General features: G+C 44.9%; 1 protein-coding gene and 1 long non-coding RNA gene across 2 annotated transcripts; one reads left to right on the forward strand and one right to left on the reverse strand.

The window, feature by feature from the left end:
* Positions 1-32,544: 32,544 nt before the first annotated feature.
* LOC148136301 (beta-1,3-galactosyl-O-glycosyl-glycoprotein beta-1,6-N-acetylglucosaminyltransferase 3-like) lies at positions 32,545-47,393 on the reverse strand. Its single transcript, XM_087983572.1, has 3 exons — positions 46,610-47,393; positions 44,301-44,305; positions 32,545-33,391 (listed from the first exon to the last, which is right to left on the reverse strand). Exons 1-3 carry the CDS (start codon positions 47,375-47,377, stop codon positions 32,860-32,862), a joined length of 1,305 nt encoding a protein of 434 aa, XP_087839698.1. The 5' UTR covers positions 47,378-47,393; the 3' UTR covers positions 32,545-32,859.
* A 740-nt stretch (positions 47,394-48,133) lies between these two features.
* On the forward strand, positions 48,134-55,950 carry LOC148136302 (uncharacterized). Its single transcript, XR_015754543.1, has 3 exons — positions 48,134-48,243; positions 54,161-54,340; positions 55,039-55,950. It is a non-coding gene; the product is annotated as an uncharacterized LOC148136302 (long non-coding RNA).
* The last annotated feature ends 16,139 nt before the right edge of the window (positions 55,951-72,089 follow it).

The raw sequence follows: 72,089 nt of genomic DNA on the forward strand, positions 1-72,089 counted from the left end.
ACAGGGACATTCAGGTTTCAAGATTTTCAAAGATTTTGTGTACAGTTTGGGTTAACAAATTCTGGCAGCTATCCACATCAGAACACTGATGAGGTAGAATACTGAATTGTTAAGTAATACAATTGGATAATTTATGTGAATCAATGATTTTTTTTGTTGCAAAAGTATGCAGCATTTTATGAAATAATATGTGCAATACACTCCATTAAAGTCCATTTCAAATCATACAGAACAGAAAAGGCAAAGTGACCATAGTCCTGATTTCTCATTAGACACAGGTCACTGGTGGTGGTTTAACCTGAAGATCACGACATCTCAGACAAAGGGAAAGGTTGAGAAGGAGAGTCCTTCTTGGTAACCTCAGCCAATGTGCCATTTGAACTTCTGCTATTAGTATTACAAGCCAGCTGCCCTGCCAACTGAGCTAAACCAATGGCTCATAGTGTTCAGGGCTGTGCAAGTTAGGTGCATTAGATTGGGGTAGAGTAGTAGGGTAGGGGAATGGGTCTGGATGGGTTACTCTTCAGAGGCTCAGTGTGGACTTGTTGGGCCGAAGGGTCTGTTTCCACATTGTAGGGATTCTGTAAAAAAAAGGCAATTGTGATTGTTGGCCCTTATTTCAAGGAGATTGGAGTATAAGAGTAGGGAAGTCTTCCTGTAACTGTACAAGGTGCTGGTGAGACTACATCTGGAGTACTGTGAACAGTTTCAGTCCCTTTATTTAAGGAAAGGCATCATTCCATTGCAGGCAGTTCAGTGAAGATTCACTTGGATGTCCCGAGAATGGATGGATTGTCTTATGAACAAACATTAAACAGTTTGGGACTGTACTCACTGGGATTCAGAAGAATGAGCCGTGATCTCATTGAAACATAGGCTTTGACAGGGAAAATGCAGGGAGGATGTTTCCTCTCATGGGAGGCTTGGCCAGTTCACCGAACCTGCACATCTTTGGAATGTGGGAGGAAACTGGAGCATCCTGAAGAAACCCACACAGACACAAGGAGAACGTGCAAACTCCACACAAACAGTTACTAGAACAGTTTGTTGATGGTGTTTGGAGGTGGCAGAAATGGGGCTTATGCAGTGTAGAGATACCTAACTCACATCTGGTTTTCTTCCATTGACCAGTCCCTTCCCACTTACATCTATAATTTCTCTAATACTTTACGTCAGTTTCAGAATTTTCAGTTTGCAGGCTCTAGCCACCTCCCCTTTACCGTGGACAAGCAATCCTTTCCCCATCCATCCCCATCAGGGTGGTCTCAGGGCTCTCTGCTTCTTCCAGGAAAAATGGCCTGATGGGCCCTACCCACCACCACCCTCCCCACCTGGCTGAGCTTATCCTCACCTGAACAGATTCTCTTAATGGCACTCACCTTCTTCAGGTCAGAGAGGTGGCCATGGATACCCACGTAGAGCCCAGTTATGTTGTCTCTTTGTGGGGTATGTGGACAAGGGAAGAAAAGAGGAACTGAGTTAGGTCTCTCTACACTCCATAAGCCCCATTTCTGCCACCTCCAAATGTCATCAACAAATATGTCCTCCCGTCTCCTCTCCTCTCCTCCCGTGTCAGCCTTCTGCAAGGACCATTCTCTCTGGGAGACTCTGGTGCACTCCTCCTTCATTCTGCAACCCCATAAGGTGGAATATCTGCCCATTTACTTCCTCCCTCATCAATATCTCAGCGGCTAAACACACCTTCTAGATGAAGTCATGCTTAAGCTATACTTCACTCGATTTAGTTTACTGCAATCCCTGCTCAAAATGTGGTCTCTACTACACTGGGGAAACAGCATAGACTGGGTGACTGCTTTGCAGAACATCCATGTTCTGTGTGCAAAAAAATGTCCCTGAGCTTCCAGTTGCTTGAAACTTCAGCATCCCATCTTGCTCTCTGGCCTACATCACTGTGTCAGGCTTGCTGCATTGTTCCAGAACAGTGCCTCATTTTCTATTTGAGAGCTCTAAAGCCTTCTAGACTCTGAGTTCAACAATTTTAGAACTTGAAACACCTTCTCCCATTCCTTGCCCCAACCCCAAGCCTTGTCCTTGCCTGGACATACCAACCCATTATTAGCCATTAATTTATCCCCCTATTAGCTATTTGATTTCCCAGGCTGCTCCACTTCTCCGTCTGCCCAACAGTTTATCTCTCTCTCTGGGCTCTATCTCCACTTTACTCCTTCCCTCCCCCACCCCCACCCACTCTATCTTCTGCATAAAAAAACAACGCTTTCCGAGTGACTAGCAGCTCTGTGGAAGAGTCACTGGACCCAAAATGTTAAATCTTGATTTCTCTCCACAGCCACTGCCAGACTTGCTAAAGTCTTCCAGCAAATTCTGTTTTTGTTGGTGATATTAGATTAGATTACTTAGTGTGGAAACAGGCCCTTCGGCCCAACAAGTCCACACCGACCCGCCCGGACCCATTTCCGCCCCCCCCCTTCACCTAACACTATGGGCAATTTAACATGGCCAATTCACCTAACCTGCACATTTTTGGACTGTGGGAGGAAACCGGAGCACCCAGAGGAAACCCACACGGACACGAGGAGAATGTGCAAACTCCACACAGACAGTCACCTGAGGCAGGAATTGAACCTGGGTCTCTGGCGCTGTGAGGCAACAGTGCTAACCATTGTGCCACCGTGCCGCCCAGACTTGCTAAAGTCTTCCAGCAAATTCTATTTTTGTTGGTGATATGTTGTGATTTGTTTAATTAAATGCTGATTGGAAGCTGCTGCTGTTCCAGACCAATCATGTGATGCTGAGTGACCAAGGAACATTGCGATTTGCTGAAACACTGGGGTTTCCCGAAGTCCCAATGGAGGCTTTGATTACAGAACGTTTAGGGGATTGATGGCAGCGAAACCTCCAAGCAGCTTTCACCCCAGTGGATTCGCAAATGGAAGTGTATTTAATTCTATCTTATTTTGTTCATTAAACTATACCTTGTACAGAATCCTGTACAATGATTTTTATTGACCTCAGTATCATTATGGTTTTGGGGTTTTAGTGTGGGCTCATTTGATATAATTAGCATTTCTTACAATATGGTACTTGTTTGAATCAGGTTGCCGGTTACCTTCCCTGTTTTACTATGGTGTTAGATGTGGAGCTGGAGTTGAGCATGATTTTCTGAATTCCCATATCTGCAGAATCTGAGCCAAAATGTAGAAAGAAGCACGAGCCTGGGTTATGGCCAGAGCTACTTTTACACTTGGATGTTATTCATTCACCCTCCATTTGCCTAAAATAGTCACATTCGCAATAGTGTTTATCACATTGTTGAAACTTTATTGCTGGAACAGCACAGCAGGTCAGGCAGCATCCAGGGAACAGGAGATTCGACGTTTCGGGCACAGGCCCTTCTTCCTGAAGAAGGGCCTGTGCCCGAAACGTCGAATCTCCTGTTCCCTGGATGCTGCCTGACCTGCTGTGCTGTTCCAGCAATAAAGTTTCAACTTTGATCTCCAGCATCTGCAGACCTCACTTTCTCCTCGTTTATCACATTGTACACAGATCCTCAGAACACGGTCACCGGGCATGTGATATCAGAGTTAATCACTTATATTTGCAGTAACCAGCAGTTTCCTTCACTATGTTAAAGTTTTAGGTGAAAGTGAGGACTGCAGATGCTGGAGATCAGAGTCAAGATTAGAGTGGTGCTGGAAAAGGACAGCAGGTCAGGCAGCATCCGAAGAGCAGGAAAATCGATGTTTCGGGTAGGAGCCCTTCATTAGGAATGAGGCTGGGAGCCTCCGAGGTGGAGAGATAAATGGGAGGGGTGTGGGGATGGGGAGAAGGTAGCTAAGTGTGCAATAGATCTGAGGGGAGGGTGGAGTGGATATGCGGGAAGGAAGATTGGCAGGTGGGACAGGGCATGACGAAGGTGCTGAGCTGGAAGGTTGGAACTGGGGTAAGGTGGGGGGAGGGGAAATGAGGAAATGGTGAAGCCCACATTGATGCCCTGGGATTGAAGTGTTCCAAGACAGAAGATGAGGCATTCTTCCTCCAGGCGTTGGGGGGTGAGGGAGTGGCGGTGGAGGAGGCCCAGGACCTGCATGACCTTGTCAGAGTGGGAGGGGGAGTTCAATTTCTGCCGTCACTCATAAAAGATTTTATCTTTGTGACTAAGGCTGTGCAGAAACGTGAGCATAACTTCAGTACAACATGCACTAACTTCATGTCCTGAAGTTTGACTATCTGCGAACAATATTATGTCATTATTGGAGCATTAACACTTGCTTCAGTTCAAGTGGACAAGTAGAGGTCATTTTAACCTAGTTGCTGTGCTTAATTGGTTAAAGTAGTTTAATACTGAAGGGCTGTGCACTGATACTTTATATATGATTTCCAATTTCTTAAGCTTCATTTTTAGCTAACATAGTGACCATGTGCTATTGCATTAGATAGTTTTGGGAATGTGGCCTGTGCCACCTCCACTGGAGGCCTAACCAACAACTTGGTTGGCCGGATTGGTGATAGCCCCTGCATAGGTAGGAATACCTTATGCTTAACTTATCTGCTTTTACACGCTCTATCCATGCAGTCACAGAGCAAGAGAAACCAACTTCCATTCACTGAGGGTGGAGCAAAAGGGAAGTTGGAGGGCTTGAAGGAGACTGGGGGGAGATAAGGAGGTCAAGGAAGGATTGGTGAATGGGGGAGAATAGGGAACGGGGCTGAATTCTGCCTGGGGAAAAGGTAAATGGAGATGGAGAAGAGGGACACTTGGAGAGAAGTCCCATGTGGAACCAAACCACCTTTTATCAACTATCATTCCTCCATCAAATACATGCACTGGCCATTCATCCTGCTGTCAGTGGAGCCTGTTTCTTTTTCTATAAATAGTTTCTATCAAATCTTCCCTTCACCTACTCTGCTGTAAGAAGAATATTCCTAGCTTCTCTTGGTTCCAACTATTCTTGCTATCATCCTTTATCCTCAATACCATTTCAGTGAATCCCCTTTTTGTGTGTTGCCATTCGTCCTATATTATGTTACCCAGTGTTGAGCAGAGTTCTCTGACTGGGACTTAACCAATGATTTTTCAAAATCAGGAGAAAATCTTTTGCTTTATTGCAATCTTTGCATCTATTTGCTCCTTCATAATGTCAGAGGCGAGAATATTTACTGATGACCGTACAATGTTAAGCACCATGTGCAGCTCCTGTCCTTACTGTATCCTGGAGCCACTTGTCAAGCTGTTGCTTCCAATTCTGGAATCTCCATCATTGAAAAAGACAAAGTTGACAGGTGCCTTCACATTCGTGTCCTACCTTAATTTGGGACTAGATTGGTATTCCTGCATTGTCACTGAATCAAAGTCATGGAAGTCCCTGCCTAACATCAGTATAGATGCACCTTCACCAGATAGACCAGTTGTTCAAGTCGGCAACTCACCAGCACTGTCTCAATGGAAGTGAATGACAAGCCTTGCTAGTGTTGGTCCTGTTGCTAAACTGTAAGTTAAAAACAAGATTGCTGGAAAATCACGTATCCATAACCTCTCAACACAAATGGAGCTCCATTTCAGGTGCATTGTTTGTAGATATGTTCTATGTTCAAAGTTATTGCACATCTCTGGAGCAGGTGGGATTTGATCCCAGGCCTCCTTGACAAGACACACAGATTTTACCATAAGAGACCTTCAAATTATGGATTTATGAGGTGCAATTTTGGATTGATTGTCTAATCTATGTTATAACTCGGTCTGTAGATGCACTATTTAGTTCCTGTAGAGGGAAATAAACGTTTTGCCTTGGGAGCAGAGCATGATAATTGGAGCTGTTCTGGGAACGTCCTTAAAACAGGTAAACATCTTATAACTCCGACAACTTTTCATAAGCCACAACAGGTTTTAAAACTAAATTGATTGGTCAGCTTGTCTGAAACATCCTACAAAAGCAATAAAAATCATACTAAATATGAAACCTTTCTGCCTTCTCCCCATGCTCAGTAATCGGACTGCATTTTGCAGCTGAGGATGATGTAAAAATGCTGAAAATGTGTTGCTGGAAAAGCACAGCAGGTCAGGCAGCATCCAAGGAGCAGGAGAATCGACGTTTCGGGCATGAGCCCTTCTTCATTCCACTGACTGCCTGATTTTACAATATCATCTCAAAGGTCTCTTCTGTTTTGAGCAACTGACTATGCAGTGATAGGGGGAAAAAAAAATGATGTTTTGCAGTGCCCTTCCTGAAGGACTTCTGGATTCTCACCAGAAGTGAAATTCATTTTGAGTATATTCTGTCTTCATTTAGATCTCCACATAACCTACATCTTTATGTCCAAGGCCTTTCCAAATGCTTGTTCCTTTTCAAAAAACTTTGAGCAAAGAGAGAGTTTTAACTACTTCAAGTTAAAGTAACAGTGGTGCAATATAGTTCGTATTTTGAAATACTTCCATTGGAAACTTTGACGAAAGAAAGAGTAACAGGGATTTTAATGCTTGGCTTTTTTTTTAAAACTGAAGACAATTCTTTGAGAAATCTAATCTCATCTAAAAATAAAAAGTGAAAAAGCTGATTGATGAGGGAAGGGCTGTAGATGTCATACTCACGGACTTCAGTAAGGCATTTGATAAGGTTCGAGCTGAAAATGTGTTGCTGGAAAAGCGCAGCAGGTCAGGCAGCATCCAAGGAGCAGGATGATGCCTGACGTTTTGGGCATGAGCCCTTCTTCAGGAATCTTCGGGCTCATTCTTCGGGCTCATGCCCGAAACGTCGATTCTCCCGCTCCTTGGATGCTGCCTGACCTGTTGCGCTTTTCTGGCAACACATTTTCAGCTCTGATCTCCAGCATCTGCAGTCCTCACTTTTTCCCATTTGATAAGGTTCCCCATGGTAGGCTGATGGAGAAAGTGAAGTTGCTGGGGCTCCAGGGTGTATTAGCTAGATGGATGGAGATCTGGCTGGGCAACAGGAGTTGAAGGGAGTTTCTCAAAATGGAGAACTGTGACCAGTGGTGTTCCACAGGGATCCGTGTTGAGACCACTGTTGTTTATCATATACATCAATGATCTGGAGTGATGTACAGGTGGTCTGATTTGCAGATGACACGGAGATTGGTGGGTTAGCAGATGATGAAGGGGACTGTCAGAGAATGCAGCAGAATATAAATAGATTGGAGAGTTGGGCAGAGAAATGGCAGATGTAGTTCAATCCGGGCAAATGTGAGATGATGCATTTTGGAAGATCCAATTCGAGAGCGAACTACACGGTAAATGGAAATGCCCTTGGGAAAATTGACGTACAGAGTGTTCAGGCCCTGAAAGTGGCAATGCAGGTCGATCGAGTGATCAAGAAGGCATACGGCATGCTTTCCTTCATCGGACAGTGTTGAAGAAAATCTCAGATGCAGACCTTGAGAATTGACCAAGCTTATTACATCTCATAATATGTCACGGGTAGCAGCCAGTCCATAAAACAAATGGATCGTGACTGCGTCGAAAAGCTCCAGTTCAGTAGGGATTGAGAAATGGCCCAACGACAATTTGCTTAACTAGACTCACTACCACAATTAGCCACTAGATGGCCGACTTACACTTGCATGCAGCAGAGTTGAGACCTTGTCAAGAGTGGGTATTAATGGTGCATTGTTCTCAGGACTTGGGTCAATACTCTATATTCAAATGCTGATTAGCGACAGTGTCCAGGTAAGGCAGTTCATCAGTCATGCGAGTAAGCATACTATCTCATAGGTAAGGCAAGTCTATTTCTAGAGCAAATTATACAATGATGGAAGAGAAAGTTAAAAATCAGACAACACCAGGTTATAGTCGAACAGGTTTATTTGGAAGTACTAGCTTTTGGAGTGCTGCTCCTTCATCAGGTGGTTGTGGAGTATAAGATTATAAGACACAGGTCTTTTTCAATATATCATTTCAGTTACATCACACTGTAAACTTTTGCTATAAATTCTGTGTCTTACGATCTTATATTCCGCGACCATCGAAAGCGCTGCGAAGGCTAGTGCTTCTAAATAAACCTGTTGGACTATAACCTGGTGTTGTGTGATTTTTAACTTCGAACCGAATGCAATATTCTAAGTATGCTTAACCAACATAATATAAATCTGCAACATGACATCCTGACTCTTGGACTCAATGTCCTGACCAATACTGGAAGTACGACACACACCTTCTTAACACCCTATCTACATGCGTGGCCACTTTCAGGGAGCTACAAACTTGAACCCTAATATCCCGCTGTACATCGATATGTTCAGGGTTCTGCCCTTAACTATATACTTTTCCTGAACATTTGATCTCCTAAAAAGTAGCACCTCACACTTAGACAGATTAAATGCCATCTGACATTTCTCTGCCCATATCTGCAACTGATCTATATGCCGCTGCATCCTCTCACAACCTTCTACAATATCCACAACTCTACTGATCTTTGCATCATCTACAAACTTACTAACCCACCCATCTACAACTTCATCCAAGTCATTTATATCTGTTAAAAAGCAGAGGTCCCAGTATGATTCCCTGCGGAACACCACTAGTCACCATTCTCCAGCCAGAAAAAACCCTTCCACAACTACTCTCTGCCTTCTATGGGCAAACCAATTCTGAATCCATGTGGCCAAGTTACTGTGGATCCCATGCATTATACTCTTCTGGATGAGCCTACCAAGATGGACCTTGTCAAAAACCTTACTAAAATCCATGGATACAATATCCACCCGCTCTATCCTCATCGATCACCTCCAACAATTCAACCAAGTTAGTACGACACAACCTGCCCTACACAAAGCCATGCTCACTGCCCCTAATTAGGCAGTGCTTTTCCAAATGTGCTTAAATCCGATCCTGGAGAATTCTGTCAATAGCTTCCCAAAGACTGATGAAAGTCTCACCAGTTTATAACTTCCTGGATTATCCCTAATTGCAGTCTTGAACAGAGGAATAACATTAGCTGCTTGCCAGTCCTCCAGTACCTCTCCAGTGGCTAGTGAAGATACAAATGTCTTGGTCAAGGTCCCAGTAATCGCCTCTCTTGCCTCACTCAAAAACCTGGCGTAGATAGCATCAAGCCCTTGCGACTTATCAACCTTAATGCTCTTCAAAAAACCCAATACCACTACTTTCTTGATCTCAAAATGCCCTTGCATATTAGCATGCTCCACACTAATCTCACTATCCTCTAAATCCTTCTTCTGGGTCAATACTGACACAAAGTATTCATTTAGGATTTCGCAAGCCTCCAAGCCTCCAAGGTCCTACCTTCTCCCTCATTATCCTCTTGTTTTTATTTTTAATGTATGCCTAGAATGCCTTGGAATTCTCTTTAAACCTATTTGTCAATTTCATGGTCCCTTTTTGCTCTACTAATTCCCTGCTTGAATTCTTTCCTGCTTTCTTTATATTCTGTACAGTCCTTGTCCAATTTTAGCTTCCTAAACCTTCCATTTGCTTTTTTTCTTTTTGAGTTAATTCACAACCTCCTTCTTTATCCAAGGTTCCCTTACCTTGCTATCCTTATCCTTTCTCCTTACTGGAACATGCCGGTCCCAGTGTTGACCCGTTGGGAACTCCACTCCAAATCTTCCTCCAGCCAGAAAAATATCCACTGACCATTGACTCTCTCTTTCCTTTCACTCAGTTAATGTTGTATCCATGTTGCCCGTGCCACTTGTACCATGACTTATAATCTTCTGCACAATTTGTTGTATGCTATCTTCTGGAAATCCATGTTAATCACATCAATAACATTGCCCTCATTGACCCTTTCTGTTAAGTCATCAGAAAACTTCAGCAAGATAGTTTTACACAATTTCACCTTGACATTTTTTAACCAACCCACCTTTTTTGATGTGTGAGAAACAGAGCTCACAATATAATAAATTTCAGTCTGAGTCAAATTCCAAAGCAGCAAATTTTATTGAAACATTCTTGCAAGAAGGGGTGACTAGCAGGTAGCCACCCCCATCCAAAAATTACTCCACAATTTATACAGTTTAATTCTCAGTACTTCCCCGTTTACCTCATTGGCCTTCAAATCTATCAATATTCCTTATTGTGTTCTGCCCCTGCCCAGCTGTGCTCTGCCCTTGTTTACTTCTCCCCTACTCCAAGCCAGGTGACTCTCCCCCCTATCAGTGACTTGGCTTGCCTCAGTGCTGACATGAGGGAAGTTTGCTGAGCTTAGAATATCTTGATGTTCTTTTTCAACTTATCTATTTGTCTGTTACCTCTTCCAGTGTTTGCAGGCATGTTCCATTCTTGTATGCACATTTTAGCTTACTCAGCTCTTTGCTGAAACCATTATACACTGGTGTAGGTTAGTTCATTCACCTTGTGTTAGAAACGAAAATCGCTTCTCAATAATCGCTCTAGACAAATTCAGGAAAACAAAGTTTTATTAACAAGTCTGCAGAGTCGGGCACCCTTAAAGAAAAGGCGCGCTGAGGCTTACAAAGTCTCCCATTATATACAGCACAAGTCCCTCCTCTCCTTGGCTCCAACAAGCCATGAGGTTCACATTCTTAAAAACATCATTATTTTTATCACAAAGTCTGCAACAAAAGGCTCCAGAGTCTCCAAAATTTGTTGTTTTTCTCACCCTGTAGTCTTATCAGTCAAAGGCTTTAATTTGAAACAGATGTCTCAAGTCATTCCCCCATCCTGGAGTCTTATCAGTCAAGGACTCATCCTTCCCTCCTGTGTCAATGGTTTATCAATCAAGGGCTTGTTTGTTTTACTCTGCTCACAAATTGTCAGCATTCTGCACAATTTAAACTATTCTACTTTTGAGTATATAAAATGTTCTAGAAAAGAAACAAAAGTTTTGTCTTTTATTATAGACCAGTCCGTGGTCCAGGCACATCTTAAAGTTTAAACCGAAATTACCTCTCACACCTTGCATAAGCAATTAAGCTTGCAGAAGTAACACTACTTTACCTATATCCCACACACGTGATTATCAGTTTTATCACAATAGTTGTTTCCAGAAGCTCTCCCAACACCAGTGTTAAACTGACAAGGATGTCAATTCCAGGATTAACTTACAAGTCTTCACAGAACAAGGTCATAATGTCGATAACCCTCCAGTCTCCTGACACCTCCTCTCAGTCCAGAGGAGACTGTAATGTTGTGGCCAGTGCCCCTCTCACTTCAATCAGAATCCTTGGATGTATCTCATCCTGATCTGGTGTCCTGTTAACCCCGAGCGCCAACATCATTTGGACAGGTAATTGGATAGAAAAACTTTCCTCCTCAGTGTATCCGCACATTAACAGTTACTGATTAGTATCATAGCTGTTTTCTCACCTTCACCGGAAAAACATAAAAAATAAACTTACTTCTCCCCAGTCCGCGAGCTCGCGCAGAGTCGGTTAAACGGCCGCGCCTCGAGACCCCGCGTGAGCCCTCGGGGCGGGCCTTTACTCTCATCCAGCTCTGATTGATCAGAACATCTGTCAATCTCGTGCTTATAGCCAATAGAAGTGCGGTCCCGCGTTGGGAACGTCATCTGGAAGTGAATGTGGATGAAAAGAGGAATCGCTGGAGAAACTCGGCAGGTTTGGCAGCTTCTGTGGAGTTAAAACAAAGGTAACGTTTCAGATTCAGTGACCCTTCATCAGTCCTGAAAGTAGCTCGGAAAAAAGTGCAGTTAGTGGCTCTCAACCCTGCAATAGGTGAAGATGGAGCCCAGAAAGAGAGAGAAGAGACGCAGATAAAGGGGATGGATAATTGTGAGGCAGGGAGAAATAAAAGCTGATACAGGGGAAAATGTAGGAGCAGATTACTGCAGATACTGGAATCTATTGAAAACAAGTCACATTCCTGATGAAGGGCTTATTTCTGAAATGTGGACGGCACAGCATTTCTGCGTTTTGGGGGTTTCTCTTGAGGGAAGGAGAGGATTGATAAATCAATGGCTGAAAAGGTGGTGCAATGTGCAGGGATTCAGTTTCTTGGATCGTTGGGATCTCTTCTGGGACATAAAAGATCTGTTCAAAAAGGATGGGTTTCACCTGAACTGGAAAGGGACCAATATCCGACTGGGGAGATTTGCTAGTTCTACTTTCGGATCCTGTCAACATTTTTTGAGTGGTGAGGTGTGAGCTTCTCAGTAACAGTGCATAGACAGAAATATGAGGATGGTTCTGAATCAGAAAAGAGCAAGTTAATTTGAAAAGATAGACATGAGCGGTCAGAGAATGATTTAACTTTCAGGTAAGGCTGATAAGCTCAGCGCATGTATGGGAATGTGGGTTTGGGATGTCAAAGCTACTACAGGAGCTTGGCTGAGGAATTGACAAGAGAGGCAGCTCAACATTTCAGGCTTTATGTGTTATAGGAGGGATAGTAAGAGAGGAGAGGGAATGGCATATTTAATTAAGGAATACATTACTACTGCAATCAGAATAGATATTTCTGAGGGACTGTCATAGTGTTAAAGTTTTGGTTGGTGAAGAATTTGTTAAATGTGTTCAAGAAAATTTTCTTTATCAATATATAAATGTTCCTGTAGAGAATGAGCAAAACTTGAATATCTTTTGCAAAATAAGGCAGAGCAAGTGACTGGAACTAGTGATTGTAATGCTGTTAGTTTTAAAATAGCTATGGAAAAGGATAAATCTTCCAAAAAAGTTAAAGCTCTTAATTGGAATAAGGCAAATTTTAAGGGAATGATGCAATAACTTTCAAAAGTTGATTAGAGCAGACCGTTTACAGGTAAAAGTATGACTGACAAGTGGGAGTCTTTAAAAGTGTGATAATGAGAATTCAGAAGCATATGGTCCTGTTGCTGGAAGGGTCTAAAGAGGGTAGAAGCATGCTTAAAAAGGAAATCAGAAAGGCAAAAATGGAAAATTAGATAGCTTTGGCAAGTAAGATTTAAGATAACCCAAAAAAGATTCTATAAACACTTCAAGAGCAGGAGAGCAATGAGAGAGAGAGAGAGAGAGAGAGCGAGAGTAGGACCCTTTAAAGATCAACAATGTTGTCTTTGTGTTGAACCTCAGGAGGTGGGAGAGATGGTAACTGAATATTTCACATCAATTTTTACTGTTGAAAAGAAATGGGGGCTTGAGAACTCCGGGAAATAAATATTGATATTTTAAAAACAGTTCACATTACATAAGAGGAAGAACTGGAGGATGATGGCATAGGCATTGATTACCGTGTTTAGCCGGCTCATCTTCAGCCATATCTTTCCATTTTTTCTTATTCTTAAATTATTCAAAATAGTGCTGTGTCATTGTGACAAATGAAATGTTTTCACTTTTTTATTGTATTTTTTATGTAAAATGCACATGCCAATAAAATAATAATCAAAATCAAATCACACCAAAATTGGTGGTGTAGTGGACAGTACAGATGGTTATGTCAGAGTACAATGGAATAGTCATCATATGGGCCAATGTGCCAAGGAGTGGCAAATGGAGTTTAATTCAGATAAGTATGTGGTTTTGCATTTTGGTATGGCAAATCAGGAAAGGACCAATACACTTAATGGGAAGTGTTGTCAAATAAAGAGACCTTGGGGTGCAGGTTCATTGTTCCTTGAAAGTGAAGTCGCAGGTAGACAGGGTAGTGAAGTAGGCTTTTGGTGTGCTTGCCTTTATTGTTCAGCGTGTTGAGTATGAGAGTTAGAAAGTCATGTTGCGGCTATACAGGATATTGGTGAGACCTTTTGGAATGCTGTGCGCAATTCTGGTCTCCCTGTAGTAGGAAAGATGTTGTTAAACTCGAAAAGTTTCAGGAAAGATTTACGAGGATGTTGCCAGGGTTGGAAGGTTTGAACTGTAGGGGGAAGTTGAATAGGATGAGGCTATTTTTCCTGGAGTATTGGAGGCTGAGGGGTGACCTTTATAGAGGTTATTAAAATCATGAGGGGCATGGATAGGCTGAATCACCAAGGTCTTTTTCCCAGGGGAGAGGAGTGCAAAACTAGAGGGTATAGGTTTAGGAGACGGAGTTGGATAATCAGAAGGACTTAGAGAAGGAATCGAGAAGTTTGGACAGTGCAGTGACACAGGATTGTTCCCAATTGTCAAACTTAATGTTGTTTCTGGCATTCTTACCTGCATTTCATTTCACTTAATTTTATGAAATCGGTCATTTCTTTCACGATCACAGCAGCTGGTAACATTTACATCACAACAGAACAGCTAACACTTTCACAGAGATTTTACAAAACGTGATTCACACCTGTCCAAGAAAGCAAATAAATTAATGATGAACATGGAAGATTTTGAATACAGGTAAACAAGTGAGAATGTAAATTCGAGAATTTAGAGGACAACATGCTCCATTATAAAGATTAAATCACATACTTTTTTAAAATTTGTGTCTTTTGATTGCAAATGCATTTTCAGTAATGCTTTACTTGGTCTGTTTCCATTCAGTTCATCCTGGCCTGATGCTGATGTCACCCACTTTTATCATGACAGATTAAATGAAGTTAATTTTGACCCATCAAGCATGCAGGTACAGCAGGCAGTGAAGAAAGCCATTAGCTTGCTGGCCTTCATAACAAGAGGAATTGAGTACAGAAGCAACGAGGTTCTTCTGCAGCTGTGCAGGGCCCTGGTGAGACCGCACATGGAATATTGTGTGCAGTTTTGGTCTCCAAATTTGAGGAAGGACATTCTGGCTATTGAGGGAGTGCAGCTTGGATTCATGAGGTCAATTCCCGGAATGGCGGGACTATCTTACTTGAAAGATTGGAGCGACTGGGCTTGTAAACCCTTGAGTTTAGAAGGCTGAGAGGGGATCTGATTGAGCCGTATAAGATTATTCAAGGATTGAACACTCTGGAGGCAGGAAGCATGTTTCCGCTGATGGGTGAGTCCCGAACCAGAGGACACAGTTTAAAAATAATGGGTAGGCCATTTAGAAAAGAGTTGAGGAGAACCGTCTTCATCCAGAGAGTGGTGGGTGTGTGGAATGCTCTGCCCCAGAAGGCTGTGGAGGACAAGTATCTGGATACTTTCAAGAAAGAGTTGGATAGAGCTCTTAAGGATAGTGGAATCAAGGGTTTTGGGGATAAGCAGGAACAGGATACTGATTGAGGATAATCAGCCATGATCATAATGAATGGTGGTGCTGGCTCGATGGGCAGAATGGCCTACTCCTGCACCTATTGTCTATATTATGTCAGATGACAATAACTTATTCAAAGACATGAATTTTAAGGGGTATCTTAAACAGGAGAAGGACCTGTTTACTCGGAATTATGATACAGGCCGAAGGAAAGTGCAGCCTCTCAACCTGCACTAGCCGTTACCTCATGGCTGTGGTGACAGCAGATCTATTTATTATAATCACAGAGGTTATTCTGTGGCAGATTCACTGTATTAATTTCCCCTGTCTTTCCTGGATCTCAGCACTATGTGTAGTGTTCACAATGCTCTGATTCATTCAGCCAAAAACTGTTCTGTCTGGTTGATAGTTACCTCCTCCTTTGATCGATGTAATTGTCATCTGTTTCCAGAACGTGGATACACAGTAATGCGCCAAGAAAAATGCAGCTGTCGTTCTCTGAATAACATGCATTCTGGTCTATTTTTAAAAACATCCCCTTCTACTATAGATATGAACCGACAGAGGTAATTGCCAATTGTTTCTGTTATCCAAAGCAGAATTATTTTTCTGTGCCCGTTGGGTGGGATTTGACTGTTTTGATTGGGTTTTAATGCCCTTGGTTCCATACACTTTAATTCTGTCGCTCAGTACTGACAGTGAGACATATTTTTGTGACAAGTCGGGCCCATCAGAGACTGAAGGGCCATAGCAAAGGAGAGAATCCCGGTGACCCAGAGGTGGAAAGCAGAAGAAAGTCTATGATTTTACTTTTGTTGTTATCCGACATTTTCATCATTCTGTGGTCGGTGCAAGAATTCTAGAATTCTTTTATTATAACATTCGGGGAACATACCTGAGACATTACAACAGTTCGGAATTTATATTTGCAATGGTTGGCGTTTCACTGGTGAATTTAAATTGCTGCATAAACACTCAGTTCAAGTTCAGACTGCAAGTCAAAGAAATGAAGTATCCTGTCATATTAATTATCCAATTAATAAATAAACAAAATATCTGAGAGTAGTCTAGAGAACCCAGTATATACATCGCATGAATGAAAAAAAACTCACAAAGGCTATTGCGAATAACTAGAACCCAAGCATTGAACCTTATAATACCCAGTGTCATTACCTTCCACTCCAAACAATATACGTTCTGTTTGCTATGAATTCTCAATTCAAGTCAGTGTATTATCCCGATCCCATTTGCTTTGATGTTGCAAACTAACTTTTCATGTGGGACTTTGTCAAAAGATTTCTGAAAATCTAAATACCCACGTCCACTAGATCTCCCTTATCTATTCTCTGAGATAATACCAACTTAACAAAATTATTTGAGGAAGTGACAAAGTTGATTGATGAGAGAAGGGCTGTAGATGTCATATACGTGGACTTCAATAAGGCGTTTGATAAGGTTCCCCAAGGCAGGCTGATGGAGAAAGTGAAGTTGCATGGGATCCAGGGTGTACTAGCTAGGTGGATAGAGAATTGGCTGGACAACAGGAGACTGTGAGTAATAGTGGAATGGAGTTTTTCTCAAAATGAAGAACTATGACCAGTGGTGGAGTAGCAGTTAATGAAGGGGACTGTCAGAGAATGCAGCAGATTATGGATAGATTGGAGAGTTGGGCAGAGAAATGGCAGATGGAGTTCAGTCTAGGCAAATGCGAGGTGATGCATTTTGGAAGACCCAGTTCTCAAGCAAACTATACAGTAAATTAGAATCCCTACAGTGTAGAAACAGGCCATTTGGCCCAACAAGTCCACACCAACCCAGTCCCCTACACCAATTAGTCTAGACTTCCCCTATCTAATGCACCTTGCTTACATATCCCCAAACACGATGTGTAATTTAGCAAGGTCAGTTCACCTAACCTGCACATCTTTGGACTTAAGCCCTGAGGAAATTGACATACGGAGAGATCTGCATGTTCAGGCCCATATTTCCCTGAAGGTGGCAATGCAGGTCAATGGAGTGGTCAAGAAGGCATACAGCATACTTTCCTACATCGGACGGGGTATTGAGTACAAGATTTGTCAGGTCATGTTACAGTTGTATAGGACTTTGGTTTGGCCACATTTGGAATACAGCATACAGTTTTGGTTGCTACATTACCAGAAGGATGTGGATGCTTTGGAGAGGGTGCAGAGGAGATTCACCAGGATGTTGACTGGTATGGAGGGTGCTAGCTATTAAGAGAGGTTGAGTAGAATAAGATTATTTTCATAAAAAAGATGGAGTTTGAGGGGGGGGATCCTGACTGAAGTCGACAAAACCATGAGAGGTATAGACAGGGTGGATAGCAAGAAGCTTTTTTTTACCAGGGTGGGGGACTTAATTACTAGGGGTCACAAGTTCAAGGTGAGATGGGAAAGGGTTAAGGGAAATATGCGTGGAAAGTTCTTTACGCAGGGAGGAGGTAGAGATGGAAATGATAGCGTTGCTTAAGATGTATCTAGACAGCTACAGAATGGCCAGGGGACAGAGGGATACAGATCATTGGAAAATAGGTGACAGGTTTTAATTGAGGATCTGGATCAGCAGAAGCTTGGAGGGCTGAAAGGCCTGTTCCTGTGCTGTAATCTTCTTTGTTCTTTTTTGTTAGCGTGGTTTTGTCAGAGGGACAAAATGCATCACAAGTGTGGTGAAATTTTTCGACGAAGTGACCAGGTCTTTGGAGGAGAGTAGGGCAATTGATGTAGTTTATATGGATTTTAGCAAAGCCTTTGACAAGATTATATTCAATTCCCTACAGTATAGAAACAGGCCATGCAGGCCAACAAGTCCACACTCACCCTCCAAAGGTTAACCCCCCAGACCCATTCCCCGACCTTTACCCCTGCCTAATGTACCTATCTCTATGGGCAATTTAGCATGGCCAATTCACCTAACCTGCACACCTTTGGACTGTGGGAGGAAAACAAGCACCCAGAGGAAACCCGCACAAACACAGGGAGAATGTGTAAACTCCACACAGACAGTCACCCAAGTCTGGAATCGAACCCAGGGCCCTGGTGCTGTGAGGCAGCAGTGCTAAGCACTGAGTCACTGAACTGTCCCAAAGCCACACATAGGAGATTAACAACTAAAGTAAAAACACATGGAATTCAGAATAAATTAGCAAATTGACTCAGTCAGAGGAAGCAGAGGCAAAGCTGAAAGAAGACTGTTAGTGTAATTGGAGACTGGTATCCAGTGGGATCAATTTTGGATCTTTTATTGTTTGTGATATTCATAAATGATAATAAAGAGTGTGTGTGTATGTCTGCATATGGGAGGAGAAAGTGAGGGCTGCAGATGCTGGAGATCAGAGCTGAAAATGTGTTGCTGGAAAAGTGCAGCAGGTCAGGCAGCATCCAAGGAACAGGAGAATCGACGTTTCGGGCATAAGCCCTTCTTCAGGAATCCTGAAGAAGGGCTTATGCCCGAAACGTCGATTCTCCTGCTCCTTGGATGCTTCCTGACCTGCTGCGCGTTTTCCAGCAACACATTTTCAGCTATGTCTGCATATGTGTGTGTTCATGTATGTGGGTGAGAGTGTGTGTTGTTGGGGGTGGTTGGGGATATTAAGTAAGTTTGTGATGACACAAATATTGACTGGGTGGTTGGCAGTGAGGAAAATATTCTAAGGCTACAAACAAAAATAGGTAGATTGGTCAAACAGGCAGATCAACGGCAGATAAAATTTAATCCTGATAAACCTGACGTGATACATTTTGCCAGAAGTTGCAAGACAAGGCAGTACTCAGTGAATGGGAGGACACCAGGCTGCATAAAGCAACTAAAAGATCTTAAGGTGCTTGTTAACAGATCTCTGAAGGTGGCAGGACTGGCTAATAGGGTAGTTAAGAAGGCGTAGATGATATAGTCAAGATGTAGGTTATAAGAGCAGGGAAGTGCTGTTGGACTTTGTTTAGGCCATAGTTGGACTATTGTGTTTAGTTCTGGTCACCGCAGCATGGGAAGGATGTGTTTGCATTGGAGGGAGTGCAAAGGAGGTTCAGCAGAATGTTGCTTAGGCTGTAGCTGTGAAGAGGGAGGCTGGATAAGCTCGGGTTGCTTCACTAAGAACAGAGATTGGAGTATCTATGAAGACCATAGACAGGGTGAATAGAAAGCAGTTGTTCCCCTTCGTCAAAGGGCCTATAATGGGGTGGTGTAATTTTAAGCTGAAAGGCAGGAGGTTCAGAGGGGACATGAGGAAAATTCTTCCCACCTAGAGGTTGGTAAGGGACCTGAAATTGAAATCGGAAACCTCAGAAAAGTACTAGGAAGAGCACTTGAAATGTCATAACATTCAAGGCTATGGGCCAAGTGGTAGAAAATGGGACTGATGTAGATTTAGTGTCATTTTGGTGGGACAAAAATGATGGTCCAAAGGGCCTCTCCTGTTCGATGTGATTCTGTTATTTGAGAATTCTGAGGATAAGGATCTGAATTTGTTCCTGTTTATCTTTGTATTTGTTTCAAGAAAGTATTACCTAGTGTGAGTTCGAGCAGTTGTTGTAGTCAGCATCAGCTTTTGGTTCTGTTCAAGAGTGCTTATTCACAGATAGAATTACCTAAATGGGTTGCAAAACTGAATTTAAAAATGTGTTGCTGGAAAAGCGCAGCAGGTCAGGCAGCATCAAAGGAGAAGGAGATTCGACGTTTCGGGCATAAGCCCTTCTTCTGGAATGAGGAGGGTGTACCAAGCAGGCTAAGATAAAAGGTAGAGAGGAGGGCCTTGGGGGAGGGGCATTGGGAATGCGATAGGTGGAAGGAGGCTAAGGTGAGGGTGATAGGTTGGAGAGGGGGTGGGGGCAGAGAGATCAGGAAGATGATTGCAGGTCAAGAAGGGGGTGCTGAGTCTGAGGGTTGGGACTGAGAAAAGGTGGGGGGAGAGGAAATGAGGAAGCTGGAGAAATCTGCATTCATCCCTTGTGGTTGGAGGGTTTCTCCAGCTTCCTCATTTCCTCTCCCCCTTTCCTCAGTCCCACCCCCTCTCCGGCCTATCACCCTCACCTTAACCTCCTTCCACCTATCGCATTCCCAACACCCCTCCCCCAAGTCCCTCCTCCCTGCCTTTTATCTTAGCCTGTCTGGCACACCCTCCTCATTTCTGAAGAAGGGCTTATGCCCGAAACGTCGATTTTCCTTCTCCTTTGATGCTGCCTGACCTGCTGCGCTTTTCCAGCAACACATTTTTAAGCTCTGATCTCCAGCATCTGCAGTCCTCACTTTCTCCTAGTGCAAAAGTGAATTAACAAGAAAAGCAGTGGGATAACAGTACTTAGTAAAACAGCTTTCAGGGTGTTCTACAACATGAGGTATTGATTGGCTGACTAGCCTCAGCAAAATGAAGGTCATCGCTGAAAAGAATATTGAAAGATATTTCAATATTGATGGGACTGATAGTGGGTGAAATCTGCAAGTCTTTTTGTTTGAATATAAGTTGGAATTCGCATGTGAGACCTAATAGGATCAGATTAATCCAGTCTTTGGATATCACATCATTAAAATAAACCTGCTGTCATTCAATGATTTTAAAAATAATGAGATACCACACAAGATAAAATAGTCTCTGAAACTGTCTCTTCTTCAATTTTGAGATAATTCTCCAATTCTGAGACATTGCCAGCAGCAGGAAGGGAGAGGTTATTTCACAAACAACAACATGTACTTTCGAAGGCTAGTTATCTTGAAAGTATGCTACATCATCCTTCACATTGTTAGTATGCCTAGTAAATCTTGTAACAACTTAAGCTATATAAATCTCTACATTTCCACTGTACGCCTGATATGCCAGATGACAGTGTGCTCACTAACTGAGTTTAAAGTGAATAGTTTCAGATAGGAGGCTCCTCAGTAATATGCAGTATTGTGGGTTTCTCTATGCTGTACAGAATGTGTATACACTGAGGCCACGTTGATGGAATTTGGCTGAGCACTGACCCTATCTGGTCAAGAAAGTGTTCAGCAAGACGGTCTTTCCCTGTAGTAGTTTAAAACCTGCTATTTCTCAGATGGGTTTTGTAATGACCCACTTCTCAATGACACCTGGTGTTTCCCATTCCTTGATGGAAAGAGATGTTGTTAGTGGATCTTGCTCAGGCAGCTTGCTCCAAATGGGAGCCCAGCTACAATATTAGCAAAAGGTGAGTTGAGCAGGTCATTATGGAGTGATAACTGATGGTGAGCACAGATAGCATTGACTATCTACGTGTTTTCATCAATCAGTGGATGTGTGGGGACACAGTATTTGTGAGGACAGCTCACTGGGAGCGGTGTTAAGCACAGGGTTCCATTTATGATGTGTATTGTTGAATTATTTGTTTGTCAAAAAGACGTGTGAGTTATGCTACTTGTAGAAAGAGGCATAGTGCTGTGGTGCACAGTTTAACAGGACAAACACTGAGATCTGGAGTGTTGTGGTAGCAGCTGTCCCACAGAGGATCAAACAACTTTGTCAAACAGAATGTTTCCCATCTTGCCCTTTGTTGCTGTTATCCTTTGATGTTCCCCAAACGATAATGGTCTATGTGAAGATACTCCCATGTACATTTCCTTGGGATTGTTATTTCAGTTTAGGCTATTAATTTGCATAAGTATTTATTATTGTTATTATTATTTTGTTGGTACTGATATTTTAGAGATAAATGCCCGGATATATTTTTAGACCAATTCACTGTGAGGCCATAGTGTTACACCTTGATGCAGTACTCCATCAACTTTGTGAAATCTCTGTTATTGGACCTGGTCCAGAGGCCTCACCACTGTGGAAATTGTTTGGTCCAAAAGGATTTTTCACAGGTGAAAGCCAAATTGGTTTATGGTGACTGACGTGTGATTTAGGATATTTGATATTTTTGTGCTGCTCCAAGGCTCCAATTAGGATCAAGAACATTTGGCCCGACAGAGTGAAAGTCAGTGCTGCTATTGTGTATTCCTGATGAAGAGCTTATGCTCAAAATGTTGATTCTCCTGCTCCTCGGATGCTGCCTGACCTGCTGTGCTTTTCCAGCACCACACTCTTTAATTTTAATCTCCAGCATCTGCAGTGCTTTCTCTTTGTTGTGCCCTCCAGTTGAACTGAAATTCAACATTGAGAGACTCGTGAGTTGGAAACTGTAAATGGATCACCAGTTGATTCATAGTCCATCAGTAGCACACTGCTAAAAGAATATGAATCATCTGTCAACCGTGATTTACAAGATGCTCTTTGCATCATGGTGTGGGACATCATTGCACCGATTGTCACATGGGATGTCTGTCCAAGCAGTGATGGTGATTCACACCACAGAGGCAGATTCATATAGATATATAAATTCCAACAATTATAATTGCTGTAGTACAAGTCAGTTCAAGATCTTGCTGGGCAATTTTAGCCAATCTGCTTCTTAGAATTTTTATTGCATCTTCCTTGCATTCTGGGTGATTGGAAAGGAGGTGAGTGGGAATGACTGCTCGCCTGTGTTCACTTTATGGGTAGTTGTTCATGACGAGACCCTTTGCTGGTTGGGGATGGCTATTCAGGGAACTGACCTCACATAGGGCAGTTTAGTATGTTCAGCTCCTGTTTGGATGACAGTTCTGAGGTAGGGCCACTTAAATTGAAACATTACCTCTGATTTCTCTCCACCAATGCTGCCAGACCTGCTGAGCTTTTCCAGGAACTTTTGTTTTTGTTTTTGATTTACAACATCCTCAGTTCTTTCAGTTTTTATTTGTCATTTTTCATGTTGTTTGAATCACTGTGTGAAAGTGAGGTGATTTATTGAAGATCACATTTAGGTGCTGAATAACCCCAGAATTCTTTGTGGTTATTGATGGTTGGAAAGTATATCAGGGTGGGAGTAAGGTAGTATTGAAAGGACTTGTTATTGCCAGCTAACAATTGAAAGTTTATAAATGTTTGCAGTAACAACAACACTGAGCTGAACATTCCCCCAGTACATTGTATATGTCAGGGCAGCTGCTGGCACAGCATGTTTTACATCAAGGGAGAAATGCAGTGGATCAGACTTTTTGATTAGATTAGATTAGATTACAGTGTGGAAACAGGCCCTTCGGCCCAACAAGTCCACACCGACCCGCCGAAGCGAAACCCACCCATACCCCTACATTTACCCCTTACCTAACACTACGGGCAATTTTTTAGTATGGCCAATTCACCTAACCTGCACATCTTTGGACTATGGGAGGAAACCGGAGCACCCGGAGAAAACCCACGCAGACACGGGGAGAACGTGCAAACTCCACACAGTCAGTCGCCTGAGTCGGGAATTGAACCCGGGTCTCTGGCGCTGCGAGGCAGCAGTGCTAACCACTGTGCCACCGTGCCGCCCACTTGTGGAGTCTGTTGTGAACTCAGAGGATGATATGTGTCAAGAATGCATTGCCTGGGAGTATGGTTTAGGAATGTAACCTCAAAAACTTTATAAAACACTTGTAGCAACACTGGATGTTCCAGACTCGATGGGCCTTGTCTTTGTTACAACCTGTTACTTCAATTCCAAAAAAGTTCACTCGAAGAAAATGCTGTTGATGCTTGTGCAATGGCATGGGGTGTTCAGCAGAGGGTATCATTTTAAACACAAGAGAGAGAGAAAGAAAAAGAGGGAATTAACCCCCAAAACAAAAGACACTCCATTGGACAGAGACACAGACACAGAGATTACTCACAAATATACAACACACTGATACATTCCCAGGCTGAAGCAAACCTCGTGGGAGAGAGGGAAGATGAGACACCATCAAGAGAGCTGGGACTAACTGGAATATGAGTATCACCACTTCAGTCTGTCCATGTCTTAACTTCTGTTTGTCCCTGTCTGACTTTTCCTCTTCTCTCTCTCTCTGTCCTTTTGTCTGCCTCCCTCTTTCTATCTCCCTCTCACTGTCCTTCTCTTTCTCTCTGTCTCCATCTTTCTATTTCTCTCTCTCTTCCCTATCTCTCCCTCTGCCCTTCTCTCTCTCTCTCCCTCTCTGAGATTCTCTAGCTCTCTCTGTCTCTGTTCTTCGCTTGCTCTCCTCCTCCTCGATCTCTCTGTTCTCTCTCTGTTCCTGTTTCTTCATCCCCACTCTTCCTCTCTTCTCTCTGTCACTTACTCCCTCTGTCTCTTTTTATCTCATTCTCTCTTTCACCCTGTCTTTTTCTCTTAGATCTGAAAGTGCCCACACAATATTGCATCCCCCTATTCTGTTCCCATTTTACTCCCCTCCCAAATGTTTGCTCTTCCCCAATTATTTTGCCCTCCCAAATATATTCCTCATCAAATGTGTACCCTCACAAATATTTTGCTGTTCCCCCATATCATGCTGAGCCCCACTCCCTGGTGTAGAGATTAATGAGTTTGTCTGGACTAACTGGCCTGTAGCTGACTGCTTTCGTGCACAGCAAGATCCCAGTCCCAGAATTATGGAAGCTTCACATCACACAGATAATCCTTTCAGCCCATCATGCCTCCCTACCACCACAACCACCAACAACCCCCCATCCTCCCACCATACCCCCCATTAAATAATCCTGGTGCTGTCCAGCTACTCAGGCCTTGCCCCGAATGGCATTGTTACTTCCCTACCTGGGGAGACCGCTCTTCCGCCCTGTCTCATACTCTGCCTCTTTGTCCTCTCACCCCTCCATCTCTCTCTCTCTCCAACAACAGCCCCTTCCCCCCCTCAAGCCCCATCAAACACTCCCCCTCTCCCTGGCTCTCTCTCACCACCTCCTTGCTTCCCAATCCTCCGCTCAAGAACTCAGGGGCATGGCTACTCCGCCTCCCCTCACAGACTCTCAACCCCTGGGCTGAAGGACATGGTGAGTATGTTCAGAGACTAACTGGTCTTTTGACTGACTGCTGTAATGCACAGCAAGATTCCAGTCTGCAGCCAACCAATCACACATTCAATGAGAAAGGTACTTTATGCCCCTTCCACTCATCCCTCCACCCCCTGGCCTGGTTTGGACAACAGTGAGGGTAAAACCTGGGAGAGACAGGGGAAATGTGTATCCTACTGCATTAACTGCATTTGGGAAGTCCAAATCTTCCCTGCCACTGGGACAGAGCAGAGGGGCCAGGGAGAAAGAGGGAGTGAAAATGCATTGAGAGAAAAAGAGAACAACCAACAGATAGAGAGAGGGAGAGAGAATGAGATAATGACAGTCAGAGGGAGGGAATGAGAGAAAGAGAGTTCAAGGGAGGAAGAGATCGCAAGTGAAAATCCCAAGGACAGAAACAAGATGTCAAGCTAATAAAAGCAAGTATATTATCTCCATTCTTTATCTACCTTCAGAGACTGGTGTACATTAACCCCAAATCTCTCTAATTGTCAATGCTTCCCAGGGTCCTATTGTTCATAGTGTATTTCCTTGTCTTGTTTGTCCTGCTCATGTGCATTACATCACCTCACCTCATTACTGCTGTTTCCTCGACATGAAGGATTACTTTCTGTTTAGAGACTTATTGTTAAGTTTCACCATTTTATCATGAAATTCAGTGGCACTGCTGTTACTGAGTCCCCTTTTTCCATATTCTCTGAGAGTGAGGGACAACTGGGGGGGTATATGGGCCAAATACATGCAAATAGGACTATTTAACAGTGAAAACTGAGTGGCATCATCAAATTGGGCCGAAAAGCCTGTTTCCATGCTGTAGACCTCTAGCACTCTATAAATCCTTTACAATCACAGCTCCATCTCCCTCTGCTTGACAGTAACTATCACCCACACCCCAACGCTCACCAGCTGCTACTGAAGTTTTCTACTGAATCTTGTTGAAACAAGGAAGACTCCACATCACTCCCATTTTATTTCAGAATTCCAGGAATTGCTTTTCTTGAGCCAATGTAATGTCTCATGTGTTTTGCTTTATCCTTTATAGAGGTGAGAGAAATACGCCACACTGTAATATCGAGTCCAAATAGTTGGCAACTTTTTGATCCTTTGATCACACAAATACTCAGACACCAGCCCTGCATTATCTCAGTGATCAGAGCTACTTCTTTCCATCTGAAATGAACTGATTATCCATAATCTAAGAATGAAATAAATGATTAATAACCAACCAATTAATAAAGTTAAAATTTCAGAATCATTTCTTTTTTTCCAACTGAAATGCACACATTTTGAAATCAAACTATAGCAGCTTCACTGTAACAAATGGGTGTAAGTGGTGGGGGAGAGAGAATCAAATGAGCTGCTGCACACACAAACAGTACTGTAGGAAACTAAGGTGTTGATATTTGGGGAATAATTAAATTGTGATGTAGTTGGACTGGGGGAACCTCACTGGACTTGTAATGCAGTGACCCAGGATACAAATACCGCAATTGGCAGAATTTAATCTCATAATTAATCCATCTGGAATTGAAAGTTAGTTTCATAGTCCCATTGCAGAACCTAACACCAATTCTGTAAATACACATCTGCTTCACTCATGTCCTTCACCAAAGGGAATCTGGGAATCTTACCTGGTCTGGCCCAGAAGTGTTTTCAGAAGACATTAAATAGTTCTGACTGATATATAATGCATGGTTAAAGCTGTATGTTTCAGACATGAGTGAGCAATGAAAACAGGAATGCTATTCGGTTTCAGCTTCGACATTGAAATTGGCAACACACACAATGAACACAGTAAAGTACTTTTTCCTAACAACTGGTAGCAAGACAGACATGGTCTCGGTTGTTTTTGCTGATTATTACATCACTTCACTCCTAAATGTTGATTGCCCTTTAAACACCACCTCAAAGACATGCTTCAAATGGCAAAGACGGAGAACAGATTCTGACTGGGGAGCATCAGATTCGCAGTAGCAACACTAGGGACTAAATTCGTCAATTTGTGAGGAGATGGTCAACCAGACTAGACCTGAAACTCGCATGAAGGGAACCAGTAAGAGAGAACAACTTAACTTGTGTCCCGCTCCTCCAATAGATGGAGCCTAGAAAGAGAGAGAGAAGAGCAGTCTGGCAGACAAAGGGATGAATAATTGTGATGCAGGGAGAAAGACAAGCTGATCATGGAGCTACAGGTGAAAATGGAGCTGGCTGTGCCTGAAGCAGCCCGTGTCATGACCAGGGTCTGGGTTGTGGAGGGTCGATACAAACTTAATGGGCCAAATGGTCTCTTTCTGCAGTGTAGGGATTCTATGATCTTTGATAAGTTGAGTGATGATCACAGATAAGTACCTAATGCAATTAATCATTAAAGCAAACATTAAAAGTTAGAGCTACATAAACCCTGTTAACTGAGCTAAACGTTGAACTGGGAACTGAACTGAACTGCATTGCCAAAGAATCATGGAGAGATGGCACATGAAGATTTCCAGGACGGTACCAGAGCTGGAGAACTTTATGTAAATTTGTTCACAAATGGAACATCATTGGTTGGGCCGGCATTATTTTCCTTCCCCAATTGCCTAGAGGGTAGTTAAAGGTCAAGCACATTGCTGTGGGTCTGGAGTCACATGTAAGCCAGACCAGGTCAAATGGCAAATTTCCTGACCTAAAGGACATGAGTGTATCAGACGGGTTTTCACAACAATGTTTTAATGGGGAAGACTCCTTCCTTTTCCACTGAAATTGAATTCAATTCCCACCATCTGCCACGATAGGATTCAAACTCATGTCCCCAGAACATTGACTCGATTTTTTTCTGCCCTTGCCCAGTCCCTTCCCACTTCCATCTGTGATTCCTCTGATGCCTTACTTTGGTTCTGGATGCTGCCAGGTTTATAGTGTTGTCAATCACAGGGACCCTGTTTCCAAAACTCATTCAACTTTCACGACAGAATAATCATCTCAATCCTTGTGCTCCTCATGTTGTGGCTCAGACTGGGAACACTTCACAGTTCCCATCTTCATATCCCGCAGTTTGACATACACAGCTGTCCCACAGCGACAAATCACCTTTGGATGTAGAAGGTTGGACTGGGCAAGGAATGGGAATTTTAATCAGTCACTAAGTTAGCTTGGAAATATCTGCTGCACATTATATTCCATCTGCTAATTCCTTCCTCACTCAATGAAGTTGCCCATATCTTTGGTCCACAGCCTTCTCTCCCACTCACTGTAGATCTTTTCAGTGAACCTTGAAACATTACATTTGTTCCCTTCAGCTACTCATTGCTATCAATTGTAAGTGCCTGTATCTTTAGCAGTGACCCTTCAGGCAGCCCCACTGGGTACTAACTCGAAGAAAGTGAGGACTGCAGATGCTGGAGACCAGAATTGAAAAGTGTGGTGCTGATAAAGCGCAGCAGGCCAGGCAGCATCTGTGGAGCAGAAGAATCGACGTTTCGGGCATAAGCCCTTCTTCAGGAATGAGGCTAATTTGCCAAGTGGGCTGAGATAAAAGGTTGGGGGGGAGTTTGGGGGAGGGGCGCTGGAAATACGATAGGTGGAAGGAGGCGAGGGCAAGGGTGATAGGCCGGAGAAGGGGTGGGGGCGGAGAGGTCGGGAAGAAGATTGCAGGTCAAGAGGGCGGTGCTGAATCCAGGGTTGGGACTGAGATAAGGTGCAGGGAGGGAAATGAGGAACCTGAGATATCTACATTCATTCCGTGTGGTTGGAGGGTTCCTAGGCAGAAGATGAGGCGCTCTTCCTCCAGGCGTCGTGTGGCCAAGGTCTGGCGATGGAGGAGGCCAAGGACCTGCATGTCCTTCGCGGAGTAGAACGGGGAGTTAGAGTATTCAGTCACGGGGTGGTTGGGTTGGTCGGTGCGGGTGTCCCAGAGGTGTTCCCTGAAACGTTCCGCCAGTAGGCGGCCTGTCTCCCCAATGTAGAGGAGACCACATCGGATGCAGCGGATACAGTAAATGATGTGTGTGGAGGTGCAGGTGAATTTGCAATGGATATGGAAGGATCCATTGGGGCCTTGGAGGGAGGTGAGGGGGGAGGTGTGGGCGCAAGTTTTGCACTTTTTGTGGTTGCAGGGGAAGTGGAGTGGAGATTGGGCTCGTGGAGGGTGTGGACCTGAAGAGGGAGTTGCGGAGGGAGTGGTCTCTCCGGAACGCTGATAGGGGTGGGGAGGGAAATATATCCCTGGTGGTGGGGTCTGTTTGGAGGTAGCGGAAATGACGGAGGATGATACATGTATCTGGAGGTTGGTGGGGTGGAAGGTGAGGACCAGTGGGGTTCTGTTCTGGTGGCGATTGGAGGGGCAGGGTTCAAGGGCGGAGGTGCGGGAAGTGGAGGAGATGCGTTGGAGAGCATCATCGACTACATCGGAGGAGAAATTGCGGTCTTTGAAGAAGGAGGCCATTTGGGCTGTTTGATAGTGGAATTGGTCCTCCTGGGAGCAGATGCGGCGGAGGCGAAGGAATTGTGAATATGGGAGGCATTTTTACAGGGGGCATGGTGGGAGGAGGTGTAATCTAGGTAGCTGTGGGAGTCGGTCGGTTTGTAGTAAATGTCTGTGTTGAGTCGGTCGCCCGAGATAGAAATGGAGAGGTCTAGGAAGGGGAGGGAGGAGTCTGAGACGGTGCAGGTAAATTTGAGGCTGGGGTGGTACTAGCTCATCAAGCTGGAAATGACCTTGTTTACTGCCCACCAGCTAGTCCTCCACCCTCCAGGGCACAGCAAACACTGTGACATTCATGGTCCAGTCTCTCTTAACATCGCAATGGTGTCACAAACTCACAGAAAACCCACAGAAAGCAGAGATGAGGGAGGGAGGCAGAGAAGTGAGGGGCAAAGAGAGAGAGAGGGAGACACACACACAGGGAGAGAAATAGGGAGACAGAAGAGGAGAGACAGACACACTGTCTATGCCTATGAGGGAGAGAGAGCTGTGAGGGCTCACTGGGCTGAATACATCCCTAAATGATGAAACAAAATTCAGAGACAGATCTATAGTCAATGACAGTGTGGGGATGGCATTTCAAACCCATGGCCAAAGGAACAATGATGGGAACAATGTCAAGGTGAGTACTTCCTCTGTACCTAACACCATTCTGTCCCTGTCCTGGGAGTGTTTGAATAGGATGGAGTGGAGGGAGATTTACTCTTATCAATCCCAGGATTGTTCCTGCCCTGGATGTATACAGATGGCATTACATGTGGCATTACAGAGGCAACATTTCTCTTTGTATAGCTTCTACTGTCATTGCCCTGTCAATTCTGGTGGGAGATGGATAAAATGGAGAGTCCTTGAAGTATGAAGCAAGCTCCATTAAACAATCCCTGGATGTTAGACTAACACGGGACATTCACACACATAGGTCAGCTTCTGTCATTTGTACAGAAACCACCCTGAACCCCTTGATTAGATTCCAGTCTGAAACTCACTCCCGCATATCTGGTATTCTTTATACAAACCACCCAGAGACCATCACTTAGATGTGGACATTATTGCAGTGTTCTGATTTCTGTTCATTAAACAGCCATAATCATTCTCACTCAGTCCCATTTAGTTCCCATTTCTACAAGTAGATTCTATCTCATTTGTTTTCTTTTTGACTGTTTTCATTTCTATCTGCATCCAAATGATATCCAATGTCACTATTTCCGGTGTTAGTGTCTATATTTAAAACATCTGACATCGCAATGTCCAGCATTACACTGTCATGTGTCACAGTCTGATCTCACAGTATCTAGTGACAGTGTCCAGAGTGACAGTGTTGTAACCAGGGTGACCGTGTCAAGCGTTGGAGTGTCCGGACTGACTGCCACTCCCTGTATGACAATGTCCAGAGTTATTGTGCTCGGAGGTATGGTGTCCGGAGTGACATTGTCATACAGGGAGTGATAATGTCCAGAGTTATTGTGCCTGGAGGTACAGTGTCCAGAGTGACACAGGAAAATGAAGCTGAACCAAAACCAACCTCCCGATCACTGGATTTGCAACACTGTGACATTCAACCATTCAATGACCCTCAAAATCGTTCAATTGTTCCTTACCAGAATTTACAAATAACAGATCTTGGATATCAAGTTTATAACTTAATAAATTGTTAATTTCTGATTATGTCACTTTAGCAGAACACAGATGATCATAAACCCATGCACTCCTCCAATTCGCACACCAGCAGACAATTAAGAGATAAACTTGTTTAAAATTTTAATTTGCCAGTTGATAACAGTTTCAATGATAAATAGTAGGCCATCATGAAATCCTTTGATACTGGGTTGTATTACAGGCACAAGAACTATACACCATGTTTGAACTTAAAGTCACCAGTCAATGCGAACAAATTCTGCAGACCTGTGGAGACTAATACTCATTCCCGAAGACTCACATTCTTATCTCAGACCTTTTAACAAGTTAACAACTGGGGAAATGACTAGACAAAGTCAAACCAAAAAGAAGACCAGACCAGTCCAGCAACTTTCAAAGAAGCACTTCCTCCAAGCCCAAAATCCAGTCAGAGCGAGGTCACTCATGGTTTTTGCTTTCTTTCTCACCATTCTCTGTGGTTACCTGCCCGGCAGCATTCCTCTAACTGACTGACCCATTCAATATCCATCCAGCTGTCAGTACCTAAGCAGAACTACATCTCGGTGCTGAAACGTCTGCTGTGTTCAGAGAGCAGTAATTCACCTGCATTATCTTTCCTGGCCAGATCCTAACAGCAAACATCAGTCTTTTTCTCTCTAGTTTTTTTTTAAAGAAGAACTAGCCACTGTTCAAACTTCAATTCTCAATTTGGACTCACAGTTCCTAACCAAAATGAGAAAAATAAAAAAATAGTGATGGTCACAACACTGATCTTACAGTGTCCAGCTGTACAGTGCCCACTCGTGCAGTGTTCCAGTAATGCAGTGTCCACTCGTGCAGTGTTCCAGTAATGCACTGCTCACTCGTGCAGTGTTCCAGAAATGCAGTGCCCACTAGTGCAGTGTTCCAGTAATGCACTGTTCCAGTAATGCAGTGCCCACTAGTGCAGTGTTCCAGTAATGCAGTGTTCCAGTAATGCAGTGCCCACTAGTGCAGTGTTCCAGTAATGCAGTGCCCACTCGTGCAGTGTTCCAGTATTGCAGTATCCACTCTTGCAGTGTTCCAGTAATGCAGTGCCCACTCATGCAGTGTTGAGTATTATTGGTGGATGTGTCCCTGTGAGACTGGGCACAAATAACCCCATCGACCTGTGGCCAACTACTTCAACTCCCCCTCCCACTTCACAATGACACTTCCTGCACCACCAAATCCAAGCTATCTGATGACTGGAGGAAGAACACCTCATCTTCTGCCTTGGGACCCTCAACCACATGGCATCAACATTGACATTACTAGTTTCCAAATCTCTCCTTTCCCCCCACCTCATCCCAGATCCAACCCTCCAAGTCGGCTCTCCCCTCTTGATCTGACCATCTTCCTTCCTAACTATATGTTCGACCTTCCCCACCGACCAATCACAATCACCCCCCCAGCTGGATTTACCGAGCACCTTTTCAGCTACCTTCCCCAAAAGCCCCACCCTCACTCTATTTATCTCTCAACCCCCTTAGTCCTCCACATTCCTGATGAAGGGCTTATACCTGAAACATCGGTTCGCCTGCTCCTCCGATGCTGCCTGACCTGCCGTGATTTTCCAGCACCACACATTTTGACTCTCACAGTAACTAATGTTACAGTGCTAAGTCTCACAGTGCCCAGTGTTACAGTGGATAATATTAAGGTATCCAATCTCCACAGTGCCCAAAACTATAGTGCCCAGCCTCACACTGTCTAGTGTTACAGTGGCCATGTTACAGCATGCAGTCTCACTGTGCCTGGCCTCCACAGCAGCCAGTGTTATAGTATACAGTCTCACAGTGCCCAGTTTCACAGTGCCCAGTCTCTCAGTGTTTCCGATGTCTCACCCACGACCCCTACCACCCTCACTGAGGGTTAATCTGTCCCAACCTCCAACCCAGCCCCAGTTTTACCAAGTGTCCTGTTTTGGAGATATTCCTCCATGCACTGTACTGCAGTGTTGTCCATGTTGGGGTCAAACTTATTTGCAAAAAAATATCTCTGACGGACCACCCAACGTAGATCTCCTGCCCCATACACACAAACCAAGTGGCGATACCTTCCCGTGCAGGGAGGGTATAGGGCACCCCTCGCAACGTCACCAGCCTCAAAGGACCACTTTACTGCCCGGCCAAGTGTCCTGGTGGCTCCTTGGGTGTATGGGATGGAGCCGGGTACATTAGGCTTTCTGTGTAGGGTAGCCCACACATGCTCGTCCGGGCTGTAGGTGTCCTCTGACCACTTGAGGAAGGCCTGGATCTTGGCACTGTCAAACACATGGCTGACAAACTCTCTGGAGGCCATGAAGTAGGCGCTGCCCACTAAGATGGAGGTGCTGATGTTCGGCTGGTCTTTCAGTTGCGCCGTCAAGACAACTTGGTCAAGGGTATCATGGTGGTATTGCCAACTTTCTAAAAGGCAAGCACAAGAGAGAGTGAGAGAGACGAGAAAGTAGAAATGATAGCTTTTCAACTTCGCCTATGGCTTTTTCCCTCCCCAACTCCTCTGAACTCTCCTCGCCCCCAGCTCCAGCAAGATCCATGCACACTCCTTCTCTCAGTTACTCACCTTACAGTGGAGAACAAGTCCATTCAGCCCCTCAGGCCTTTCTCACTTCTATTGCCTATTGCCAGTCACCTGCCTATTTCCCCATATCCCTGCCTCCTAAACCATCTCCCAATGCTCATTCACTGAGCAAACATAAAACTCATCCTCAAACACTCCCAGTGCATCTGGCTCCAAAAATATACTTCAAGCTGTGCCCTCTGGTCATAAAGGTTGAGAGCACCAGAAAAATAAATCCTTCAGCCCATCGTGTCTGCGCTGGCAAAACAGGCTCCTTGCAACTCCAGTCTCATTTTTCCAGCACTGGGAACATTGTCTTTCATGCCTCACCAGTGCAATGGAGAACTTTCCTGTGGTCATCAACTCCTGGAATGGGACTTGAACACAGAGCTTTTGCCTTAGAGAGAAGAACATGGTGTGCAGGGATATAGTTCTTTGAAAGTTGCATTGCAGATAGACAGGGTGGTGAAGTAGGTATTTGATACCTTTACCTTCATTGGTCAGTGCATTGAGTATAGGAGTTGGGATGAAATGTTGCAGCTGTAACAGAGATGGATAGAGCTCTGAAAGATAGTGGAATCAAGGGTTATGGGGATAAGGCAGGAACAGGATACTGATTGTGGATGATTAGCCATGATCATAATGAATGGTGGTGCTGGCTCGAAGGGCCGAATGGCCTACTCCTGCACCTATTGTCTATAAGTAGGAGTATCTTTGACTATCTCTGATATGCCTTTGCCATTAACAAGTGTGATCTATTGTCTGTAGAGGACATTGGTGAGGCCACTTTTAAAATACTGCATACACTTCTGGTTGCCCTTCGAAAGAAAGGATGTTGTTAAACTTGAGAGGGTGCAGAAAAGATTTACCAGGATGTTGCCGAGATTGGAGGGTTTGAGCTACAGTAAGAGGTTGAATAGGCTGGGGCTAATTTCCCTGGAGTGTCGGATGCTGAGGGGTATCCTTACAGAAGTTCATAAAATCTGGAGGAGCATGGATAGATGTTGAAATGATCAGCCGGATGATAGTACACTTCACACAGCTTCCTTTATCACATACATGCAAGAAGACTCAACCAGCCGGGTCAAAGCCCACCCTTGCCTGGAGAGTCTGAAACAGGCAGTTGCAATCACACTTTTACACACAAATCAGTGTTCCCTTTTCATGAATTACATTTTGATTCCAAGCCTTAGCAACACAACTGATCAATCAGATCCTGATCTAGGTATATGACGTTTAGCATTAGATATTGACCTTAGACTTCTACAACACCTGTTGAGTGTTGTTTCCGTCTTCCTGCCTTCTCACTTAACTGGAGCCAGTTTCAGTAAGCTAGCTAGCTTGCATACATGCTTGGCTGCACTTTTCTGTTGCTGCTCAGAATTGTTTAGCCGACCTCCTTTTCTGTTCTTGCCCCATTTTGATTCCTTCCACGTCGGCTGTATAGCCAAAGGTCTTTTCCCAAGGATGGGGGAGTCCAAAACTAGAAGCATAAGTTTTCGGTGAGAGGGGAAAGACCTGAGGAGTTACGTTTTCACGCAGTGGGTGATGTGTGCCTGGAATGAGCTACCAAGAGGTGGTGGAGGCGGCTGGTACAATGACAATATTTAAAGGGCGTCTAGATGTGAACATTAATAGGAATAGGTGAGAGAGATATGTGCCAAAGGCTGGCAAATGGGACTAGGTCAGATTGGGATGACTGGTCAGCGCAGACAGGTTGAACTGAAGGGTCTGTTCCATACTGTATGATGCTATGACTCCATGCTCTCTGGTTATTGAGGTTTAGAGCACCAAAATAATAAGTTGCCCTTCAGCCCATCGTGTCTGCACTGGTCAAAAAGACAAGCTCCAAGCTATTCTCATCCCATTTTGCAGCACTTGGCCCATACTCTTGAGTGTCTCACAATAGCAATGAAGACACCTTCCTATGGCCATCAGCTCCTGGAGTAGGACTTGAATCCAAAGCTCCTCCCTCAGAGTGAAGGACATTAGATTCTCTACAGTATGGAAACAGCCCATTTGGCCCAACAAGTCCACACCAATCCTCTGAAGAGCAACCCATCCACACCCATTACCCTACCCGATATTTACCCCTGACTAATGCACCCGAACACTATGGGCAATTTAGCACGACAAATCTACCTGGCCTGCACATCTTTGTGGATTGTGGCAGGATAAAAGGGCACCCGGAGGAAACCCACGCAGACGTGGGGAGAATGTGCAAACTCCACACAGACAGTCACCCAAGTCTGGAATCGAACCCAGGTCTTTCGCGCTGTGAGGCAACAGTGCTAACCACTGAGCCACCATGCCACCCCTTCCACAAGACACAAGACACTTTATTTACATTGTGTCAAAAGATATCTTTTATCCTCGGTCCTTGTGGCATCATGCATGGGAAATATGGATCCTTGAGGAGAAAGTGAGGACTGTAGATGCTGGAGATCAGAGCTGAAAATGTGTTGCTGGAAAAGCGCAGCAGGTCAGGCAGCATCCAAGGAACAGGAGAATCGACGTTTCGGGCATGAGCCCTTCTTCAGGAACATCGAAACATCGATTCTCCTGTTCCTTGGATGCTGCCTGACCTGCTGCGCTTTTCCAGCAACACATTTTCAGATATGGATCCTTGGTTACCAAGGAAAGGATAGATTATCGATGGTATGCAGGAATGTGGATGGTGGAACAGGATCAAACGGGCCAATGATCTACTTTTGTTCCTTGTATGTATGGGAGCAGATCTTTTTTTTTCATTCAACTTACATCGGAACTTGCCATCATCTCATACAAATGTAGTTTAGGCTTCATTTGCGTTTCAATTCCTCAGATCTCCCTCCCATGCCTTTAACCCAAAATCTTACATCTGCATTCCATTGCACTTGTACAATCGGTGAACAGTGAAGTATATTTCCTTGTCTTCATTACCGAGTGCTCACCCTGTACCCATTGAATAAACCTCACCCCAATCTCCTTTGTTCCAATGGGAGCATCGTTGACCTTTCCAACTGAGCCATCCAACTTAAACCCTGGCACCATTCTGCGAAATCTCCTCCCTGTCCTGAGGGCCCTCACATCGTTTTATAGTCACCGGAAATGACCACAACAATCCAACTGGGGCTAAACCAATTCGACATGCAGCATAACTCAACCATTTATTGGCATCAATGTCTCTATTTATGAAGCCTTCTGCTTTTCTACCCTCTTATGGCCTCCCCCATCTTCTAATGTTGATGAATGTTTATCGCCAGATCCCTCTAATCCTTCGCACTCTTTACGATTGTGCCATTATATTTCTATTACCTCTCCACATCCTTCTCCCAAAACATATCACCTTACACTCTTCTGTATTCAACTCTGACTGGATGCTGTCTGTTCATTGTGGTGACTCTGGACAATTCACATCATCCTCACCATTTGCCAATCCTCCAGGTTTATCATTGCCCCGCATATAGGCATTTTGCCACATACTCCAAGATTGATATCACTGACATATTGAATAAAAGCAGTCGTCTATTTAGGGCTGAGATGCGGAAACATTTAACTTACAGGATAGTGAAGTTATGGAATTCTGTACCACAGAAAGCTGTGGAGTTTGAGTCATTGAATATATCCAAGAATGCAATTAACAAATATTTAGGTTTCAAAAGCATCAAAGGCATGGGGAGAAAGTGGTAGTATGGCATTGAGATAGAGGGTTAGCCAGGATCATAAAGTATGGTGGGCTTCATGGAGGGCCAAATCATCTTCTCCGGGTCTTGATGTTTATATGTCCCAGCTGTGTGGATCATTCCCACCTACCAACCTACCAACCTCTCTTCCAAAACAAGATCCATGAATCAGGGCTTGTATTGTCAATTTTATTGTCCAGCCATTTTTATCTAGTGCCTAGTGAAACACTTCATTGAATCCAGTTCAGACAACATTCTCTGCATTCAAATTCTCACATCAATGCATGATACGAGGTTGAAGACTTACTTTTTGAAAACCTGCACTGGCTTCGCTTCATTAATTTGATCTAAGGCAGGTTGGTGCGAATTGCAGCCATAATACCAGCATGAATGACAAGTGCATGATATAAAGTAAACTAGGATCCATGCGGTGTGAACCTTGGAGACACAGGTTCAAGTCGCTTCTGCTCCAGAGTTGTGCGATAACGTCTTTGAACAGTTTCATCAGTAAATGTAAGACCATTAACAAGTCGGGACAGGAGTCGGCCATTTGGTCCCTCAAGCCACTAGGATCGTGGCCGATTCAACATTCCTCAAGTCCATGTTCTTGCCCTATCCCCGTAACGCTTAATTCCCCAACTGAACAAGAATCTATCCATCTGAGCCTTAAATATATACAAGGACAGCTCTCTGTGGCAAGGAATTCCAAAGATTCACAACCTTCTGAGAGAAGAAATTCCACCTCATCTCAGTCTTAAACTGATGTCCCTTTATTCTGAGACAATACCCCCCCTGCTCCTGGACTCTCCCATGAGGAGAAACATCCTTTCAGCATTTACCCAGTCAAGCCCCTTAATCCTGTCCATTTCAATGAGGTTACCTCTCATTCTTCTAAACTCCAGTGAGTAGAATCCTGTTTAGCCCTTTGTTTTTAAGACAATCCCTCCATAATGGGGGCAATCCCACTGAACATTTTCTCTTAACTTCCTCCAATGGAACAACATGTTTTCTTAAATAAGGTGACCAGAAGTGCTCACAGTACTCCAGATGTGCTCTCACAAGCACCTTGCACAGTTGCAGTAAGACCTCCTGACTTTTATACTCCAACCCCCCTTCAAATAAGGGCAAACATTCCACTTCAGTTCTGAAGAAAGGTCACCAGACTCAAAACATTGACTCTGTTTTCTCTCCACGAATGCTACCCGACCTGCTGAGTCTCTCCAGAAATTTCTGTTTTCGTCCAATATTCCATTAGTCTTCCCAATTACCTGCTGCCCCCGTGTGCAAGCTTTCCATGTTTCATTCACTAGTTCCCCCAAATCCCTTTGTGTTGCAGCTTTCTGAAGCTTTCTCCATTTAAATAATATTCTATGCTTTTGATTTCCCTTCCAAATGAACAATTTCACATTTTCCCACATTGCACTCCATTTGCCAACATTTTTGCCAACTTAACCTATCAATATCTATCTGTAAAGTACATAAGACAACATTTTTTACTGTAACTCGATTATACATGACAGTAATATATCAGCAAGGTTTGAGAAGGTTTGTAGCTCAGGTTGAGGTTCTAGATGTAGGTTTGCTCACTGAGCTGGAAGGTTCACTGAAGATGTTGCCTAGTATGGTGACAAAACATCTGAAAATGAACCTTACAGCTCAACGAGCAAACCTACATCCAGAGTAATATTTCAAGTCAACCTCAGAGTACAACGGGATCTTGATCAGATGGGCTAATAGGCCGAGGAGTGTCAGATGGAGTTTAATGTCAATAAATGTGAGGCCATTTTGGAAAGGCAAATCAGGGCAGGAATAATACACTTCATGGTAAAGTCTGGGGAGTGATGATGAAACAAGAGATCTTGGAATGCAGATTCATAGTTTCTTGAAAATGGAATCGCAGATAGACAGGGTAGTGAAGAAGGCGTTTGCTACGCTTGCTGTTATTGGTCAGTGCATTGTGTGTAGGAGTTGGGAGGTCATGCTGTGGCGGAACAGGACATTGGTTTGGCAATTTCTGGAATACAGCATGCAATTCTGGTCTTCCTGCTATAGGAAGGATGTTGTGAAACTTGAAAAGGTTCAGAAAAGATTTACAAGGATGTTGCCAGAGTTGAGTGTGGAAATGCAGGAGATTGGTACGAGATGTGGAATAATTACAGACATGATGGGCTGAAGGGCATCCTTCCGCAAGAATTCTTTAATTCTGTGACTGACGCAGAGGGAGATTAACTTCAAGGTTCATGTTATCAGGAGGGACACCAAAGCCCTTTCCTTAGCTGAGAGGTCAGAAAACTCTCTACTCTTTACATGAACTAAGGCATAACCTGTCTCCACCAATATCATAGCAAAAGTCAGCCATTCGTCCCGTCCAGTCTGCTCCACCATTCAAGAAGATCACTGCTCTTCTGGTTGCAATTTCAATTCCACATTTCTATCTGTTGCCCCCAAGATCCTGAACTTTTTATTTAGAAAGGTTACCTTGTTCAGCCTTTCATAACTTCATCAACTCAGCCTTCACAACTTTGTACAGAAGAGATTTACACAGTGCAACAGCTCTCTCAGGGGAAAATAATTCTGCAAGGCATTGGTGAGGTCACTTTTGGAGTACTGGGAAAATTTATGATCGCCCTGCTGTTGGAAGGGTGTTGTTAAACTGCAGAATAGATTTACAAAGATGTTGCCTGGACTGCAGGATTTTAGTTATAAGGAGAGGCTAGATTGGCTAGGACTTTTCTCACTGGAGTATTGGAGGGTGAAGGGTTACCATATAGAGGTTTATAAAATTGTGGGGGAAATCAATAAAAGTGAATAGCCCCAGGATGGGGAAGTCCAAACCCAGAGGGCATAGGTTTAAGGTGAGACCTGAGGGTGGTGCAAATACGGAGCAAGTTGCCAAAAAGAATTGTTGTAGTGGGTACAATCACAAGATTTAACAGACGACATAAATAGGACAAGTTTAGAGGGATATGGACCAAACACAGGATAATGGGACTAGTTCCAATTAGGATACCTGGTTGGCATGGATGAGTTGGACGAAAGGGTATGTTTCGGTGCTGTAGGACTCTGACGATATCTTATTCTACAAAACATCTTGTCAAACCTACAAGAGAAAGCAATGTCCCATCAACCACCTTATCATGTCCCCTCAGAGAAATTTATACATTTCAAAAAGATCGGCACGGTGGCACAGTGGTTAGCACTGCTGCCTCACAGCGCCTGAGACCCGGGTTCAATTCCCGCCTCAGGCGACTGACTGTGTGGAGTTTGCACGTTCTCCCCGTGTCTGCGTGGGTTTCCTCCGGGTGCTCCGGTTTCCTCCCACAGTCCAAAAGATGTGCAGGGTCAGGTGAATTGGCCATGCTAAATTGCCCGTAGTGTTAGGTAAGGGGTAAATGTAGGGGTATGGGTGGGTTTTGCTTCGGCGGGTCGGTGTGGACTTGTTGGGCCGAAGGGCCTGTTTCCACACTGGAATGTAATCTAATCTAATCTAATCTAATCTCTCAGATTTCCAAACTTAAATGTGTAAAAGCCAATTTGTTCAACCTTCCTTCATAAGATAAACCCTTCATTCCCAGGAAAAAGGCAGGTGAAACTTGCTGTCAATGTAATTATTTTAAATGAGAGAAAAATGTACAGACTGATTCTGATGTGGTCTCATCAAGGCCTTGTATGGCACTCTCTCCACCCCTCAGGCCTGGAAATGGACTCTACATTTTGAAGAAAAATGTCTGTGCTAATGGACTCTGGACTAGAAAGGACTCTGTTTGTTGGTAATTAACTGTCATATGGTTTGTTGGGCTTATCACCTGCACTGGAGGAGAAAGTGAGGACTGCAGATGCTGGAGATCAGAGCTGAAAATGTGTTGCTGGAAAAGCGCAGCAGGTCAGGCAGCATCCAAGGAGCAGGAGAATCGACGTTTCGGGCATGAGCCCTTCTTCAGGAATCTGCACTGTATTGTATTTCCCTGGGTCTGGCAGGCCTTACTGTGAACTGAGAGGCTCATGGGTCGTACTGAAAGCTGTCACCCCGAAAGCCGGAGGGTGGGGAGGCCATCCTGTGAACCTGAAGGTTGGTAGGCTGTCCTGAAAGCCGGACGGTGGGTAGGCCACCCTGATGACAGTCTCCCCGAGAGCTAGATGGTGTCATCCTGAAAAGGGGTAATCGGGATGGGATGTCCTAGAGGTGGTCGAAAGCTGTGTCAGAGCAGCCGAGAGCCAGAAAGTGCGTAGGGGCGGGCTGCGATCCAGAAGGCTTGTGGGCTGCCCTGCACGCTGTCGTCCCAGGGAAGGGGACAGGTTGTCCTAGAGGTGGCCGAAAGGTGTGCCAGGATAGCCACTGGCCAGATGGCGCATCAGGGTGGGTGAGAGCCCAATGGTACGTAGGGGCAGAACGAGAGCTAGAAGGTGGGTCACTCCAGGTGGGTACTGGGGCGGGCAGAACTAGAGGTGGTCAAAAGGTGTGTCAGGGCGGACCGAGAGCCGGAAGGTGCATAGGGGCGGGCTGCCTTAGAGTGGCCGGAAGGTGGGAGGGATTGGGGTGGGGGGGGGAGGCTCACTGGTTTTTTGGGTGTCTGTATTGTATGCTCTGTTTCTTACACAAGTGGACTGTCTTATATGTATGAATGTCATTGTTACTGTTTGTAATGATTGAAACTGGGATTTGAGGTTTGTCCTAATTTCCCTGAAAACCGGTTGAATGTCAGGGTTTGGGGCTTGGCTTTGTCATTCCCCTCCCTTGTAAAATTGCTGTTTCTCTGTATACAGCTGTAAATGTAATTGTTTGTATAAACTGTGAATTGTTTAATAAAATATAAATAAACAGGACTGTCTGTTTCCTTCCTGGTGATGGAATATAAATTGTTCGGAGCAATTATAAATGTTGTCTGCAAAAATCACAAAGCTGAATCATGAAAGAGGAAGGGGAGTGTAGGTTAAGCTAGATATGCTTGCACAAACAGTTATAAGCATCTGTTTCCCGCTTCTGCAAAAAGAAAAACCACAATCAAGAGGTCATAAGGCTCAGTGTGGACAAAGAATGAGAGGAAATGTTGCTTTAGCAAGCAAGGAAGCAGATGGCAGTGAAGGAGGATATACGCTAACAATAGACCACAGAGGGATGTGGTGAAATGGCCAAGCAAAACCTGTACTGTTACGCACAAGGCCAGATAAGGCAAGAGATAAACAAGAGGAATGGGCGCTGGGTTTAGAGTAGTGGGAGGAGGGAAAGAGAAATGAATTGTATTAAGGGTTTGTACTGTGTGCCTATCTTGTAGACACCACTCTTGCAAGAGTATATCAGATGATACTGCTGCTGCAGATCTTGTCTTGGACTGAAATTATGAAGTGAGTGGGTTCTATTTCCCACATAAATTAAGATTTACACACTTGTTATTTTTCACTGCATCTGACACCTACACATGACATGGGTACTTGGGAAAAATAAGCATGACTGCTGTCGGGTGGTAGTGGAAGAAAAATAAACAGGCATGTCAACGGATCTGCTCACTGAGAGCTGGCTCTAGGGGAGCTGGATCAGCATATGAAGGACTCTTCAATCCTCTTGAGAGGAGACTGACTTCGAAACAGCCCCGGTGTGTCTTATGTGCTGCTGTTGGTGTCTTCCGACTGAGGAGGAGTTTAATTTTAATTTATTTTTCATAGTTTGTTGTGATTGTTTTCTGGGGTTTCTTTCTGCTTAGTTCTATTAATTTGAAGCTGTGCTCAGCTGCACAGGCAGCTACTACCACCACTGCTACAGTCTGGGCCTGCTCCTGCTACTGAAGCCTGGACCTCGCCTGCACCCCTGCTGCTGCTGCCTGGCCTACCTACACCTGGGGACGACTTCGACTGCTATTCCGAAAAAAAATAAACAGGACGATCAGATGTTCTGTTCACTCTGAGCTGGCTCTGAGGAAGCTGGATCCGTGTCAAGGACTCCATGTGAAAACAAAAGGGTGAGTTGGTGACTGGATAATGGCCTCTGTGAAGTTATTCCTGATGTAGGGGTTTCCTGCTCCTCGGATGCTGCCTGACCTGCTGTGCTTTTCCAACACTGCTCTAATCTTGACTGTAATCTCCAGCATCTGCAGTACCCACTTACAGTCATAGAGATGTCCAGTATGGAAACAGATCCTTCGGTTCAACCTGTCCAGGCCGACCAGATATCCCGACCCAATCTAGTTCCACCTGCCAGCACCCGGCCCATATCCCTCTAAACCCTTCCTATTCATATACTCATGCAAATGCCTTTTAAGTGTTGCAATTGTACCAGCCTCCACCACATCCTCTGGCAGCTCATTCCATACACTTACCACCCTCTGCGTGAAAAAGTTGCCCCTTAGGTCTCTTTTATATCTTTCCCCTCTCACCCTAAACCTATGCCCTCTAGTTCTGGATTCTCTGATCCCAGGGAAAAGACTTTGTCTATTTATCCTATCCATGCCCCTCATAATTTTGTTATCCTCTATAAGATCACCCCTCAGCCTCTGATGCTCCAGGGAAAACAGCCTCAGCCTGTTCAGCCTCTCCCTATAGCTCAAATCCTCCAACCCTGGCAACATCCTTGTAAATCATTTTGGAATCCCTTCACGTTTCACAACATCTTTCCAATAGGAAGGAGACTAGAATTGCACGCAATATTACAACAGGGCCTAACCAATGTCCTGTACAGTCGCAACATGACCTCCCAACTCCTGTACTCCATACTCTGATCAATAAAGGAGCATATACCAAACGCTGCCTTCACTATCCTATCTACCTGCGATTCTGCTTCAAGGAGCTATGAACCTGCACTCCAAGGTCTCTTTGTTCAGCAACACTCCCTAGGACCTTGTCATTAAGTGTATAAGTCCTGCTAAGATTTGCTTTCCCAAAATGCAGCACCTCACATTTATCTGAATTAAACTCCATCTGCCACGTCTCAGCCCATTGGCCCATCTGGTCCAGATCCTGTTGTAATCTGAGGTAACCCTCTTCGCTGTCCACTACACCTTCAATTTTGGTGTCATCTGCAAACTTACTAACTGTACCTCTTATGCTCGCATCCAAATCATTTATGTAAATGACAAAAAGTAGAGGGCCCAGCACCGATCCTTGTGGTACTCCACTGGTCACAGGCCTCCAGTCTTAAAAACAACCCTTCACCACCATCCTCTGTCTTCTCCCTTTTGAGCCAGTTCTGTATCCAAATGGCTAGTTCTCCCTGTATTCCATGAGATCTAACCTTGCTAATCAGTCTCCCATGGGGAACCTTGTTGAATACCTTATTGAAGTCCATATAGATGACATCGACTGCTCTGCCCTCATCAATCCTCTTTGTTACTTCTTCAAAAAACTCAATCAAGTTTGAGACTATTTCACTATCAACCTAAGAACAATCCTTTACATGCTCTGAACCAAACTTACACTCTTCTGTTCACTCTTAACTTTTAAGGGGTATCCATGGGCACCCACATGGGCCCCAACTATGCGTGCCTCTACATCCATCGGCACCATTCTCCACCTTTTCCTCCACTACATTGATGACTGGATTGGCACTACCTCGTATATGCATGAGGTGGTTGAAAAGTTCATTAATTCTATCAACACCTTCCAACCTGACGTCAAATTTACCCGGACAATCTCGGACACTTCCTTCCCCTTCCTGGACCTCTCCATCTCTGGCAACCGACAAACCGCGGACATCTACTACAAACCCACCAACTCCCATAGCCACCTGAAATACACCTCCTCCCACCCTGCCCCTGTAAAAACACTATCCCTTATTCCCAATTTCTCTGCCTCTGCTGCATCTGTTCCCAGGAGGACCAATTCCACCACAGAACATCCCAGATGGCATCCTACCTCAAAAACTACAATTTCCTCTCCCACCTCCAGTGCATCTGCTCCATTTCCTGTACCTTCACCCTTGAACCACACCCTTCCCAACGCAACAGGGACAGAACCCCTTGGTCCTCACTTTCTACCCCACCAACATCCGGATACATTGCATTATCCTCCACCACTTCTGCCACTTACAAACAGACTGCACCATTAGGGACATATTTCCCTCTGCACTCCATCTGCATTTCAGAGACCATTCCCTCTGCAACTCCCTTGTCATATTCACACCCCCTAAAAATGCACCCTCCCCTCCTGGCACCTTCCCTGGCCTCTGAAAGAAGTGCAAAACCTGCACCCACACCTCCCCCTCACCTCCGTCCAAGGCTCCAAAGGATCCTTCCACATCTGACAGAAATATATTTGTACCTCCACCAATGTCATCTACTGCATCCATTGAACCCGATGTGGTCTCCTCTCCAGCAGGGAGACAGAACTCTGACTTGTGGATTGTTTCAGAGAACATCTCTGGCACACCCACACCCACCAACCAACCCCACCGCCCCGTGGCTGAACACTATAACTCCCCCTCCCACCAAGGGCATGCAGATTCTGGGCCTCCTCAATCACCAAACCCTTACCAGCTGACACCTGGATATTCCACCTTGGAACCCTGCAACCAGGTGGATTAATGTCGATTTCAGTAGTGTCCTCATTTCCCCACCCCAACTTATCGCAGTCCCAAGCCTCCAACTCAGCACCACCCTCCTGACCAGTCCATCTTTCTTCCCACCTGTCCACTCCACCTTCCACAACCTCTTCCCCCCCCCCCCCCCGCATACCTTCATCTATCTATCACATTCCCAGCTACCTTCCATCCCCAGCCCCACACCCATCCCACTTATTTCTCAACCCCCTGGTCCACAAGCCTCATTCCTGATGAAGGGCTTATGTCCGAAACATTGATTCTTCTGCTCTTCAGACATTGCCTGACCCGCTGTGCTTTTCCAGTGCCACACTCTTGTCTCTGATCTCCAGCATCTGTAGTCCTCACTTTCTCCTACACTCTTAACCTACCTACATTCCTGTATACTCTCCTAATCAGTCTATATCCCTCCTTATCCCTATCCCAGGTCCAGCCCTCTATTTCCACCCCATCCCTTTCACCTGACCATCTTCCTTTCCACCCATCTGCTCCACCTCACCCACTGTCCAATCACAGCCACCTCCCCCCTGCATCCACCAATCGCCATCCCATCCACCTTTCCCCAGCCCCACACCCCCATTTATTCTGCAGCCCCTTCCTCTCCCCAGGTTCTGATGAAAGTTTCCGACCTGAAACGTCAATTGCTCTTCTACTCTGTTTTCAGCTCAACTCTCCAACTCCTCTATATTCCTTTGTACATTCTGAACCTCCCTCCATGCAATTGAATTGTTTTAACAACCCTGTCTCTCTTTGTACAGGCATGAGTGAAGGACTGGAGGGGAGAGAGAGAGAGAGATGATGGAGGGAGGGAGGGAGGGAGGATGGAAAACATTTGGATGAAGAGAGGTCCAGCAGACAGGAAGGCGGTTACCTTTTTGAACCCTGGTGCAGGATCCGACTCAATCACGTTGGAGCCGTTCAGAGCTCTGAGGCTGCGGACTATCTCCCGGTTTGTCTTCAGGGGGAAGTCTTGGCCACACACATTGATGAAGTACCTCCAGGGGACAGGGCTCTCCAGTAGCTCCTTCATGCAGTTGAGATCTGCCTGAACTCTACTCCAGCCAGCATAGGTGACCCACTCCAGCTTGGCTGTGACAAAGACATTGTGAAAACACGAAGCGATGGCCCGAACGGCCGCATGAAATTGACTCGGGGATTTGCGGTCCACGTGGATACAGTAGACGTTCTGTGGGGCGTAAATGCTCCGTAGAAGCCTCTCGAACATCTCAATGCTCTGGTGGATGACCATGGAGTAAGCCAAGGGGAAGTGTTCCTCCTCAGGGCTCAGGGGGACAGTAATATACTTGCGGGCCCTCACAAATGATCTGCAATTTCGGGTCATGTTCAGATAATCTCCCTCAGTGACGGCTTGGTGCTTGAGGGAGACAGTAATGGAGTTGAGGAGGGCCCTTTCCACCTCCTGCCTGTCCCCCTGGATGATCTGCCAGCAGGTGGAGTTCTCCTCGACCAGCAGAAGGTGTTCCTGCATTGGACTGGCGCCTGGTTTCACCAGCCTGAGGGTCAGCCGGCCCCCTCCTCTATGGACCAGCAGCCATTGGCACAACAAGACCACACTGAGCACACATAGCGCTGATCTGAGGCACGACCAGCAGGTACAACGCTGGCTCAGCTTGGGCATGGCACTTTCCAGAGGGCAGTGTCCTCAGCCTATAGGCGATAGGCAAATGCAGATTGGATGCTCTCTGTGCTGGGCAGCACTGCCTCCACCAGGCCGTGGGGAAGGAGTGACTGCAATTTGCTGGAGAGGTCGCAGCAGCCAGTCCCCTCTCCTTGTCTTTCCTTTTCCCAAGATTCAACGAATGACTCCGACTTTCACTCCCTCTCCCCCGGAACTGCTCTCCCTCTGGAATTCCTCTCTCACTTTAACACCTCTCCCTCTCTCTGTGACCCCTTTGTAACCCCTCTCCCTCTATAACCCCTCTCCCTTTGTAATCCCTCTCCTCCACTAACTCATCCCTCTCCCTCAGTAACTCCTCTCTCTCTTTCCTCCTCTCTCTGTCCCTCTGTAACTCCTCTCTCTCTCTCTCACTAACTCCTCTCTTTCTCTGTCCCTCAGTAACTCCCCCCTTCCCTCTCCCTCTGTAACTCTCTCTCTCTCGGTAACTCCTCTCTGTCTCTCTCAGTAACTCCTCCCGCCCTCCTCTGGTTGAAACCCAGCCAATGTCCCGTTGTTTCTCTGTCGGAGTCCGGGCTCCTCTCGCTCCTTTCTGCCTGCCTGGCTACAGGCGTTTCCTTCCCCGGTCTCTGCTTCTCTCCGGCCGTTCCTGGACCGGTGTTGCCCGGGTGAAGTAAACGAGAGGATCGCGATGGTGTGCAGTCTGGATCGGAGAACCTACAACCAGAGAGACACAGAGCCAGCCAAGTCCTATTGGACCCACGCCCCAGCCTGGGCTGAGATGCTCTTTCAGGAAGGAACCTGCCATCGAGCCCACAACAATGTGGGAGGGGTAACCCTTGGATGAAGAGCGACCAGGAGACGGGAAGGTGGTTACCTGTTTGTATTGTGACTCTTAACTGCCGTCTGGGCTATTAGAGATGGCCAATAAACACTGGCCTGGCTAACGGTGCCCCCCATCCCATGAATTTATTTGAAAAAAAGTGGCAATAGTAAATCAAATTAAATCAAACTTCACCACCCGTCATCTCTCTCTCTCTGATGCGAAATTGGAATTATGGTGATTTGACCGTTCATAATAAAGCAGTGAACCTGAGCACAGCAAGTTGATATGAATCCAAACAAAAATGCCCCTGGCCGAGAGTGGCTCAGAGGTTAGCAATGCTGGAGCACAGTGCCAGGAACCAGAGTTTGATTCCAGCCTTGGGTGGCTGTGTGGAGTTTTGCATGTTGTCTGCTTGGGTACCCTTCGGGTGCTCTGATTTCAAAGATGTTCAAGTTAGGTGGATTGGCCATGCTGAATTGCCCATAATGTCCAGGCTAGGTGGGTTACCAAATCCCCACACACACATACACACACAGCAGAACACTCCTGCAGGTTTAGGCAATGCTCAATCTAATGCAACATCCTGGTGGATCTCCTTTGCCCCCCCTCCAGTACAATCACATCCTTCCTATAATGCGGTGACCAGAACTGCACACAGTATTCCAGCTGTAGTCTCACTAAAATCCTGTAAAGCTCCAACACGACACCTCCCTGCTCATGTATTCAGTGGCTTTGATCCTTCTTAATTCCCTTACCTGCCTATCCTGCTGCCTTCACGACTGGCTGGACACACAAACCAGGATCTGTCTAATCTTCTGTACTTGCCAGGGTCCTCCTATTTAACGTGTACTCCCTTGCCATGTTAGTCCTCCGGAAATGCATGTCACAGAAATTTGGGCATTCAGTAGCACAGAATGGAGAAAAAAAATGACTGGCATCAAGAGCTGGCATCTTTTAAACATTGTAACTGTGCCCACATACATTACTTCATCTGGAAGTTTATTCCATCACAAACCACTCTGGGGAAAAAAGAGTTGCTCCTCAATCTTTAATTTTTTTTCCTCTGACCTTACAAACATGGCCCTGAGTCTGAACTCCCCCACACTAGGGAAAAGACCCTTGTCATTCACCTTATCAATCACTGTCATGATTTTATAAACCTCAACAAGGTCACCCCTCAATTTCTTCTGCTGCAGTGAAAAACACGTACAGTTCTGATGTGGATCCTTCAGAGAGGGGACAGAAAATGTTTACCAGGACGTTGCCTGGAATGGGGGATTTTACCTGTGAAGAAAGTTTGGATAGACTGGGTTTGTTTCCACTAGAATGCAGGAGGTTGAGGGGTTTGTAAAATTGTGAATGGGCATGGATAGGGTGGAAAGTATGAGGCCTTTTCTCAGGGTGGAAGAGTCAGTTACTCGGGGACACAGGTTCAAGGTGCAGGGGTCAGGGGGGTGTTCAAAAGAGATATGTGAGGCATGTTTATCACGGAAAGGGTGGTGAGTTCATGGAACACACTGCCAGAATAAACAATGGAAGCAGACACAATTGTAGCTTTCAAGAAGCATCCAGCAGCAGGCATGAATAGGAAGGGAACAAGGGAATACGGTTCCTGTAAGTGAAGACAATTTTAATATGGAAGGCAAAATGTGTCAGTGCAGGCTTGGAGGGTTGAAGGGCCTGTTCCTGTGCTGTAATGTTCTTTGTAAAATGTCCCCAGCCTCTCCAGTCTATTTTTATATCTCAAACCCTGCACTCCTGGCAACATCCTGTTGAATCTTTTCTGAACCGTCTCCAGTTTAATAATATCCTTCCTACAGCAGCGTGAGCAGAACAGGACACAGTCTTCCAGAATTGGCCTTACCAACTTCCTGTCCAACCTCAGCACAGCGTCCCAACTCCAATATTCAGAGAGCTGAACAATGAAGGTCATCACACTCCAGCAGGCATTGTTTCACCCTGACTCCCCTTGTAACTGTCCACATCTCGCTGGGACACTGATGTGAAACATCTTGGCTCTTTGACTGATTCGATCAAGTCTCATTTCCTACTGTTCCTGTGTATCCCTCAGAACAGGAATGTAATGTGCATTCCCATGGCAACATCACAATGACAGACTTGTTTGTGGATTCACATGAAGTGGGCATCACTGACTGGGACAGCCTTGTTACCCATCCCCCTAATCTCTACGGCATAAATGATAAGGAACTCTCCTCTTTAACTCCCCTGTCCTTGTGTTTTAAGAACCCTGACCACAAATGCAAAGTCACATGGGGAGAGAGCTCCAGCATTCTGTCCCAGAAAAACTGAAGGAAGGATGGTTAATTTCAAAGGTGGGATTAAGGGTGAAAGGGAGAGTTACTGCAGAAGGAGTAGTGTTGCGTCATATTGCTGGCCTTGTCTTCAAGGTGATATTGATGTTGGGTTTACAAGGTGCTGTTGAGGGACCCTTCCTGAATTACTCTAGTAAATCCATAGGTTTGTTTCCAGGAAAAATGGACAGGATTCATCAGAGAAGGGAAATGCAAATTGCTCAAAGTCTTATGAGATGATAATTTGGAGGGCCCAAGCAGCTGAAGGCCGGTGGAGTGATGGAATTAGGGGATGGTCAAGAGGCTGGAATCGCAGGAGGGCTGACATCATGGAGTGATAATGAGCATTGATGTTACAGCTAAGAGAGGGTTATTGGGACTGGAGGAGGTTTCAGAGATAGGGTGGGGTGTAGGGGGTGGAGGAGGTTCTGGAATTAGGGAAGGTGTCAGGGCTGGATGAGGTTACAGAGATAGGGAGGAGTGTATTGGGTGGAGGGGTTACAGAGTCATAGAGATGTACAATGCAGAAACAGTCCCATCAATCCAACTCATCCATGCCGACCAGTTCTCCTAACCTAATCTTGACTCAATTGCCCGCACTTGGCCCATATCCCTCTGCACCTTTCTCGTTATATATCAATCCAGATGCCTTTTAAATGCTGTAATTGTACCAGCCTCCACCACTTCCTCTGGCAGCTCATTCCATACACGCACCACTCCTGAGCCCATTGGCCCATCTCATCAAGATCCTGTTGTACTCTGAGGTAACTTTCTTTGCCATCCACTACACCTCTAGTTTTGGTGTCATCTGCAAACTTACTAACTGTATCCCCTATGTTCACATCCAAATCATTATATAAATGATGAAAAGCAGTGGACCCAGCACCGATCCTTGTGGCACACCACTGTCACAGGCCTCGAGTCTGAAAAGCAACTCTCCACCATCGCCCTCTGTCTTTTACCTTCAAAGTCAGTTCTGTATCCAAATGGCTAGTTCTGCTTGTACTCCATGAGATCTAACCTTGCTAACCAGTCTACCATGGGGATCCTTGTCGAACACCTTACTGAAGTCCACATAGATTGTGTCTACCGCTCTGCCCTTATCAATCCTCTTTGTTACTTCTCTGAACAAACTCAGTCAAGTTAGTGAGACATGATTTCCCACACACAAAGCCATGTTGACTATTCCTAATCAGTCCTTGCCTTTCCAAATACATGTAAATCCTATCGTCAGGATTCCCTCTAACAACTTGCCCGCCACCAATGTCAGGCTTACCGATCTATAGCTTCTCTCAGCTTTAAAGCATCACCTTTTCATTCTGAGGCTATGTCCTCTGGTTCTAGTCTCTCCTACTCGTGGAAACACCTTTCCATATCCAGTCTACCACGGGGCCTCAGTATTCTGTAAGTTTCAATCAGATCTCCCTCACTCTTCTGAACTCCATTGAGTCCAGACCCAGATCCTCAGCCACTCCTCATGTGACAAGCTTTTCATTCCTGGGATAATTCTTATAAAATGCCTCAGGAATGCTCTTAACTTACTATTGTGAGAGATGACATTACATTGAATTACATGTTTTGACTGCAGGCTATAAAACGACCGAACTTTAGCAGCAAGCTATGTTAGTGTCCCTTTCCCACTGACTGCTGCTATCTCCTCAACAGTTTGAAGGGTCTATGATGTGTAGATACTAGACAGTACAAACTGAGCATACACATCTCTCTGTAATGAGAACAACCCATGGTCTACTCAGACTATGTGGACTTTACCTTTACCTTCACCAAGCATACATTAATATGATTAAGAAAACATTTACTCAGCAACAGGAAATTTGGATGATTAAAAAAATAACTTGGTCCACATATATTTTGCCTGAACCATGGTTGCTACCATATAACCAAAAACAATTATACATGAGGAAGTCTAAACCCAGTTTATTCATCCTAGACGTGTGTTGCAATTCAGTTCTTTGTGTTTTCTTGTCTTTGACAGTGCATTACCCTACAATGTAGGTATGTCTGCTCTCATTATGTTCACCCTGTTCAATGTCCTTGTCTTTATCTTCATCTTCACTCTCAGAAGATTACTGCTGATCCCCTATTTCCTCTGCCGACAGTCCACACCCTGTTTGTCAACTGCACTTGAGAAAGGCATAGTGCACCATTTCTGATCTATACTGCAATGCTCCACTGGAGCTTCCAACTCAGCTTGAAGTGGTTGAGTTATGATTGTTCAACTATGGCCCTGGTGGAAGCATGGGCAGTATTGTATCTTCATTTTGCTGTTGCCTCAGAGACGCACTAGCACCTTGATAACATTCATAGACCCTTATTTCAAGGAGATTGGAGTGTAAGAGTAGGGAAGACTTGCTGCAACTGACAAAGGTACTGGTGAGACCACATAGAGTCATACAACATGGAAACAGACCGCCTGTTCCAACAAAGCCTTGCCGAACATTATCCCAAACTAAACACGTTCCACCTGCCCGCTCCTGGCCCATAGCCCTCCAACCCTTTCCCACTCATGTACTTATCCAAATGTCTTTTAAACCTTATAATTGTACCCACATCCTCCCTTTTCTCAGGAAGTTCATTCCACATGCGAACCACCCAATGCATAAAGAAAGTTCCTCATCTTTCTAAAATCTCTTTCCTCTCACTTTAAAAATGTGCCCCCTGGTCTTGAAATACCCACCCTTGGGAAAAGACAAGTAGCATCAACTCTATCCATACCCATCATTCTTTTATAAACTTCTATCAGTCTCGAGTAATGTGGGCAGTTTTGGTCCCTTTGTTTGGGGAAATTTCATTGGAGGCAGTTGAGAGAAGGTCTACTAGGCTAATCCCCAGAGAGCAGGCATTGTCTAAATAGCAAATGCTAAACAGGTTGGGACTCTACTCACTGGGACTTAGAAGATCTAACTGGAAAATATGGGATTCTTAAGGGGTCTTACAGGGAAAATGCTGAGAGGAGGTTTCTTGTCATGGGGGAGTCTAGGACCAGAAAGCATGGTCTCAGAATCAAGGGGTGCCAGTTTAAGACTGAAATGAGGAAGAATTTCTTCTCTTTGTGTCTTTGAATGTCCTTGTCACAGTGCCCCCTGTCAGGGCTGAGTCCTTGTGTATAGTTAAGGCTGAGATGGATAGATTCTTGATCAGTCAGGGAATCAAGGCTTCCAGGGAAGGTGAAAGTGAGGAATGTTGGATCAGTCACGATCCTATAGAATGGTGGACCAGGATCAAGAGCTTAAGGGCCAACTCCTGTTCCTGTTTCTTATGGCATTATTGTCATGTAGTCATCCTGAGCACTAACCCACTGTTCTGGAAATCATGGTGTCGAATACTGCCACAGTAATGGTGAAATATGAATTCAATAAAATCTGGATTTAAAAACTACCCTGTGATGACCATATAACCATTGTTGATTCTCAGATTACAGGTTTATTAGTGAAATTCCAGATCCATGGCAATTCCGTTGGCTCTTAACTGACATCTGAAATAGTCAAGTAAGACACTCAGTTCAAAAGTAATAATGGATGGAAAACAAATGGCAGCCTTACCAAAAAAGCCACATCCCAGGAAAGAATAACAAGAAAAGAAACATGTTATGAACCAAATTTAGAGAATTTTTCATTTAATTCCCTGCAGCTCTTCTTCTGTGGCCCAAGGTCTTTGGAAGGAGGCAGGATCTCGGGACTTGTCTTCTACATCAACATCATGGCAGCTCCAAGACGGTCTGAAACAATCCTTCAAACTCTGGCATTGATGGTTCCATATAAGTTAAACATTGTTGAAGTGACAAAACCTTTCCACTCTCCAGCTCTGCAGGTTGGTGATAGGGCAGTCTGAAAGCAATATGGGTGCAGGCTATGGCGCCCTACAGCTGAGGGAAGGTAGTGATGGCAGAGAATCCCACTGCCCAGGTTGCTTGGCTGTCCTTGTTATGGGTGAATGATGTAATCAAGTGTAATCTGGAGAAAGAGGCATCAGTGACAGCTTGAGTGCATTTGCAGGTCTGAAAATGTGTTGCTGGAAAAGCGCAGCAGGTCAGGCAGCATCCAGGGAACAGGAGAATCGATGTTTCGGGCATAAGCCTTCCTGAAGAAGGGCTTATGCCCGAAACATCGATTCTCCTGTTCCCTGGATGCTGCCTGACCTGCTGCGCTTTTCCAGCAACACATTTTCAGCTCTGATCTCCAGCATCTGCAGACCTCACTTTCTCCTGCATTTGCAGGTCGCCTCAACTGGGAGATGCTACAAAAGACTCGATGTAAAATATATGTGTGTGTAAAATGTATGGGATTTTGAATTAATGACAAATATGTTTTGTCCTAATTATTTGAAAGCACTTAATAATTATCTAGGTATGTCTTTCTGGAAGCATGACTTAAAGGTGGAATGTGCCTCCTGGAATAATAATGGTTATTTGTTATATTGTGCTAGTTTGTAAGAAAAATCATTGACAGATTTTGTTCTGAGCAAGGATCACTGGACCCAAAACATTAACTCCTGATTTCTCTCCACAGATGCTGCCAGACCTGCTGAGTTTTTTTTTGTTTTTGGAATGACTGCAGTTTTTGAATAGGAAATGGGACTTTATTTTGTGTTTTGAAATATTTTATAATATATTGCAAATAGAAAGGAAAACAAAGAACTGCAGATGGAACTGGAGATCTGAAAGAACCAAATTCAAAACATGCCTGAGAAATTCAGAGGTTCTGGTAACATCTGTGGCAAGAGAAACACAGTTAACACTGTGTCTAGTGTGGCTGTTCCTCAGAACTCTGTTTCTCTTTCCATGGATGCTGTCAGACCTGCTGAGTTTCTCCAGCATTTTCAATGTTTGTTTTGATTTCCAACATGCACAGTTTTTGCCTTTAGTCAGATCTGAAGATAAAGCTGTTCATAGCTGTGTCTTAGGGGACACTGTTTGCAAGTAATCCATGGCTGATACATTAAACAATAAAGACATTTGAGAGTGCAGGTGGGAGACAATTTAAAACAAGGAAAAAGAGTAAGTGCTGAGGGAATGCAGCAAGTTTGCAGCGTCTGTGGAAAGACAGACAGAGTTAACATTTTGAGTTCAATGTTCAATTTTCATGACAATTTAAGGTCTCCTCTGAATGACAGAACCTCCCACTAGTTCTGTTCTGGTGGCTCAGGACTGATGTTCATGTTCAAGTTTTGTACAAGGGCCAGATCCTACTCAAATGGCTACAGTTTAATCAGTTAAAGCCTGTGTAAATTTTGGGAATTAATATGAGGGTTTTGCAATTAAAGCCCAGCTACCAAGCCAAATCAAGCTACAATTGAAAATAATGCATTTCCATTGGCTCAGAACAAGGCAAACAAACAAAATAAATTAATTGCAAGAATGTTTCATCATTGAGTTTAGTCTGCCCTTCCCTCTGAACATAATAAAACTGCAATGAACAATGCACCTGTTTCTAGAATTTGTTTTATTTCAACAATAAATACTTTGTACAGTGAGCAATAAAATCTTGCTGAGGACACAGGACAGTGAATATTTTCTCTGTGCTGACATTTGAAACACAGATGGAAGTGATATGGGATATTTTGGAACTATCATGGTCCCTGGATCACTAAAGATTAGATATGTAAGTAAGATACATATGGAAATCCTGGTGATATGACTTGCACGTTTCAAATTCCCATGACCTTCTGTCGACCCCTCTCCCTGACCATCAAGAACACCCAAGGCTTAACACCCAGCTCACTGTGTACCAGCTCCCAAGCCTGTGATATCCTACCTTGGTTTATTTAGACATTTCAAAGCAATCCTCTGCCTTCTGCGCTGAGTTTCAGTCACAGACTCGTTAGTTTCCTGGTAGCTGTTTGCTAAATCTCGGCTTCAACCACCTCTTGGGTAACTAAACTCCTGATAGCATCATCACACACACTGAGTCCCCTTTCCCATCTATCATTCTGTTCCTTTGTCCATGTGATTACTATCCAAACCCACACATTACCTTCTGAATACTCACTGACCAAGTGAGTAAGCTAACCTCCAGATCCAGTCCCAAAAACCTCCAGACCCTCCGAACCCTGTCAGCTGAAACTACAAACATACATCATGGATCATCTGATTTCAGCCCCACCCCTTACCCTCCCCTTATCTGACCTGTCAAACACTTTGACTGTTAGAACCATCCTCCAAACCAGAACTGACCAGAAAACACCACCACCCACACATTCTAATTACTCCCACCAACTGGACTCTGCAATTCAACCTCAACCATCCAGCTTTTGCCCCCAGACAGACACAATTACCCCCATTGAAATGCATTGACACAATCGAGTCAGGCCTGATTATACTGCCCCTTTTCCCAACGATCCGGATACACTCAAGGCAGAATGACCAGCTCATCCTTGTACCAGCTCAGCAATCTGCATTATCCAATCTTCGTTTATTTATCAAAGTCATCCTCTGAAATGTGAAGGAAGGATGTGACTCAGGAAACACATAGATTTGACAACAATCTTCTGTGAAGATTGCAGCTCTGTATCAGCTGAGCGACAGAATTCCATGATTATGTGCGATGAATCTGTCACAGTCACATTCCATCAAGTTGCTGTGGAGAGTTTCAGAGATCAGAACTCTGAATCGGGGACAGAATTGTCACATTTGATGGATTTCCAACCAGAATTCTTGAGACCAAAGTTTGGTTTCTGGTCACTGGATTCAAAACGTTAACTCTGATTTCTCTTCACAGATGCTGCCAGACCTGCTGAGCTTTTCCAGCAATTTCTGTTTTTGTTTCTGATTTACAGTATCTGCAGTTCCTTCCATTTTATTTGGTTATCAAGGATCTGAATGCTCAGCAATTGTCCAATATAAAATGTTCAAATAGCCAATCACTACGAGACAGAGACTAACAGTTAATAAGTCTGTTGTCCACCTGTAAACTTGTGAAATACTGACTCTCTTTGTTGCTGTGCTGCGTAACTGACTTACTCAAGGGCTAATGCAACAGGCCAGACAGACAGTAAGTCAGGTGGCATGTGAGACAGTATTGAATGCCCATTGAATGCTCATTGGCATTTGGTGCTAAAAGTTTGGATTATGATGCAGTCTGGATAAATTAGATATTGCAAACAGGAGATAATCAAATGGACAGTCACTATTTTCAATAATATAAAAGAAAGAACTGTGGATGTTGGAAATCTGAAACACAAATAGAAATTGCTGGATATTTGTCTCTGCATTCTCTCTACAAATGCTGCCAGACCCATGGAGTTAACATTTTGACCCTTTTGCAGAATTGGACTTGAAATGTTAACTCTGCTTTCTCTCCACTAGCTTCAATAAGCAGCTCTGCCACCCCCATTTTGGAGCAGATATTTTAATCTTCATTTGCTGAGTAACATCAACTCAGACAGCTCAGTTTCCAGACATGAAAGTTTGTGTTTTGGAAATGTGCATGCAATTTAAATCCCTCTCATTTGCCCTGTTGAAAAGGCTTTGGCTTCTTTTGATGGGCAACATGAAGACAGACCGTTTTCCCAAGATACAAATATAAATGGTTTCTGTTCATATGAGCCTGTCCAATATGTTTGTATTTAAACAAATCAAAATAATAGCTCTGTATCTGAACGTGGGCAGCTTTTGTGTCAACTTAAACAAATCCATAGCACACATTGATGTAAATAAATACAGCATGAGGACAGTTAGGGGAAAGCAGCCACTCAAGGGGCTGATCGATAGGCCCCCTGATGTTAGACATGAAGAGATATTGGCTGCTTGTGATAGTGAGATGGCAATCAGCATTGCTGACTTGAATCTACACAAAGACTGTGTAAATCAGGTTGGCAGCAGTAACGTGGATGAGAGGTTATTGATGACCTTCGAGAAAGTATCTTAAAGCTGCGTGTTCTGAAGCAACCAAACAGAAGGTTATGTTATTATCATCTTATTGATACTGTGTAATGTGACAGGATTTATGAAACAATCTCAGTGTCAAGGTTTTCCTACGTAGCAGCCATCACAATATAATTCAATTTTACATCCAATTTGAATGGAAGAAGATTGACTCTGAGGTAAGTATTTCAAAATTAAACAAGGTCCACTCTGCGGGCTTGTAAACTAAGCCAGCTGAAGTGAATGGCATTGGCTATATGGCTTTGGGCTATATGAAGAGGCTGAACAGGCTGGGGCGGTTTTCCCTGGAGCGTCGAAGGCTGAGGAGTGACCTTATAGAGGTTTGCAGAATTATGAGGGGCATGGATAGGGTAAATATCCATGGGAGTCCAGAATTCGAGGGCATATGTTTAGGGTGAGGGAGAAAAATACAAAAGAGACCAAAGGGACAACGTTTTCACACAGAGGATGTATGGTATGGAATGAGCTGTCAGAGGAAGTGGTGGAGGCTGGTACAATTGCAACATTTAAGAGGCATTTGGATGGGTGTATGAATAGGAAGGGTTTGGAGGTATATGGGCCAGGTGCTGGCAGGTGGGACTAGATTGAGTTGGGATATCTGGTCGGCATGGACAGGTTGGAACGAAGTGTCTGTTTCCATACTATACATCTCTATGACTCTGTGATAGCCTAAAAGTGACAGAGTGAGTGTGAGGTGTTAGTGTGTTAGTGACAGACTGAGTCTGAGGCATTAGACTGATTGTGACGGAGTGAGTGTGAGGAGTGTCAGCGTGGTGGTGGTGTGAGTGTGAGGAGTGTCACCATTACAGTGAAGGAGTGAGTATGATGAGGCCAGGGTGACAGTGACTAAGAGGGGTCAGGGCAACGAAGACGGAATGAGTGTGATGGTATCAGGGTGACAGTGCGGGGGCAGGTTGAAAGTGATGGAGTGAGTGTAAAGGACTCAGGGTGATGGTGAATGAGTGAGTGTGAGGTGGTCAGGGTGGCGGTGACGGAATGAGTGTGAGGGCGACAGGGTGATAGTGACGGAGTGAGTATGAGTGGGTCAGGGTGACAGTGATGGAGTGAGTGTCAGGGTGTCAGTGTGATGGTTTTGGATTTATTATGGGGGGTCAGGGTAACAGAGACCGACTGAGTGTGAATGGGTCAGGGTGATTCAATGGGTGTGAGTGAGCGTGTCACGTTGAAGTTGATAGAGTGAATGTGAATTGGCCAGCGTCATACTGACAGAGTGAATTTGAGGTGTCAAGTTGTAGGCAACGGAGTGAGTGTGACGTGGCTAGGGTCAACGTGACGGATTGTGTATGATGGGTTTAGGGTGACAGTGACAGTGTAAGAGTGAGGGGCTTATGGTGACCGTAATGGATGAGTGTGAGGAATCACGCTGAGGATAACAGAGTGAGTGTGAGGAGTCAGAGTGACAGTGATAGGGTGAGTGCGAGGGCGTCAGGGTGACGGTGACGCAGTGATTGTGAGGGCCTCAGGGTGATGGTTATGGAGTGACTGTGAGGGGGTAAACTGACTGTATCAGAGAGATTGTGTGTGGTACAGTGTGACAGCAAAGGAGTGAGTGCGAGTGGGTCAGGCTGAGGATGACTGTCTGAGAGTAAGGGACTCAGCCTGACTGACGGAGTGAGTGTCAGAGGTACAGCATAACGGTGATAGAGTTAGTGTGAGGGGTCGGGGTGATGGAGTAGGTGTGAGGGTTGAGGGTGACAATGAAGGAGTGTGTTTGAGAATTTCAGCGTTATTGCGACAGAGTGAGTGTGAGGGGTACAGGGGAAGAGTGAAGGAGTGAGCGTGAGGTTGGAAGGGTGATGGTGATTGAGTGAGTGTGAGGCTGAGATTGAGATGGTGATGGGGTGAGTGCAAGTGGGTCAGTGTGATTTTCGGAAAATGACTGTGATCATGCCAGTGTGAAAGTGATTGAGCGATTTTGAAAGGGTATAAGTGACGGAGTGAGTGTGAGGGGGTCATTTCGATTGTGACAGAGTAAGTGCAAGGGGGTCACGTTGCCGATGATGGAGTGAGCATGAGGAGTGTCAGTGTGACCCTGGGTAAATAAGGGTGAGGCAGACAGGGTGACAGTAACGGTGTCATTGTGATGGATTATGGGTGACAGAGTGAGTGGGAAGGGGTCATGGTGACTGTAATTCAGTGACTGCCAGAGGGTCAGGGTGACACTGATGGAGTGATTATTATGGTGCGAGGGTGACAGTGATAGAGTGAATTTGAAGGGTTAAGCGTGAAGATGATGGATAGAGGTTGAGGTATCAAGGAGTAGGTGATGAAGTGAGTTTGATGGAGTAAGAGTGACGGTGACAGATTTTTTGTGAGGTCGTCAGGGTGACAGTGATGGACTAGTGTGGGGGCAATAGAGTGAGCATGACAGTCTGAGTGTAATGGACTCAGCCTGTCAGTAACAGAGTGTGTGTGAGGGGTACAGCATAACGGTGACGGTGTTAGCGTGAAGGCATAAATGTGAGGCTGTGAGTTGATAGTGATGGAATGAGTGTGAGGGATTCAGGGTGATTGTGAGGGAGTGAATGTGAGGCGTGCAGGGTGACAGGGAATGAGTGAGGGTGAGCGAGTCAGTGTGACAATGATGCAGGTAATGTGAGGGTGTCAGTGTGATAGTGATGGAGTGAGCATAAGGAGGTCAATGTGAAGGTGACGGAATGAGTGTGCTTGGGTCGGGTGATGGTGTCTGACTGACTGTGAGCACGTCAGTGTGACGATGAGGGTGTTGGTCTGAGGGGGTGAGAGTGACAGTGAAGGAGTGAGTTTAAGATGTTAGTGAGTAGGTGATGGAGTGGGTGTGACAGGGTCAGAATGACGGTGATGGATTATGTGAGGGGGACAGGTCGACAGTGATGGACTGAGTGTGACAAGGTCAGGGTGACAGTGATAGAATGAATGTGATGTGGTTAGGTTGACAGTGATGGAGCGAGTGTGAATGGGTCAAGGTGATGTTGACGGAGTAAGTTTGAGGTAGTCATCGTGATGTTGATGTAGTGAGAGTGAGGAGATCAGGGTGATGATGAAGGAGTGAGTGTGAACGCGTCTGAGTTACTTTGACGGATGTGTATGAATGGGACAGAGTGACGCAGTAACTGTGAAGGAATCACAGAGTCTGAGACGGAGTGCATTTGAATATGGCAGGGAGATGCAGTGTGTGTAACGGAGTCAGGTTTAAGGTGGTGGATTAAGTGTGAATTGGCCAATGTGATATTAACGGAATGAGTTTGAGGGTTCAGGATTGATTTGATGGAGTGGGTGTGAGTGTGTCAGGGTGATGGTGATGGAGTGAGTGTGATGGGTGAAGGGTGACAGTGACAGTGTGAGTCTGAGTGGTGAGGGTCTCGGTGACGGGGTGAGTGTGAGGGGGTCAGGGTGACTATGACGGAGTTAGTGTGAATGGGTCAGTGTGACGGTGATGGAGTGAGTGTGAGGGGTTCAGAGTGACATTGACGTGGTGAGAGTGAGGGGCGCAAGTTAATGGTTTAGTAGTGAGCATGACGATGAAAGAGCTAATGTGAGGGCGTCAGACACACAAAGTGGAGTAAGCATGAGAAGGTCGGGGTGATGGTGACCAAGTGGGGGATGAGAGGGTCAGGTGAACGTTGACGTAATGAGTGTGAGTGGGTCAGGTGAATGGAGTGAGTGTGAGAATGTCAGTAACCGAATGAGTGTGAGGTTTCAGGGTGAAAGTGATGGAGTGAGTGTTAGGTGGTAAGAGTGACTTTGACGATGTGAATGTGACCGGGTCAGTGTAAGGAGTAAGTGTGAGGTGATCATGGTGATGGTGATGGACTGAATCGAATGGGTTAGTGTGTGACAGTGATTGTGAGGGAGTCGAGGTGACAGAGACGGAATGAGTGTGAATGATTCAGGCTTGACACAGTGTGTGTGAGGGTTTCAGGTCGGAGTGGGAATGTGTTGGTCAGTGTGGCGATGATGGAGTGACTATGAGTGGTCAGCGTTTCGGTAATCAAGTGAGTGTGATGGTGATTGTGTGACAGTGACAGATTGTTTGTGAGGGCTCAAGGTGACAGTGACAGAGGGGTGTGATGGTGTCAGGGTGACGGCGGCGGAGTGAGCCTGAGGGACCAGTGTGTGAGGGTGTCACGGTGATGGTGTTGGAGTGAGGGTGAATGGGTTAGGGTGGCGGTGATTCTGTGAGATAGAGGGAGGGTCAGTTTGACGGTGACTGACTGAGTGTGACGAGGTCATAGTGATGGTGATACATTGCGTGTGAGAATGTGAGGGAGTCAGTAACAAAGTGAGTGTGAGTGTGTCAGTGTGACAGTGGTGGAGTGAGAGTGAGTGTGTTCAGGTGAGTGAGACGCAGTCATGATGATGTGACGGAGTGCCCCTGAGGGTGTCAGGATGACAGTGATGGTGTGAGTGTGAGCGGGCCAGGGCGAGGGTGTTCAATTTAGTGTTAGAAGATCAGGATAACGGTGATGTGGATTATCAGTTAACTTTTTATAAAACGGAATTAAGTATCTAATGATGACAATGAATCCATTGATGATTATTGTAAAAACCCATTAATTTCACGCATGTCCTTTAGTGAAGGAAACTGCCGTGCCTGCCTGGTGTGGCCAGCATGTGATTCCAGACCCACAGCAATGTGTTTCGCTCTTAACTGCCCTCTGAGCAATTATAGATGGGCAATAAATTCTGCCTAGCCATTGACAATTCCATCCTGTGAATAATCAAAAAAAAACTATTGAAAATCCATATCGAGAATTGGATTAGTTTTGTCACAGATTTTACTGATCGATTTATACGGAATTATAAAACAATAACCACAGAAGAGAAGAATCCAATGTATAGAAGAACAACTAGCAATTCAGAAATAAAGCGATAGCAATGAGGGAGTTGTTCAGGTGCTTTTCAGTTTAGGCTGTGGTCGGGACATGCTTTGCTCATGTCATGATTGGGAAATATCTTTTGACAGACAGTATCAATAGGCTTTTCCTGAAGATAGGAGATCCATCTACCAGTTGTGGTTTGAGGAAATGGCTGTGTGAAGCAGAGGAATCAGCCAAACAAATTTTGGGACGGGAGCTGGGGTGGGATGAGGAGACTGGAAAATGAGTGTATGGAGGAAAGGAGTCTGCAAATTGTCTGTAGGAGGAGAAGGGTCTGCAAGAGGATCGTGAGGGGACGAAGTGGCCGAAAATGAGCGTGAAAGAAAGGGGCTGAAAACCGTTTGAAAGAGCAATGGAAGTTACCAGGATAAGAAAGGGAGTCGAATGGAGTCAGACATTTTACACAGATCAAAAAAAGGATATACAATAAATTGGGATCCACTAGATTAGATTACTTGCAGTGTGGAAACAGGCTTCTCGGCGCAACAAGTCCACACCGACCCGCAATTCACACAGACCCATTCCCCTACATTTACCCCTTCACCGCACACAACGGGCCATTTAGCACAGCCAATTCATCTAACACGCACATTGTTGGGCTATGGGAGGAACCGGGAGCAAACCCACGCAGACACGGGGAGAATGTGCAAACGCCACACAGTCAGTCGCCTGAAGCGAGAATTGAACCCTCTTCCCTTGTGCCAATTTCAGTGCTGTGCTATCCAGAAAATTCATGTTTTCATTGTATGTTGCAACCTTAAAGCTTAATTGAAAGGTAACTGTAATTGAGGAAATTGGTGAATTCTAATTCTGTTTCTAGATGAGTCCAAATTTGAGTTCAGTAGTAACTAAAATAACTGAATCCAGTTACCGCATGCCAACATCATGCATTTAAATAAGCCATTCAAATTGAAAAACGTAGCCCTCAGAAAAATACCACGAGTTGCCCTCAAATTTAAAAGTGAAACAAATTGCTTTCACAAATCTGAAAAATTACTATCTAATGTATTATTAGCATACTTATCTTCAATTCACACGTCTCATATATATTTTACATATCGAGTGTACAATAGAGTAAAATATATGCACTTATTCCTCTTTGGTTGAAGTCAGTTTACCTCCCTCAACTACAGTTGTGTTCAATCGTGAAATGTCATGCTAATAGAAACCCTATTATTCTTTCCTCCTCTTTTTAGGATGAAATATAGAAGCAGAACAGTGCAGAACAGGCCATGATTGCAGCTGTGTCTTTTTCCCCTCTAGGATATTAACAAGTAATTTCTCACTCCGAGTTAGTCATCTTGGTACAAAAAGAAGGAATAGTTAGATGCATATTGCAATGTAAGAAATTTGCAAAATTTGCCAATCCATTTCTGAGGAGAAAAGCAAAATTAAATTGAAAAAAAATTAGATTCCAGTCAGTGGGTTATGACTCTCAACTTGCAAGCTGGAAGCAGTATCAGTGCCGGAGTTGCAAAAACAGGTAGCTTCCTTTAATAATGCAGAACCAGGCTCAGATCTGAAGTATCCAGTCATATGCCATCTTACTTCCAACCAAGTCTCCATGATCCTTTAGCACTTCTAAATTATGTATGCCCAGTCTGCACATCTCTCTGTGTGCAATTTCTGTGGAACAAGGTAATAGAAAACAGTTTGAAAACTAGAAATTCTATTCAACAGCACAGCTGATGTATTCAGGCAAACTAACAGACAGAGAGTTGAAAGAAGAGCAAAAAAGTGAGGTCTGAGGAAATAGAATCACTATCACAGGAGCTCTCCGTCATCCCACATTATAAAGTGAACAGAGACAACACACCATTGAGCACAGGACAACTTCACACCATACCTCCTACTTGAATCTAAATTCTGTTACAAAGTAATCAGCACCTGGAAATACTCAAATCCTGGGAAGGAGATCATGAGTTTGATCTCTTCAGGAAAGTGGAAGCAATGGGGCGGTGTGAACGTGAGCGGTAGATGCAAAGCATGGGAGTCATGGCAGAGGAAGAGGAACAGTAGACATGTGCGGGAACAGGGAAGCAGCAGGGTGTGCAGGGGAGCGGCGTAGAATGCAGAAGTTAGGAGCAGTCAGGTGCAGTGTCTAGACAGCACGAGGATTGGGCACAGGGAAAGACGTGTGAAGGAGAGGATATAAGGAGCAGTGAGACAACACTTCAACTCCCTCTCACACTCTGCCAAGGACATACAAGGTCCTGGGCCTCGTCCATCACCACTCTCTTACCAACCGACGTCTGGTGGAAGAACGCCTCATCTTCTGCCTTGGGAACTTTCAATCCCATGGTATCAATGTGTATTTCACTAGTTTCCTCATTTACCCTCCCTTCACCTTATCCCAGTTCCACCTTTCCAGCTCAGCATCATTCTCATGACCTGTCCCATCTGTCAATCTTCCTTCCCACCTATCTGCTCCACCGTACTCGCTGACCTATCACCATGACCACCACCGCCATCCACGTACTTAACTCTCAGCTACCTTCCCTCAGCCCCACGTCCCTCCCATTTATCTCTCCACCCCCAAGGCTCCCAGCCTCATCTCTGATGAAAGGCGTTTTTCCCGATACGTCGAGTTTCCTGCTCCTCGGATGCTGCCTGACCGGCAGTGATTTTCGAGCACCACTCTCATTTGACTCTATTCTCCAGCATCTCCAGTACTCGCTTTCCCCTAGCAGGGATACTGGCAGGAGGTATGGAGGAGGTTCGAGTGGCAGGAGCTTTGGTATGCATTGGAGTTGATAGGGGAAGGAGGCAATGGAGGAACAGGTGCAGGCATTCGGTGGAATGGTCACGTGGACATTGGCGATGGGAGGGGCTAGACACATGGCCGAAGCAGTGTGCAGAACAGGAAAGGGGACGGGTACTTAGGAAGGCAGGTAGCAGCCAAGTTTGAGGAAACAGTCAAAAGGCAGGGTCTGCAGCAGTGAGATCAAGTTGGGCAAGGAAGTGATCCGACAAGAGACCGAGTGACAGCGTGTGGTGGGCAGCAGGAGAGGAGGACAGCGGGGAAGGTTGTATACAGTGACAAGTAAGACGTACTTGCAAGAGGAGAGAGCAGCAGAAGAGGTAAAGGTGTGACAGTGAAAGGGGGCAGGAAGAGAGACAAAGGAACACCACCAGAATCAATGGTCGAGAAAGATCAAGAACAGGGAGGGGCAGAGTTGCAGAGATGGGTCTGGCAAATAAGTCAAGGTCGACGGGCAGTGACCCAGGAGGGGAAGGAACAGCTGACGGGTATGAAATTTGGGAGGGGCAGGCGTTGGTAAAAATGGGATTTGACGGATGGTGGAACGACAAGGCTGAAGCGGGACCAAGGGATACTTCTCGTGACGTGAACGCCCCTCGCCATTATGCTCTCTCAATGCCGAGGAATCACAAGGTCACCACTGGTTGGTGGAGCGAGAAGAGCCGCCACTCTAACTGTACCTTCATGGCTCCAGGCCCACGCGCGGTCACACTTGACCCATTCCAAATTCTTGACAATCCTCACTCTGGACGCCTCGCTGAATCACTGTGGCAGCGCCTATCATGCTGAAGGCAAAGGGAACGCCTAACCACCACGGACGACGTAATTGTCACAGGTTCAGTTCGTTGCCAAGGCTGAATCCGGCTGCTAGATGGAAGGACCCAGCACGTCTGAGTTTTCTCCTGGACATACGGTGCAGTGACATCATCGTGTAATGACGTATGATGTTGGAGCGTGAAGAGGTGTCAAACAAAGTAACTCCGGCTCATTATTCATTCATAATGACCGCAGGTTTGCACCTGATGGCAGCGCAAGACTGCACACATACAGAAAAAGGTTGTCTCTAACTCTGTATCTGTCCAATCAAAGACTTCCCGTTCCTTTAAAGTATCTGTGATTGACGAGTGGTTAAGGCGTTGAACTTGCCATCTAATGAACTTACTTCTTGCAAATTCGAGGCCAGAAAAGTGGGATCATTAAAGAGGAATTCTTACCAGAATAATGTCAGGCTTAATCATGCTAAAACGCGGAGCGGCCTCGAATGGCTGAATTGCCTGCACCTGATCTTAATTTCGGCGGTTCCGTCTGGAACAATCTTTCAAGTGAAATTTGGGAATGAATTTTGAATGCTTTTGCAGAATATGAGGTTATCCGCTCTCAGTGTCAACGACGGAAATAAGTTATCTTTTTGTAGTTCCATCACATGGTTCAATTTCCAACTTCACGAAAGTAAATTTTAGAGACCATGTTTGTGCTGCTGGTCGCATTCGCTCTCAAAATGTCATGGTCTCTTAATGCAACGTATCTCCTGACATCGGGGAGAAAGTGAGGACTGCAGATGCTGGAGATCAGAGCTGAAAATGTGTTGCTGGAAAAGCGCAGCAGGTCAGGCAGCATCCAAGGACTCATGCCCGAAAGGTCGATTCTCCTGCTCCTTGGATGCTGCCTGAACTGCTGCGCTTTTCCAACAACACATTTTCAGCTCCTATATCCTGACATCGGGCAAACATCCCACGAAAGTAACAGTACTCGTCTGTATGACTCAATAGAGATCTTATAGAGCGTACAGGCACCTGCCGTTAACGAATGTTCCTTAAATTGAACCATTTGCTGATACTTGGCGGTAGATTCTCAGCTGTTGGCAACTGGCGACATTCGCAAATGAGACCCATGTGTAGGATCTGAATTGCATTCAAAGTTTGTAAGAAGATTTGAAGCTCGGGTGCTCGTTGTTGTGGTTCTGTTCGCCGAACTGGGAATTTGTGTTGCAGACGTTTGTCCCCTGTCTAGGTGACATCCTCCTTGGGAGCCTCCTGTGACGTGCTTCTGTGATCTTTCCTCCGCCATTTATAGTGGTTTGATTCTGCCGCTTCCGGTTGTCCGTTCCAGCTGTCCGCTGCAGTGGTCGGTATATTGGGTCCAGGTCGATGTGATTATTGATTGAATCTGTGGATAAGTACCATGCCTCTAGGAATTCCTTGGCTGTTCTCTGTTTCGCTTGTCCTATAATAGTAGTGTTGTCCCAGTCGAATCCATGTTGCTTATCATCTGCGTGTGTGGCTAATAAGGATAGCTGGTCTTGTTGTTTCGTGGCTAGTTGGTGTTCATGGATGCGGATCGTTAGCTGTCTTCCTGTTTGTCCTATGTAGTGTTTTGTGCAGTCCTTGCATGGGACTTTGAGCACTACCATGGTTTTGCTCATGCTGGGTATCGGGTCCTTCATTCTGCTGAGTTGTTGTCTGAGAGTGACTGTTTGTTTGTGTGCTGTTATAAGTCCTAGTGGTCACAGTAGTCTGGCTGTCAGTTCAGAAATGCTCCTGATGTATGGCAGTGTGGCTAGTCCTTTGGGTTGCGGCATGTCCTCGTTCCGTTGTCTTTCCCTTAGGCATCTGTTGATGAAATTGCGCAGGTATCCGTTTTTTGGCGAATATATTGCAGAGGTGTTCTTCTTCCTCTTTTTGCAGTTCTGCAATGTGTTGTGGCCCTTTTGATGCAACTTCTTTTGTATTGGGCGGGTTGCTTTCGTAGTTCAGGACTTGGTCTGTGTGTGTGGCTTTCCTGTATATCTTTGTGGTGAATTCTCCGTACGGTGTTCTCTGTACCATCATGTCTAGGAATGGGAGTTGGTTGTCCTTTTCTTCGTCTCTCGTGAATCGGATTCCTGTGAGTGTGGCATTGATGATCCGGTGTGTTTTCTCTATTTCTGTGTTTTTAATGATTACTAAGGTGTCATCCACATATCTGACCCAGAGTTTGGGTTGAATTTGCGGGAAGATTGTTTGTTCTAATCTTTGCATTACTGCTTCTGCTATGAGTCCAGAGATGGGTGAGCCCATGGGTGTGCCGTTGATTTGTTCATATATTTGGTTGTTGAATGTGAAGTGTGTTGTGAGGCACAGGTCCAGTAGTTTGAGTGTGCCGTCTTTGTTGATAGGTTCAACGTCCTGTTGTCTGTTCTGTCTGTCCAGCAGGTTGGCTGTTGTTTCTCTGGTAGGGTTTTGTCGATAGAGGTGAACAGTGCTGTTACATCGAATGAGACCATGGTTTCTTCCTTGTCTATGTGTATATTTCTGATGCTGTCCAAGAATTCCTGTGTTGATTGTATAAAGTGTCTGGATCCGCTGATCAGGTGTTTCAGTTTCTGCTGTAGTTCTTTAGCCAATTTGTGTGATGGTGTCCCTGGTAATGATACTATGGGTCTGAGTGGGATGTCTGGTTTGTGCACTTTAGGTCGTCCATAGAATCTGGGGGTGTTGTTGCGACCTGGACCCAATATACTGACCACTGCAACGAACAGCTGAAATGGACAACCGGAAGCGGCAGATTCAAACCACTACAAATGACCGAGGAAAGATCACAGAAGCGCTTCACAGGAGGCTCCCAAGCACTGAGGATGTCACCTAGACAGGGGACGAAACGTCTGCAACGTAAATTCCCAGCTCGGCGAACAGAACTACAACGTCCGAATTGCATATTCGATGGAGATCAATTGCAGATGCCTGGCTACATTCTGAAGAGAGATCCGGCTCTGCGCACTTGACTATATTGCCATTACAGATCTATTTTCAGGTATTTGACTACATTGCCACATACCTGCACCTGCTGATACTTGGTTGCATTTCCTAAAACTTGCGCCTGTGAGAACATCGTCAAATTCTCGACTTAGTGGCGACTTCCAGCGTCTTGAAGACTTTAACCTGATGTCTGACTTGAAAAGTTACCAGTTTCAGTAAATTAACACATAAATTAACACATAACCAGAGTGGTTGTGAAAATGAATCAGAATGAAAACACTCGTTTGGCTCAGGAAAACATGGGGCAAAGCAAGAGCAGCTTCAACGTAGTCAACAGGATTCGAAGCGACACGCGGGAACCCCACTGGCTTTCTAATCTAGCAGCTTAACGACTCAGCCACGACATGCTACCGCGCCATGGGCGAAAGATTGATCAATTAAAGTCGTATAGATCGCGTTATATTTTTGTTACGTTTGATGGTAACTGTTCTGATATGAAACTTCACAGGATATTTGAACATAAATTTTCATCTTAAAACAACTGCCCTCGCGTTATCCGGGTTTTGCAATATCTGGCAGGCATTTTTAACATAATAACAGCAAATTACCGGGGGTGTTGCTGCTCTGCTTTTCATACAATTAAATAATCACATCGGAAAAAAATAGTGATTACACTGACCACCCGAGAGGGACTTTTAAAAAATAAAATTCAGGGAGCGATTCAGGTCTAGAAACTCGAGGGTGGACTACATAGAAACTGAATGAGAGAACATGAGCTCAGGTGAAACAATGTGACATATAGACAAGGAAATGTATAGGAAACAGTGAGGACTGCAAATATTGGAGATCAGGGTCGAGAGTGTGGTGCTGAAAAAGCACAGCAGATCAGGAGCATCGGAATGTGTGTTGTGGGCTGAAGCCCTTCCTAATGACGGCTTTATGCCCGAAAAGTCGATTCTCCAGCCCCTCGGATGCTTCCTGACCTCCTGTGCTTTTCCAGCACCACACACTCGACCTGAAATGTACAGACACATTTCACGATTCCAGCTCTTTGACAGTTCAGGAAGTGAGGATGTGCTTCCATTGACACGAATTTGTAATGTCCCATTGCGCCTTCAGATGTAGACCAATAATTTGGGGTAAAACGCCGATTTTACAGGTGCCAACGTAGGACCTTAGGAACGACATATACATATGCAGTTAGTTTTCCGTTTTAACACATATGCCATTATTTCTGGGTTTCATATATAATAGATATAAAACGTAGTTGAATTCAAATGGAAAAATGTCAGAAAAAATAAATTATCACCTTGTGCCTGTCTTCACAGAGAAAGAATACACGGTGATCAATTAGGTTGCCCCGAAGGCTGCTGATGCCAGACTGTGTCCAACCTACAACAGAAAACAAATTAATGACCATCCTCCAGCTTCACATAAATTTGACCTCCAGCTGCTGGAAATGCACAGCAGCACTGATTATATCATGAAACCAAAACCGATTTAGACGTTTCGAGGAGTAGCCTTCCGTCATAATTTTAAAAAGACTGTCAGATCTGCTAAGCCTTTACATAGATTTCCGTCTTTTGTCTCTCCCATCGACAAAGGAATGATGGGAGTCTACATCAGAAGCAGCCATGTGTACAATCAATAGTTTGAGTCGTTATGCAAAAGAGGTTACTGTAGGAAACTTTCCAACAGTTCTCAAATAATTGAAAAAGGGTCTACAAGTTGAAGTTTTAAAAAATCAATATAGTCCTTGCCGCTACCGTGATAGAATTGATTGTTAACTACCCCTGTGTGCAAAGTGTTCAAAAAGATAGGAAAGGAAAGAATGGAGGACGATTGGTCGAATTGGTATCATGCCTCACAAACTTGATTGGGCTTTATGAAGAAGTAACAAAGAGGATTGATGAGGGCAGAATGGTGGACGTGATCTATATGGACTTCAGGAAGGTATTTGACAAGGTTCCCCATGGGAGACTGGTTAGCAAGGTTAGATGTCATGGAATACAGGGAGAACCAGCCATTGTGGGTGCAGTACTGGCTCAAAGCTAGAGGACAGAGGGTGGTGTAGAAGGTTGTTTTTCAGACTGAAGGCCTGTGAAAAGTGGAGTGCCTCAAGGTTCGGTGCTGGGTCCACTACTTTTCATCTTTTTTGTGAATGGTTCAGATGTGAGCAGAAGAGTTATAGTTCGTAAGTTTGAAGATGACACCAAAACTGGAGGTGTAGTGGACAGCGGAGAATGTTATCTCAGATTATAACCGGATCTTGATCAGGTTGGCCATGGGCTGAGAAGCGGCA

This window comes from Chiloscyllium plagiosum, unplaced genomic scaffold (genome assembly GCF_037043375.1).
Source record: "Chiloscyllium plagiosum isolate Xiang-an unplaced genomic scaffold, Cpla_swu_hap1 HiC_scaffold_46, whole genome shotgun sequence".
In the NCBI taxonomy this organism is placed as follows: domain Eukaryota; kingdom Metazoa; phylum Chordata; class Chondrichthyes; order Orectolobiformes; family Hemiscylliidae; genus Chiloscyllium; species Chiloscyllium plagiosum.

Excerpts from the sequence above, each read along its gene's own strand:
- LOC148136301 (XM_087983572.1), bottom strand. The coding sequence starts at position 47,377 with ATGCCCAAGCTGAGCCAGCGTTGTACCTGCTGGTCGTGCCTCAGATCA.